The 72,089-nt window shown below is 38.3% G+C and overlaps 3 protein-coding genes across 7 annotated transcripts in view; 1 reads left to right on the forward strand and 2 right to left on the reverse strand.

Annotated features, from left to right (window-relative positions):
• Window positions 1-25,913: 25,913 nt before the first annotated feature.
• LOC118816717 (CMRF35-like molecule 6) lies at window positions 25,914-34,750 on the forward strand. Of its 2 annotated transcripts, none has more exons than XM_036583262.1 (6): window positions 25,914-29,658; window positions 29,776-30,078; window positions 30,725-30,856; window positions 30,947-31,042; window positions 33,853-33,896; window positions 34,132-34,750. In XM_036583262.1, exons 1-6 carry the CDS (start codon window positions 29,481-29,483, stop codon window positions 34,456-34,458), a joined length of 1,080 nt encoding a protein of 359 aa, XP_036439155.1. In that variant the 5' UTR covers window positions 25,914-29,480; the 3' UTR covers window positions 34,459-34,750. The 2 variants fall into 2 exon arrangements, with proteins under 2 accessions (XP_036439155.1, XP_036439156.1); XM_036583263.1 differs by having other exon boundaries at window positions 34,151-34,353.
• Window positions 34,751-52,708: 17,958 nt separating this feature from the next.
• LOC118816716 (NACHT, LRR and PYD domains-containing protein 3-like) lies at window positions 52,709-62,817 on the reverse strand. 4 transcript variants are annotated; one of them, XM_036583257.1, is made up of 11 exons: window positions 62,627-62,817; window positions 62,056-62,173; window positions 60,598-60,756; window positions 60,132-60,167; window positions 57,971-59,792; window positions 57,328-57,501; window positions 55,986-56,159; window positions 55,404-55,574; window positions 54,468-54,641; window positions 54,181-54,227; window positions 52,709-53,902 (listed from the first exon to the last, which is right to left on the reverse strand). In XM_036583257.1, exons 2-11 carry the CDS (start codon window positions 62,162-62,164, stop codon window positions 53,361-53,363), a joined length of 3,408 nt encoding a protein of 1,135 aa, XP_036439150.1. In that variant the 5' UTR covers window positions 62,165-62,173; window positions 62,627-62,817; the 3' UTR covers window positions 52,709-53,360. The 4 variants fall into 4 exon arrangements, with proteins under 4 accessions (XP_036439150.1, XP_036439152.1, XP_036439151.1 ...); XM_036583259.1 differs by having other exon boundaries at window positions 62,056-62,191; XM_036583258.1 differs by lacking the exon at window positions 62,627-62,817 and having other exon boundaries at window positions 62,056-62,523.
• Window positions 62,818-69,504: 6,687 nt separating this feature from the next.
• LOC118816718 (complement C1q-like protein 2) overlaps window positions 69,505-72,089 on the reverse strand; it is a 4,714-nt gene continuing 2,129 nt past the window's right edge. The window contains exons 2-3 of the mRNA XM_036583264.1: window positions 70,107-70,235; window positions 69,505-69,856 (exon numbers count right to left, since the gene is read on the reverse strand). Of these exons, the coding sequence (XP_036439157.1) occupies window positions 69,576-69,856; window positions 70,107-70,235 (410 nt within the window). The 3' untranslated portion in view covers window positions 69,505-69,575. The remainder of the gene's footprint in view (window positions 69,857-70,106; window positions 70,236-72,089) is intronic.

The following is a 72,089-nucleotide window of genomic DNA, read 5'->3' on the forward strand; positions in this document are numbered from 1 at the left end:
TCAATTTTGTTCAGTTATTGCAGGCAGACTGAAAGCAGGCATTTATATTTCATATCACTATGACTAATTTTGTCAAATTATTTAAAAAAAATATATTCTGGGCCTTCAGTAGGAATGTGTGTTGTTGACTGCCAGCTTGAATGGACTATTATGGTGTTATCTTGGTCATGTACATAAATGAATAGCACACTAATAGAGGAAAACAGAACGATAAAACAATGGAAGATGCGAGATGTGTTTTTATTTTTTAGACAAAACAATCCATTGAATCAACAGGTATTAAGCTGATTTCGTATTGCCTTAACATAATCAACATTTGATTAATTGTTTTAAAGCTGTAATAACTGTGTAGAAAGTGACGCTGTAGTAATTGTATTCGCAATGTAACTTTAAAGGATCTGAGATAAAATCATTATCTGACATTTCTCAGCCTCCTGTCTCTGGATCACTGGGTGGAGTGGTCATGGCCATCTTCATCAATCCAGATCCCTCCATCACTCTTTCTGAACTTGATCTCATTTTTGGCTGTCACAATGCAGCATGCGCCATATGGTACTTCAAAATTCAGGGAGATGGTCTCAACATACACCTCACTGTCTTGTGCATCCACAACAAAGATGCTGGCAAAGCCATCCTCCAAGCTGGAGCCCTCAAGGTGCTCGTTTGGTGGCAGGTCGATGAAGCTTGTCTCTGCGTTAGGTTTGAAGAGCCTCTTGGTGGTCCCCGACTCTGCTTTGGTCAGCACATCTTCGAGCTTAATCTCTGCTTTGTGGTAGAAAATTCTGAGCTTCTTTCCTGTTGCATTGGCCACAGTGCTCTTTGATCCACTGGCAAATGTGATACTCCCTGTTGATATGCCAAAACTTCTATTGTCATTGTTCCGCCCCGCATTAACGGGCCCGGTGTTGTTGCTAATGTTACCACCCATTTTCACTGCAGCCAACCTAAAATCAAAGAGGGATTGTTTTTGAAACAGTGCAGCCACAAATCATTGCTGTTGGAACAAAACCCTATATCTCCAAAAAATAACTTTTCAGCAGAAGGAAAAAAAATGTTCTTAGCTTCCAATGTAAATTAACGAAACAAGATTTTATTATAGGTAATGTCAAGAAAGTTTGCTCCAGTATAAAATACAGCTGGCACAAAAAAGTGTGACTGAAATGGAGAGACAAGGTTTTGTTCTAAGAGTGACAAAATACTGTTTTCAATTTCACAGCTGTACAGTATGCAATAAAAATCTACCATTTAGGCACTACTCCACAAAATCTTAATGTAGCTTTTTTAATGTTTTGCTAAATTTTCACTGTTGACAGTGGTTTTTTGTTAGTCTAAAGTAAAACACATTTGACACAATTAAAAGTCAGTGGTATGAAATATAAATGCAATAACAATGAAGTAAATTAAATATAAATAAAGTGCTTAAACTTAAAAATAGTTCATCAATTCAACCTAAAAAAATTACTTCATGTGCTCAAAAGCAATTTATCCTATTTTATTCAACCCAAATAAATACTTTGAGTAAAACAATGCAAAGCAAAATTTTAGTTTAGATGAAACTTTAAAAAACACATCAACTTCAGCCCCCTTCCACTTTTTACAGTGTGCTATAAGTGCTGTTATTTCATTAGCGGTATATCCACTGTATGATGATTAGAATATTATTATATTGCCTATTATAAGAACAAGTGCACATTAAAAGAAGTGTGTAAATAAATCACAACAGTTATTGATTGTGTTGTGAAACATGATGGATCCACAAAAAAAAAAAAATTAAATAATGCTTCTCCACAAAACACATTCACAGTTTCTCCATTAGCCTGAAAATTTAATCATAAATTAGTCTGCTGTTTTCAAAGCAGCATAAAAAGAACACAGTCTGAGCTCCCACAAAAACACACTGCCTCTAAACATTCACTCCAAGGATACACTGCGCTGAGAAATATCAGCTTTTGAGAAGATAAATAGGTAAAAAAGGTTTGTTTAATTATCTGGAAATTACCTTGTATAGAGCGTGAAATGTCACCTGTATCTGGTCTCTCAAATGGACAATGTGTTGGGCTGGATGAGTGCAGGACCAGTTTATATAGCATATGAGTCTCCACCCCCAGACTTCACTGGAAGTCTCTAGAAAAAAGCAATTTCTGTGGAAAAATGATTCATCATTCATTCATCATTCAACATGCATTAATGTTATTTCAGCAACTGCAATATAACTGTCTTTCTGTTACATTTCTACTTTGAATTAGAGAATCTTAAATTCCGTTTTAATTCAGGTTGGTTCAGTTTAACACAGTTCAAATTTCTTGACATTTTACATAAAAATACATGTACAGTATAAGTGAGTTACTCAAAAGGTACAAGATGTAGTCAGCACTGGAGCATACATCTACACACAGTTCAAAAACAACATCTGAAACCATTAATGCAAAATCTAATGAAGCCATTGGGCACTTCGATTTTAACACTAAACTCAAACTTGTAGAAACACCTACAATGTGTACACAAATACACAAATACACATATACACAGTGATAATCTTTTAATAACTAACTTATTTCCATGCATAACACAGATGGCTTCTTTTTTCTTGCTATGGTCAAATTGTATTTTACACCCTGGAGACTACAATCAAAATTAAATGCACTGCAATATTGATAATAATTAAATGTTCATGCAATTAAATAATTTCATACAATTGCCCAATCACCCCAACAAACTTGGAGAAAGGCAGACGAGATGCGCATAGATAAGTATAAGAAAATAAATTATGTGAACCTAAAATCAGAATTAAAACAAAGCAATAGTGAACATCCATGTATATGTATTTGCAACTAAAATGTTTTAAGTAGTTAAGAATACTGATTCCAAATGTTTGCACAACGTTTTTTAAACTTTTGAACAGTAATGTAACTGTTCACTTCAAGAACTGCACAGTACAGTGATCTAAATATTGTAATTTAAAACAAGCATGATATACTAAGTTATAATACAATAAACACACTGAGAGCAACTTCAGACTCAAAGCCCAACAGTAAATACAGTAAAATCAGTATATATATCAGCATATAATGAATATGCAGTACATGATAGCATGGGATAGGAGCCCTAAACATAAGTATGTGAGTAGTGCAAAGCATGTAGACCAGAGCGATTTACCCTTAAACCATAATAGCAATGTAGCCTAAAGCATGAGGCATTTAGACCATGCAAAGTAGAAGAATTATTAGTTTTTCCAGAAGGGCTTGGAAGTCACAGACCTGAGCACAAGTGTTGCAGACCTACAAAGGCACAAATGAAAACTGAATAGGCCACTAACACTCACGTAAACATGCTTCTGTGGGAGATGTGGGGTGGGAAGCACAGGGATAAGATAGAACTCATGTAGTTTTGCATAAAATGACAAACTTTCTGTGGAAAAGACTCCAGGGTAAAAAGGATTTGAAATTACCTGCCCAGAATAACAAGGAATAACATCAGCTCTGCTCTTGACTGCAAACCTGTCCCCACGTGCAGCAAACTCTCAAGAGCTGGCAGAACACCTTTCTCTGTGTCTCTGCTTGGTTGACAGTTGCCACCCAAAAATATCCACCAAACAGTGGTCCAGTGGACAGAAACTGACCACTGATGAAGGGGTAGAGGATGGCTGTTATAAATTTTGCATAGTGACAGATAAGCTAAAATTACTAACTGTACATCTACAAGGCCTCTAAATGAATAAAATGATAGCAGTAAAGTACAAGGTAGGTGTATAGTTCACTAAGGGATCTATGACTGTAGAAGGTATAGGAATTTTAACCCCAAATCCAAAAAAGTTGTGCCGCTATGTAAAATGTAAATAATTGTAAATAAAAACAGAATGCAATCATTTACACATCTCATAGACCCATATTTTATTCACAATAGAACATAGAACACTTGTCAGATGTTGAAAGTGAGACATTTTACCATTTCATGAAAAATATTAACTCATTTAGAACTTGATGGCAGCAACAAGATTGCAAAAAAATTTGAGACAGGGCCAAAAAAAGTATGGAAAAGCAAAGGTACTGATAAAAAACAGCTGGAGGAGTAATTTGCAACTAACTCACATGACTGCGTATAAAAAGAGTATTTTAGAGAGGCAGAGTTTCAAAAAAAGTTCCTCAGTGTACAATTGCGAAGACTTTGGATATCCCACCATCTACAATACATAATATCATCAAAAGATTCAGAGAATCTGGGGAAATCCCTGTACGCAAGGGACAAGGCTGACGGTCGATATTGGATGCTCGTGATCTTCGGGCCCTCAGGCGGCACTGCATTGAAAACAGTCCTGATACTGTACTGGAAATCACTGCATGGGCTCAGGAACGCTTCCAGAAATCACTGTCTGTGAACACAGTTCACTGTGCAATCCACAAATGCAAGTTAAAGCTGTATCATGCAAAGAAGAAGCCATATGTCAACACAGAAACGCCGCCGTCTTCTCTGGGCCAAAGCTCATTTAAAATGGACTGAGGTAAAATGGAAACTGTTCTGTGGTCAGATAAATCAAAATTTGAAATTCTTTTTGGAAACCACTGACGCTGTGTCCTGCAGACTCAAGAGGACAGGGACCATCCAGCTTGTTATCAGCACACAGTTTAAAAGCCTGCATCTCTGATGGTATGGGGTTGCATTAGTGTTTATGCCGTGGGCAGCTTACACATCTGGAAAGGCACCATTAATGCTGAACAGTATGTAAAGGTTTTAGAACAACATATGCTCCCATCCAGACAACGTTTCTTTCAGGGAAGGCCTTGCATATTTGCCAAGTTGAAAGATCTGGATCACTGGATCTCCAACTTCCTGACAGACAGACCACAAGCTGTGCGGGTAGGAAAACACATCTCACCAACCCTCACCCTCAGCACTGGAGCCCCTCAGGCTGTATCCTGAGCCCACTGCTGTATTCACTGTACACATATGACTGCGTAGCCACTACCAGCTCTACCACCATTGTCAAATTCGCTGACGACCCTGTTGTAGACCTCTGACAATGATGAGAGGGCGATGAGGCTGACCTGGAGGAGATTAAGCACCTGGAGAACTAGTGTCAGGAGGTGCAGCGGCTAATCGACTGGTGCAGAACCAACAAACTGTCTCTGAATGTGGACAAAAATAAGGAGATGTTGTTGACTTCTGAAGGGTGTGAGGTGACCAGCCCCCACTGAACATCACTGGCTCTGCTGTGGAAATCGTCAGGAGTACCAAATTCCGCAGTGTCCACACCACAGAGAAACTCACCTGGTCCCTCAACACCAACTCCATAGCCAAGAGAGCCCAGCAGCGCCTCTACTTCCTGCAGAGACTGAAGAAGGCTCATCTCCCCCCTCCCATCCTCACCATGTTCTACAGGGAGACTGTGGAGAGCATCCTGAGCAGCTGCATCATCACCTGGTTTGGGAATTGCACCACCTACGATCACAAGACCCTACAGCGAATAGTGAGGACAGCTGAGAAGATCATCGGGGTCTCTCTCCCCTCCATCATGGACATCTACACCACACACTGCATCCGCAAAGCCACCAGCATTTTGGACGACCCCATCCATCCCTCGCACAGACTTTTTTCACTGCTGCCGTCTGGCAGATGGTACTGGAGCATCCATGCCATCACTGCCAGACCCTGCAAAAGCTTTGTTCCTCAAGCAATCAGGTTTTTAAACTCAAAGACTGAACTGATTACCCCCCCACACACATACTCTACACTCGCGCACACACACACACACACACACACACACTCCACTGTGTACTTGTACATAGATGGAATGACAATACAAGCCTCTTGACTTGACTCTTCAATAGATGGATATTTTGTACAATATTGTTCTTTTATTTGACTTCTGTTTCTGATCCATGTATTTCACTTCATGTCACTTATATTACCTTATTGCTTCATGTGAGCGGGCAGTCATCCAAGCATTTCACTGCTAGTTGTACTGTGTATGACTGTGTATGTGACAAATGAAAACTTTGAACTTCCTACATCAGACAAGAATGGGACAACATCCTATTTTATTCAACCCAAATAAATACTTTGAGTGAAACAATGCAAAACAAAATTTTAGTTTAGATGAAACTTTAAAAAACACATCAACTTCAGCCCCCTTCCACTTTTTACAGTGTGCTATAAGTGCTGTTATTTCATTAGCGGTATATCCACTGTATGATGATTAGAATATTATTATATTGCATGTTATAAGAACAAGTGCACATTAAAAGAAGTGTGTGAATAAATCACAACAGTTATTGTTTGTGTTGTGAAACATGATGGATCCACAGAAAAGGATTAAATAACGCTTCTCTGCAAAACACATTCACAGTTTCTCCATTAGCCTGAAAATTAAATCATAAATTAGTCTGCTGTTTTCTGTGCTTTCAGACTCCAGGGTAAAAAGGATTTGAAATGACCTGCCCAGAATAACAAGGAAGAACATCAACTCTGCTGCAAACCTGTCCACACTTGCAGCAAACTCTCAAGAGCTGGCAGAACACCTTTCTGGGTAACAGCATGTAATTTGGCCCCTCAGACAGATTTGGAATGAAGTTCATCAGGTGCAGCAGTTTATCTGAGGTTTTTACAGATCAGTGTCCCTGCTGGGTTGACAGTTGCCACCCAAAAATATCCACCAAACAGTGGTCCAGTGGACAGAAACTGACCACTGATGAAGGGGTAGAGGATGGCTGTTATAAATTTTGCATAGTGACAGATAAGCTAAAATTACTAACTGTACATCTACAAGGCCTCTAAATGAATAAAATGATAGCAGTAAAGTACAAGGTAGGTGTATAGTTCACTAAGGGATCTATGACTGTAGAAGGTATAGGAATTTTAACCCCAAATCCAAAAAAGTTGTGCCGCTATGTAAAATGTAAATAATTGTAAATAAAAACAGAATGCAATCATTTACACATCTCATAGACCCATATTTTATTCACAATAGAACATAGAACACTTGTCAGATGTTGAAAGTGAGACATTTTACCATTTCATGAAAAATATTAACTATTTAGAACTGGAATAGATGCTCCACTACCTTCTGCCAGATGGCAGGAGGGAAAGAGTCCATGAGAGGGGTAGGAGGGGTCGTCCACAATGCTGGCAACCTTGTGGATTCAGTCCTTGTGATAGGTTCCAGTGGTGGGTAAAGACACCCCAATGATTTTCTCACGTCTTCAAAATCGAGTCTAGGGCCCTTGAAGATTTTGACTCTGCTATTTAAACCATTGATGTGCAGCGGAGAGAGATAAGTCTTTCATCTCTTTTCAGATATTATGGGTAACAAGCTCCTCTAACGCTATTCAGAGTTGAGCTTTAAGTTGACGTATTTACTAAATGATTCATTGAAAATTACTACATCCAAAGTAAAAATATATCACTTGAATGTATGTTTTAAGCACCTGTTTTAAAGCTAGAATTGCCTTAAGTAGCATTAAACCCAAAGCAAAGCAAAGACACTATAAACTACCATTAGCTAAACATCAGCATAATATTGCAACATAAGGATGCTAGTGGAAATTATATTGTTGCAGCAAATGTAATCAAGCTGCTCATAAAGAGATATCTGAATTAAACACTACCTTATAATCATATGTGGTGGTCACATGTTCATAAGACAAAAAATTTAAATCCTCATGGAATTACTGGCTATAAATCAGTTAATCCACTTTAAACTGTAATGTCTCAGATTTTATTTGTTCATACTTGCAAATACATTAAGGTTGCATGCTAACTTACTGCATTGCTCTTTAAAGTTGATTAAAATTTCTTTTTCTTTTTTTTTCTTTTTTATTATATGTGATACAGTTGGCTTTTAAATTAAATCTAATTATTGAATGAATTTACAGTTTTGTCAATTAAGCATTTGATTTATACCGGCTGACTTCATCTTGTCTTGTCATTTGCTTAAATATGATAATAGAAAGATGAAAATATCAAAAGAGTACTAATGTATTAGTTGCTTGCACTAATAAAAGTACCCTGACTTGACATTTTGGTATTGTTTGATCTTGAGGTGATACAAGTTACAATATTTAGTTATCTATTTTAAATACTGTAACTGGAAGAGGTTGGAACCGTTTAAAATATCACAGAAATTTGCATGATCACCTGTGGCTACCATATGTAATACATGTGATAACCCACATAGGAGCCAAGGTTTTCTGCCCCTATTGCCCATAAGGGCCCACCCTGGCCCCATCATTAGCCCATATTAGGAAATTTAGGGGCCCATGTAGGGCCAGTGAATAATTGCTCACATGGGCCCCACTTGCAGCCCAGTGTCCCAATTCAGAGGCTGCATCCTTTTGACGCTGCATTTGAAGACCAGTTGCATCACAGCGGCGTGACTAAGCTGTCCCATTTGTGGCTGAGAAATGTGACCTTCTATTCCATGGCCAACATATCCTGAGGTTCATTGTGTGCCGGCAAGGATTTGAGAACATGGCGGCGGCGGCAGAGGAGACACTTTAAATGTAAGTATTGGGTTTAAACTGAATTGAATAGCTAACGTTATGTTACAAATGTTAAAAACGTCTGATGTCTGAAACAAAACTTGCTCTAACATTTTGTTTTTGTTTTAGGGTGCGAGGAGCAGACAGAGAGAAGCATCTCCAGCTATAAAGAAATAAACTAAAATCTGGCTCCATCTTTAAAGAACTTTTTAAAGAACTTGGCAAGAAACCACCTCATTTCACTACTATTATTTAGATAACACTTTATATATGAAGGCTTTCTTCAATGTATGAATATATCAGGAAATACTGTCTTAATTAAGTATGTTGTTTTCACAAGATTCCCTGTGTTCACAGCATTCTGAACATTCAGCCCTCTTATCCCAGTCAACTGTATTTTGCTTATAATATAAATCTTCTTTTCATTTTTATTCATCTGTGTTATAAGATTTACTTTATACAACTGAAATGTTTGATGTTGCAGAACGCACATCATACACATACCTGTAATTTAATTTCATATTGAAGTGGTAATTCCCATTACATTGCTTGGCAACTGTAACAAACTATAATGCTTGCCAGGACAATTGAAAGCCCTTAATAAAATAATTTTTTAACATCAGTGTATTTTTTCAATTTGTATTTAGCTATTGTGGCAACTTTAAGGATGGGTGGAGTGAGGACGCCGGGAGCAGGTGTGGAGACAGAGGGCTGGTTTATTTATACACAACACAGGCTCAGCTCAGCTCAGCCACCTTCTCAGCTCAGCTCAGCTCAGACACCTTCACAGGTCTCTTTCTCTGGGCTCTACCTCCTGAGGGGAGAGATGGCTATAAGTAGGCTGGCAGAAACAAGACACAGGTGAATATCATTAGCTAATTAGCCCACTGGTTCAGCCCGACCGGCTTCTCCATCCTGCATTCGACGCTTGGGAACACCCCCTTCTCCACAGCCATTTTTTTCATTAAAATAAACCACAATTTCAGTCTGTGTGTTACACTGATTTTACCACAAAGGGGTGTTGTAGCAGCACACATGGTACACTGCTTTATTTCAATAACCTAATCCCCTAAGATGGTATATTATCTTAACTTTACCAGTGTTTTTGTAGAAATTAAACACTGATATTAACTCTATACTTAAATGGAAATACTTCAAAGACAACATATCAAATGTTGAAACTGAGAAATTTTATTATTTTTTGAAAAATATTGCCCATTTTGAATTTGATGCCAACAACACATTTCAAAAAAATTGGAACGGGGGCATGTTTACCACTGCGGTTCATCACCTCTTCTGTTAACAACACCTCTTCTTTTTTCGGTTCTGGTTTGCTACAGGATTTCAGCTGCTCAAAAGTTCGGGCTCTCCCTTGTCGTATTTTTCATTCCATAATGCGCCAACTGTTTTCAGTGGTGACAGGTCTGGACTGCAGGCAAGTCAGTTTAGCACATGGACAGAGCAAAGCTGTTGTAATACATGCAGAATGTGGTTTGACATTGTCTTGCTGAAATAATCAAGGCCTTCCCTGAAAAAGATGTGGTCTGGATGGCAGGATATGTTGCCAAAACATGTATCTATTGTTCAGCATTAGTGATGCCTTCACAAATGTCCATGTCACCTATGCCAAGCGCACTAATGCATAGGCTTTTGAACTGTGCACAGATAACAAGCTGAGTGGTCTTTCGCCTGGAGGACACAGTGTCCATGATTTCCAAAAAGAATTGCAAATGTTGATGTTTTGGACCACAGGACACTTTTCCATTTCACCTCAGTCCATTTTAAATGAGCTCGGGCCCAGAGAAGGTGGCAGCATTTCTGGATCCTGTTTATGGTATCTGCTTTGCGTCGAACCCCTCCTCATCTTTACCTCTGAAAGACTCAGCCTCTCTCAAATGCTCCTTTTTATACCCAATCATGTTACTGACTTATCACCAACTAACCACCAAATGTTTTTTTTAGCATTACACAACTTTACCAGTGTTATGTTGCCCTGTCCCAACTTTTTTGGAGCGTGTTGTTGGCATCAAATTCAAAATGGGCAAATATTTTTCAAAAAACAAATTTCATGTGATGTGTTGTCTTTGTACTATTTTCACTGAAATATAGGGTTTAAATGATTTGCAGATCATTGCATTTTTTTGTTACATTTTGATTTTATTTTATTTTTACATCTGATAGGAACAGAAGGACACTTCACATGGTTCAAAGGAATGAACACAATTTTTTTTACTTATGAATTTCTAAAGAATTGAATGAATTGAATAACACCACTGGATGTCAACATTAATCCAACTAGTCCACCCTCAAAATCAGTTGAATATGCATATGCATGCAAATACTACAAAAATACCTACTTTTTGTTTATGGTGAAAATGTTTTCATCAATGACCAAAAATTCTCTTTCTCCTCCAATTTTCAGTCCTATGTTTCTTGCATGTCGCTTCATTGCACATTTGCATATGTTTCTTATGTTTGAAGCCATGGCTGAAAGGGCCCTTGAACTCTTCGCAGTGCCATCTTTCATCATGTCTAGCTGCCTCAAACATAGGCCTTGTGAGAACCTGAAAGAATAAAGAGACTACATGGCGTAATTATAGGGTACATTAAATTAATTACTGTACATTAAGTAAGGGAAAAAAATGTGCTTAGAATTTATGTATATAAAGTATCTCCCTAAACAGTACTGTGGCATTAACAATTTCATCAATTAGCATCATACAAGTTAAGTAAAAGCAAGAACAATTTTGTTGCCACACACTCATTTCATTACAAAACCTACACAGTGAATTGGTTCCTGATATCCTCAATTAAACGACCAAGCGGACCCTTCTTGTGCTTGTTCCCAAGCCAGTAAGTCCCCTCACTGCAAGGTGTTCCTTAAGCATTTTCTCAGTTCTGTTTAATCTCAGGTGCCAAATGGTGGATTTGTACGTGAGCCATGCCCTCTCAAGGTTCTGGGTGTGAGCTCCACTAATGGGATCCACAAACCAATTGGTGTGATTTATAATAAAGTGAGTATAACCCATGTTTGAAAGAGCCCCCTGACAAGCTCTCCATTCATCACTAATGATAGTGGTGCCATACTAACTGTATGATTCACATTTAATAGTCACAGCTGAGTTGTTTGTCTTAGAACTAACAGAACTATCTCTCTGTGTGTTTTCTTTGCTGAGCTGAACAACTGCCCATCTTGTGCTGTCTGATGCTGTTGCTTCATCTGCCTTGATCAGATACCCACTGCTCACCAGCCTTCTGGACCAGTTTGACCACTATGGAGCTTCCTGCTGTACAATGCTGTGCAAACCTCACCTGCATGCATTGACCTTTCTGATGATGCTGCACAGACCCGAACTATTTAATCATAGCCATTGTTTCACCTGCCTTTCCCCTTTTCTGTATTTTAATATTTTATACTAATGGTAAAACCTTATTCTCTTTATATATGGCTCTCCTTGTTGTTTGCTATCCAGTGTGGACCCGGATTTTTATGTGAAGCTACTTTGCGACAATGCCTGTTGTAAAAAGCGCTAGATTAACTTTATTTGTTACAAATAAATAATAATCTGTTTACTAAGCAACTGGTACTATTCCCCAATAAAACCATGCTTTGAGAATTTATATGTCTTGGCTGTGCTTCATGTCAACAAAATAACATTTTTTGCACACTTTTTGAATAAAATGGGTTTGAAAATACCTCTATACTGGTGTATTTTGAATGCCTCCTGTTGCATCAATCTACCTATGCAGGCACATTTATTTCTGATTACCAAAATAGCAACTGTGTGCAAATTAGCAGAAATGTGCTTACACCTAAACAAAATGGAAAGATGGAGGATGAAATGTATACTGTTCTGTCACCTGAAAAATAGGATCTTTAGTACTGTATTTATTCCTAGTTAGTTAATATTCCTAGTTAATCTTAATAATCTAGGTAAGTTGGTGTGGAATGATACATTATGCATGATGCATGCAAATACTACAAAAAATACCTACTTTTCACTTTGTTTCTGACCACAATTTCTCTTTCTCCTCCAAATTTCCGTCCTATGTCGCTTCATTGCATATGTTTCTTATGTTTGAAGCCATGGCTGAAAGGGCTCTTGAACTCTTCGCAGTGCCATCTTTCATCATGTCTAGCTGCCTCAAACATAGGCCTTGTGAGAACCTGAAAGAATAAAGAGATTCATGGTGTAATTATCGGGTACATTAAAATAATTACTGTACATTGAGTAAGGGAAAAAATCATGCTTAGAATTTATACTATTTAAACATGGTTGGAAAAAAATGTCAAAAAGCATTTCAGTGTTTAATTACTGTTGTTTGTCAAAAACTGTCTGGATGTAACATTTTATTCATTTGAAAACACTTGTCACATTTTAATCTTGTAAATTCAAAGTGCCACTTTCTTCAGTATAGAAAAAATGGATAGAAAAAATAGATCCTGAAAATAGATCCTGATCTGATGGTCTTTGTGACTTTCTTCCCTTTGTGGCTCTTATGTCGACATATCCTTGGAAAACAGAAGCAAGACATGGCAAAATAATTACACCTATTAGACTGTTATGTTAAGCTGAAAGGCAACCCAAATGTTAAGAGCCATTTTGTCCTTTAAACAAAAATCTAACCACCTTGAAAACCACAACATTTTATGTCCATTTTACCATCTTGGCTGTAAACATGTCTCAGTGTGTGCTAATGTGCTAGTAGAGGATAAAAATATAATATAAATGAAAACACAGACTCACTTTGCTCTGCTTTAAGCTGTACTTCAGCTATAGATGCTTTTCTTGTATCATCGGCAGGAAACTTTCCCACAAAAGTAGCAGATTCTATAAAATTTCTTGATTAAAATAAAATGTTCGATTTCATTTATGAGGCTGAAGTCAGCTTCTCATGGGCCAGCTTCATGTTTGAATTTTTCCGTTCCACCTTACATGGTGCATGAGGAGCCAGAATGTAACTGCGGCACTATTTAAGGTGGAAAGGGAAAATTCGAAAGAGAAGCTGACTTTGGCTTTGCAACTTTTTAGTGTTTGATAGCTTCTCATTTCAGATTAACATATCCGGAAACCATATGCAAGTCAATTCATCTCCAAATTAGCTATCGATGTTCATAGTTGCAGTTATGTGTTAAAAACCTGTTACCAAAAATTATGAAAAAACCTACCACACAAACCCATCTGTTGTGTTACTTTTAGGTTTCATCTTCATTTTATGGTGGCAAGTTCTGCATTTTACTTTTCTTCTCAACAGCTCCGTTTTCTGTAGCCATTTAATTAACCTGGATATCTTCTTTTTAGTAGGCTCCCCCTGTTTTAAAGGCAAAAGCTTTCTTTCCAGTTTCATCTTCTGTCTGCATCACATGACTTTCATGGATTGTATTTCATTGCGTATGTATCTAGTTAGTTACTGAATTGTCGCAAAACTATTAGTGTGTTTGCATTTCCTAGTGCTTTTTCATACTTTCTTTTTTTCTCTTCTTTGGTTTATTCAATCCGTGTTTTCTAGCTTCCAACTGCAAATGACACAGGTACACCATGAGTCAAAATAAAAACATAATACAAGTCCTAAATGATGTTAAGATCTATGGAGTACCTTTAGAAATGGTGACATTTACAAGTTGGGAGAACAGTAAAGAAATACAAGATCCACTGGAGTTTCCAGGGAAGAGCTTGACTTGCCTTAACCAGATAGCAGGTTGCACACAAACTAAATTGCTAAGGACCTCAAGAATATTTCAAATCAGACCACAGTATGAGGAGGAGGAAATCAAGGGGAAGGAACTGAGGGCAAGTGCACACAGAGTTAGAGATGTAAGTAGCTAGAGCACGTTAAGTTAATGAGCGTGGAGGAGAAGACGGTAGCATTATGAAAAAGGAAAAGAAAACATATGCCAGTTCCTCACAGATATCGAGTAGAAGAGACAATTGGTGAAATGACATTATATAAAAACACTGTGCTTCGTGAAATTTCTGGTATTTTGACTGTAACATTAATATATATATATATATATATATATATATATATATATATATATATATATATATATATATGTTTGCCAGCCTTAGACAGCTTAACTGGTTTGCAATGTTCATCCAGTCTGTCTAGCTGTCCTTAGCTAAGGTATTCTAAGCTGTATAAAATACATTGACCAGCGAGATAGCTAGCATTTTATGAAACTAGTAAAAACTATGAAAATCAGTCATAGATCTACAATGTTATGGTTGAACTGTCTAGCTACAAGAAATGTGAGATATTTGTCTTCTCCGTGTAGCTAGCAAGGTGCTTCATGTGTTAACGTCACAAACTGCTGTGTTTTGTTTAGCATTATGCTATATTCTCATTTATTACTATGAGAGGACTGATGTCTATTCTCTTTTTGACACTTTTTATATTCACACAGTGCCTAAACAGTCCACTAGAAAACCAACAAGTCAACCTCAATGTGATATTGAATTTCAGGCACCTGCAGAGAAAAAGACAGAAGAATAAGGTGTGTACAAATATCTATATAGTTGCATGTATTTGTAGAATGTGCAAAATAAACATATTTTTTTCCTTTTTTATAAAAAAATATCCAGACAGTCATATCTCTCTAGTGTAACTAATAGACACAAAGATAATACCAAAACTTTCCACTATAGACCTACTAATTAACCCTAACTGGTCTGATGTGTTTCATGATGATTTATCTTCTAATGTCTGTGAAGAGTTCACAATTCATTTTCAAAATAAAATAGACCTTATACGACAGGGTGTAGCTCAGCTGACTGAAACAAGCTCCTATAATGTTCCTGATAAGCCACCTACATCAGTAATAAAATCTTTCTCTGTTATCAACTATGAGGAGCTCACAACTATTTTAAACAAACTAAGTTCATCCACATGTGATCTTGACCCAGTTCCTACTTCATTCCTTAAGATGGTTTTTGAATTTGCTCACAATGATGTTTTAACTATTGTAAATTGTTCTCTGTCAACAGGTGTTTTTCCAGAAGCTTTTAAAACTACCGTGGTGAAGCCTCTGCTAAAAAAGAGTAGCATGGATCCTTCCATACTAAATAATTTTAGACCGATTTCTAACCTACCTTTTCTAAGGAAAGTCTTAGAAAAAGCTATTTTCAAACAACTAAATGTCTATCTAATATCAAAAAATTTATATGAGACGTTTCAGTCAGGTTTTCGTTCTAACCATAGTACAGAGACAGCATTGATTCATGTTATGAATGACCTCAGGCTCAGCACTGATGTACAAAATCCTTCTATTTTGGTCTTATTAGATCTTAGTGCAGCCTTTGATACCATTGACCACAAGATTTTAATCCAGCATCTTGAATGCTGGGTCGGCCTCTCAGGCACAGTTTTAGAATGGTTTAAATCATATTTAAGTAATAGGCAGTTCATGGTTTCAATTTCATTCATCACATACATTTGCCATTTCTTGTGGAGTCCCTCAAGGTTCAGTCTTAGGGCCTTTGCTTTTCTCTTTGTACATGCTACCTCTAGGTGATGTCATTTAGAAGCATAGTATACATTTTCATAGCTATGCTGACGACACCCAGTTATACATTTCTATTCCTACTGATGAACAAGACTCTGTAGACAGACTAAACAGCTGTGTGTCAGATATTTCTCAGTGGATGTCGCAAAATTTTCTACAATTAATTCATGAAAAAACTGAAATATGTATCATTGGTACAGAAACAGAGAAAAAGGATTCATGAGAAACTTGGATCATTAGCTTCATCTACCAAACCTGAAGTACGAAACCTGGGTGTGATCTTAGACTCTGAGATCTGTTTTATCCCGCATGTGAACACAAACGCGAAAGTAGCTTTTTATCATTTGAGAAATATCGCTAAAGTTCGGCCTTTTCTATCTCAGAGCGACGCAGAGAAACTTGTTCATGCATTTGTTACAAGCAGACTTGACTACTGTAATGATCGTCTAACTGGACTTCCTAAGAAAACTATACATTCCTTACAACTCGTACAAAACGCAGCAGCGCACATCCTAACAAAAACAAAAGGGGGAGATCAGATCTCTTGTGTTTTGAAAGAACTGCACTGGCTACCTGTATCATTCAGGATAGATTTTAAAGCTCTGCTACTAGTTTTTAAGTCTCAAAATGACCTTAAAGCACCTGCTTACATCACAGAGTGTTGGCAGGGGTGTAAAGAGTACTGAAAATCCCGACTTAAGTTCAAGTACTGTTACTGTAGTGATGATTTACTCAGGTACAAGTAAAAGTATTAGTAAATAAAATTACTCAAGTAGGAAAAACTACTTAAATACTCAAGTTACTTTTTTGTATTTTCACTGTCACAACCTGAAAATATTTCTCGAAGCTGAACTTTCATTGCTATTGTTAGTATACAGTAACAAGATTAAATCTAATTTGTTACTTACACCTCTGATAATTGGTATCTGCACTGAAAAAAACATATCAGTTGACCCTTACTGAAAATCTCATTTACTTACTGAGTGTTAGTATAACATGGTTAGTATACATATACTTCCTTCATTTCAATCCAATCTTGTATGTTATGCTTATATAACTTAAATATAATTTATAAATTAGATAAATAACAGTTAACCAACAAAACCGCTAAGAATGCTTGGAAGCTTCTTGGTCAAAAGACTCTTCACTCTGCAGGACTTAAGGAATTAAGATTACAAATGAAAGTGAATTGAACCCAGCAGAGACACTGACATGTGAAAACCACAGGTAAACCACTGTGCCTGATGAACTTTACTGTAAGTCTGTCTGATGTTGGCCCAAATCAAATGCTGTTACCCAGAAAGGTGTTCTGTCTGACACTGTTTATAATTCTGTCAGCAGTCCGATGGGCAGCTCTTGCGAGTTTGCTGGACGTGTAGACAGGGTTGCAAAATAATAATAAGATCTGTTCACATAGCTCACGGAGATGGGCATATTGATGCTGTTGATGCTTTACTTATTTCCAGTGTATGGAGTTGAACTTGAACTTAATGCTTCGCTTGTCTTCAGAAATAAAATATGCAGAGCATAAGTACAGTAATAGACATTTAACAACACTGTTGTCTATCCAATTTACAGCAGGAAATGAATCCATTCGTATGAAAAGTAAGTGGCTTTGTGGTGTCCTGTCTGCAGTCAGATGCATCTCCATGTTCCTTCCACTTTGGGTCTCGAGTCAGCCAGCACCACATCATTCATTTTACAATCTCTCAAGGCTGATGTTAGCTTTCAATTGGAATTTCTGTTACACCTTAAATAGTGCCGCATTTACACACTAGCAACCAAATAGGAGTAAGTGAGTCTTAATGTAAGTGCTGCATCATATAAGGTGGAATGGGAAATAAGAATAAGAAGCTAGCTTCAACTTCATCTAAACTCTATCCACTGTATGAGTTACAATCAGCAAACCGGGGCAGTACAGTTAAAGGTGGGGGCCACTGGTTTAACCACAAAATTACTACATATACACACTTGGATGTGACATTTTTAGTTTGTCTGAGTGTTTCATTTGGACTCACACTCTCTGTTTCTGAACATACCAAGACAGACAGGCTGAGGGAGAGCAGCGGCGGTTGCTTCTCACTCATACAAAGCACCCTGTCTTAACAGTCTAACCTGTAATATTTCTCACCTATTCATTTTTACTGTATTGATTCTCAAAAGACGGAACAAAACACGTCCCATATCAGTTCAGTACAGAACATGTCGTTTAGTCTCCAATTAAAGGATGGTTCTGTATTTCATGGGATGGGTTTTATGAGGTTTTTATCAGAATTTCTCAGTGGTGCTGGAACTGAACTCAAATTTGAGTGACAGGTTCGACTCTCATCTGAACTTTAAGGCCCACATTAAGGATCTATGTAAAACTTTATTTTATCACCTAAAAAAATAGTTGTATTTTATTTTATTCTACTCATGGATTATTGTGGATATGCAGTTTTACTGGAGTAACAGCCAAGTCTATGCAGAAGTTCCAATACATTCAAAATTCTGCAGCCAGTATACTAATGAACCTTTTATACCAGTTCCCTGGACTGCCTTCCTGTCTCATACAGAATTTTCAACCTAGCTTTTCAATGTGTCCATGAAAATGCAGTAGATTCTATCAAGGTACATCTTAAACCCTATAATTCCAGTCATAATCTCTGGTCTAACAATAACAACCCTCTCCAATTTCCCAGATTCAAACTGCATATAAGACTGTCCCTTTTGTTCAGCTGCCCCTCACCTTTGGGATGCCTTTCCTGGCTGTCTTAGGGTTCCACAGTCATTATGTTCTTTTAAAACCAACTTAAAGACATTTTTATTTAGACAGGCCTTTTCCTAAATTTTAAGTAGTGACACTGAGCTTTCTTAAATTGGCCTAGAGGCAATGTTATTTAGGAAGTCAGTTTAGTAAATGGTATGGTGATTCTTTGTTTTCATAATTTTATTTAGGCTCTGTATTATCTTTTCTAAATGTTGTTTTGTTTAGATTATTGTATTAGTTTACCTTTGTTGTGTCTTTAGATTTTCACCTAAATAACCTCAAATGCATTATTATTATTATTATTATTATTATTAGTAGTAGTAGTAGTAGTAGTAGTAGTAGTAGTAGTGGTGGTGGTGGTGGTAATAGTAGTAATAGTGTTACAAAAAAAAGTATGGAAAATGCAAATAAATAGAGAAAGCTGTGATTTCTAAAATTTACCTTGTATTTCATTGCAGACAGTATGAACACAAGATATTTCATGTTTTGTCTGGTCTACTTCATTTCATTTGTGAATGGACAGTCCCCTCCACAATTATTGGCACCCCTGCTAAAGATGAGTAAAAAGGGATATAAGAAATTCACCTTTTGGTGACTTAGCTCAATCTCACACTGACAAAATGAGAAAATCCAACCATTGGTAAAAGTAAATTTATTCTAAGAAAAAAAATCCCTCATCAAGAAGTGTTTTGTAAACCTCCCCTTTCCAATAAAAAAGCACTTAGTCTTCTCCTATAACATTTTATAAGGCTGGAGAATGCAGAGCAGGGAATTTGAGACCGTTCCTCTTTACAGAATCTCTCCAGATCGTCCATGGTTCTAGGTTTTCTTTTGTACCCTCTTCTCTTTAGCTCAGCCCACAGGTTTTCTTTGGGCATTAGATCAAGGGGCTGATATGACCAAGGCACACATACACACATGAACACACACACACATTTTGTAAACCGCTTATTCTTCTCTGTATTGTGGGGGGCTGGGGGAGGGGGGCATGCTGGAGCCTATCCTAGCTGTCATTGGGTGGGAGGCAGGAAACTCCCTGGACAGGTCTCCAGTCCATTGCAGGGCAGACACACAGACATATGCAATCACACTCACACACACATTCACACCTAGGGGCATTTTAGCATGTCCAACTGGCCTGGCTGCGTGTCTTTGGACTGGAATGGCCAAAGCAGAAGCTTAATTTTGTGTTCATTAAGTAATTCTTGTGTTGATCTGGACATACGTCTTGGATCATTCTTGGCAGAAGCAGACAGATTTTGATTTAAAATGTTCTGGTTTTTCATGGAGTTCATGATACTATGTGCCCTAACAAGGTTCTCATGGTCTTTGGAGGAAAAGCAGCCTTAAAACATCACAGACCCTCCACCATACTTAACAGTGGTCCTCACATTCTTTTCAGTGTACTCATCCTTCTTTTTACACCAAACCCACCTTTAGTGTTTGTTGCCAATAACCTCAATTTTGTTGAATCTCACTACAGAACACAGTTCCAGTCAAAGATCCAGTAGCTTTTAGTAAATTCCAGGGGCTTATGTTTGTGGTCAGATGACAGGAAAGGCTTTTTCCTGGTGTGCCTTCCAAATAATCCATTGGTATGGAGGTGGAGTCTGATGGTAGTTTTAGAGACGTGGTGACCCAAAGATGACAGGTTTTCTGTGACTCTCCAGCAGTGATCTTAAGGGATTCTTTGCCTCTTTTACCTCCTCACTGTGCATGTATGGGCGTTGTAGATATGGGCATTTTCAGATGAGTGACTATTTTTTATATCTATACCCTGACATTTTTCCCTTATTTTTCCCTTATGTTCTCTTGTCTTTCCATGCTGAAGAATGACTAATTTGATCTCTTTGTCACCTATGTATGTGTGCCAGGGAAACAGGAAGTCATGGATTACTGCTTGAAAGTTCCCAAACTCCCTGATCACCTTAAAAAAGTAAAATACAAATGGAAAAATGTGTCAGTTACATTTTGTTTCTAAGAATTTCTAGGGGTGCCTGCAATTGTGGCACATGTGGTTTTGTTGGGATTTTTTTTTTCTCAGAATAAATTTACTTCAATTAAAGGTAGAATTTTTCACATTTTTTAAATGTGAGATGAAGCTAATTCACCAAAAGGTGAATTTCATAAAACTTTTTTTTACTCATCTTTACCAGGGGTGCCAATAATTGTGGAGGGGTCTGTACACCCATTCCTGCCATTCAGGCCTACAACACATTCCAAACAAAGTTGGGACAGTGGTAATTTAGGGCTTGAAATCAGGTAAAATAATCAATAATGATGTGATTTGAAACAGGTGATGCCAACAGGTGATTTGAGTCATGACTTGATGACTTGACTCAGGATTTGTCAAACCTTTGTCAAGCACTACAATTTGTAGTTACACTCACAAATGCCAGTTAAAACGTCATTGTGCCAAAAAGAAGCTCGACTTCTCTGGGCTCAGATGCATCTGGGATGGATTACACAGTGTAAATGTGTATTGTAGTCAGACTAATCCATATTTCAGTGAGAAATGGGTGTTGTATGCTTCAGACCAAAGATGAAAATGACCATCCAGACTGTTACCAGCAAAGTGCCCTTGGCAAAGGTAACTCACATTTCTGTGATGGCACTATTAATGCAAAATACATTGAGATTTTGAAGCTACATATGCTGCCTAAAGACATCTTATTCATTCCCTGGTTAAACGGGAGTCATAGAATCATAGATAATTGCTTAAGAGTTCATGAACACTCAGGTGGATGTAGCAAAATCAGAATCAGAATAATTGGCCAAGTATGTTGACATACACAAAGAATTTGATTCCAGCCTTTGGTGTCTCTCTAGTATTAAATGCAATATACAAACAAGTAATATACAGACTATGTGCATTTCATTTACAGACAATATACAACATACAAGCAACAACATATGTAGGAGCAAGCAATATACATAAGTGTGTGTGTTAGTGCAATTTGATTTGTTATTTTCAGGGGTGTTTCTAGACTGCTAGTTGTTAAGGGGAACAGAATTCATTTTGAATCTTCTTACACTCCTACCTCTTGTGACTGTCATTTCACTCAGTCTGCCTGTTCTGATTCTTTCACTCCTTTTCTCTATTCCCAGCTTAAGCAAAATGTTGATAATACTTGAAATGACATATTGGACTGTAGTATCCCAGCATTACACCATTAGATTGCACTCATGGCCGCAGGAAAAAACAGCCCCTACTACGTCAGATGACAGTCCATAGTTGAAAATCCATTTCGTTGTAAAGTTAGATGTACAATAGTGGCATGCTATTTGATCATGGTGAAATCAGATTGATCGGGTGCAAATTGGGGTCATGCACACACCTGAAGTTTGGATCGGTGCATTAGCAACATTTAAATAATATTTTATTCAGTTTTCTTACATAGGAAAACCTGATTTTATTAAAAAAATAATGTTCTTGGGTCTTTTTGGGCTACAATGCCTTGAGACAACATTGTGTGACAACAGAAATAAGTGAAGAACAGAGCTGATGCTATCTCTTCTTTCTCTGGTATTCTGGGCAGGTCCATTCAGATCCTTTTACATTGGTGTAATAAAATGTTTGACAGCTTCCAGAACAATAATATGATCTTAGCTGCACAGAAAGTTAGTCATCAGTGTGAAAGTGCATTTGATGAATTCATATGATTCCGGTTTGTTGTTAAAAGACCAACTGGAGATAGGCAGTACTAATGTTAGCCTAGCATCTCCTGCTGTAAACTAGAGAAGCAGGCGTCAGATACAACAAACATGTCTTGGCTGATTGACTGCAGTTGGTCTGCTTCTCTGCATCTGCATCACATACCTGTGTCCTAGTGTTACAGATTATGTAGCCTGTTGACATTGTTTTGACTCTGCACTCCTGCTATATGCCCTTATGTCACACACTCACTGTTGTCATATCTATAGTGATCTCAACAAAATATAACTTAAAACAAGAGAAATGGAATGGAAAAGTAAACTTGAAGTAGAGCTTCCATATTGGAGACCCATCTTAAGGATTCAGATTGAGGAGAGCCAAAAACACTGGACCACTCTCAATACTGAAGCCTTGCGGTGCAAAGTTATTGCATTTTTATTAGCTTTTTAATGAACTCTACCACAGAATTATGTTCCTCTCCCTCTGGTACTCTGTAGATTCTCATATTTTCCCTTGTGATTGTGCTTCCACTTTGAATTGAAGATGCTGCTGGTCTTTTAGAATTTGAGCAGGTGTGTCTCACCTTGATTTCCACTATGTATTTTTCGGTTTCTTTCGACCTTTACATCGTAGCTTTTAAGTCACATATTATTTCAGTGAGTTGTTGTGGATGAATTAATGTTTGAGCACTATCAGTTCAAATATTGGCCTCCTTCTTCATGTCCTCATGAAGGGCTTTGATTTCTTCTCCTATAATTTGAATGCTTGTGTGCAGCAATTGCGTAGCTTTGAACTTACTAAACCAAAAATAAAAATGTGGCACTACTGTTTTAACCTGCCCCACACCACCACAACTGCAGATGGTATTGCAGAAATTAACACCTGCAGGGACAAGCCCAACAAGATGTGAATCAGTTCACTCCCTGTAGCTTGATGACTTGAAAGACAAATAAAGTAGGCCGCAAAAATGTCAAGTAGACAAATCAAGCATGCCAAACAATACATACACACATACATACATACATCATCTAAACTGCTTATCCTTCTGGGTCGCGGTGGGGTGCTGGAGCCTATCCCAGCAGTCATTGGGAGGAAGGCAGGATACACCCTGGACAGGTCGCCAGTCCATCGCAGGGCAGAAGCCAAACAATAGCCTAATAAAATAGCCTTTTCTACATTTAGATGTGAATCTGAATGCCACACTGCTAACACAGAGGCTTTTTCCAAGCGTCAACATTGTGGTTCTAATTCCTGATTGGAAATGCCCTTCATTTAGCTCAGCTTTCTTGAGAGACACAAAATATGCTAGGCTTTTATATGGTGGCATTAGCTTATCAACATACAACAACAGAATAAGCAAATTTAGTATGATAAAATGAATATAATTTTGCTAAAGCTATAGTAAACTAACTAGCCCTATATTCAGCCTACATTGCATTTTAGATATCAGTTGATGACTTGTAGGTATCAATTGATGTCCAAGTTAGCTAACTAAATAGCCAACCTAGCTAATGTTAGCTGGTTAGGTTCAGTACACAGTAGCATGAAATACCACCAATTTGAGTTAAGAAAAGGGAAAAAACGGTGCCCAGTGTTTGGTCTGGTGTTTATAAAGTTGATGCTTATTTCAAGATATAATCAGGTTATTTCCTAAAATGTGATCATGTATTAAGATGATAACAATTAAAATATATCAAGAAAAGATATCCAAGATATATCCCACGAACATGCCAAATACCCACAATTTCATTTTTGCGTAGATCTGTAGAGTGGAGTCATAGAAGACGTTTCTGCTGAGCATATAAGAAGCTGCAGTGCTGCCGTGCTCAGCTCTCACAACAACAGAGCATCCAGCAGGAGGAGTGGCAGGACTCTGAACTGAAGGGAATCACAGAGAGGCAGAGCAAGCTGTGGGTAAACCAGTGACTGTTAGAAGTTAAGTGGTTTCTACATGCGCATTATTACCATGTTGAGCTTACTGAAGGTGATTGTTCTGAAAAGTAATGAATGTCTCGCTTCACATTTTGAAAATTGGGCAAAAAAGAACAAACTGAACATATTTGGGGTGTGTTCCACATTTAATGGCTTTGCAAATAGTTTCAAATAACTATGATTAGCATCCTAGACAGGAACTTTTTTGTTTTTGTGAGAAAATTTTAAGCCTTTTGAAAAATCTTGTGCAATCAGAACTGTCAGAGATGTAGATAAACTGAAGCAGTCTCCATTCATGCTATTATAATTAGTGTTTTGTAATTGCTAAAAAGTATTTCTCAGTGCCAAGTTCCCTGGTTCAAAACTCCTCACATGCCTCTCTGCAGAAACAGCTTGGCACAGCCATTCATTTTGTAGCCAAAATGCTCTACAGCTATAAAAACAGTGCAGAGACATCTCAAAATAAACTCATTCTATCAACGCTTGTGTTCTTACACTATAAAAAATTACTTAATGTAGAAATAAGCAACTAAACTAGTTTTATTCTACTCAAAATATTACACTGATTGAAAGAACAGCTTCTAACATTAAAGCAGATCCACTATTCTATGTAAATCTATGAAGCGGTAAAGAGTTTGACCCCTTAAATGGTCAGGACCCGCCAGTGGGCCCAAAGTTTTATTACACACTTTTAGCTGTATAGCTCAAAAAGTTTGCATTGAAGTACTTTAGTTTGGTATTTTAGCTGCATGCTTTTAACTCTTGTTTTACAAGAGATGCATTGATTATGCATTGATTATTGTATTGTACCTCCTGAGGTTTCAAACAGGTAAAAGGGGCGTTCCTGTACATTTGGACCATGTAGAAGTCTACTCTGTTTAGTTCCCTACCTTTGGTTGTTGGCCAGGAAAGTTTAGTGTAGTTGAGATAAGAGGGATTATAGTGCAGAGTTTTTATTGTGGTTGGTTTTAATAAAATAACTTCAGAAGCTCTTATTTGTCTGTTCCTCATGCTTTTATCCTTCATCACCTGTTCAGTATTTTAAATGCCACATGTTACTGACCCCATAGTGCCCTAGACACAACGTGGGGTCATAACATCATTACATTAGAAAAACGGTGCACAACGAAATGGAGCAAAGTAATAGAAACTAGTACAGTCCTTTAGGTTACCTAGCGAAGAAATGGAAAAGCATATTCTACTGTGTCTACATTTGACCACATGTTCTCATCCACATCACACCTAGTGTCCTCTCTTTCTTATGGACATACGAATAAGTGCCTGCTTATGTGCTGGACCCATAATGGACTGTCCACTATAAATGAAATAACTCCAGGAATGACACTTTTTTTTAACAAATGGTCAACACCTGGTAGGACATCAGCTCAGATGGGAGTCAGTTGTGATTGATTAGTAACATATCACTGCTGTCAGAACAAAACCTTGTGTCTCCACAATGATAACTTGACAGTAGAAGCAAAAAACTTTACTTTTAATGTGAATCAGTGGAACCAGAATTTTTTCCAAGTCATTTTGGGCCGTTTTTTTTTTTGTTCTTCATGAAATTTACACACAATGTAAATGGCAACAGGCATTTTTTTCAAATAATGTCAAAAACTGAAAAACAAACATGGGGATATGAGGTTTTGTTCCAAAAGCAGTGATATATTCAATCAGCAGTTTGTCTCTATAATCATTATCATTTTTGGGGATTTGACTGTTGTCCAGTACAGTATTGGGGATTTAGCAAATTCATTCATATAAGGGTCTGGACATAAGTGTAACAGTGTATGCAAGTATTTGCAAATTGAGCTACAGATATCCAGTTTTATTAAAAACCCAGTGAGAAATAAATGAGAACATTTTGGAAACTGTGGTCACGGAAGGATAAGCGGTTTAGATGATGGATGGATGGATGGATGGTCACGGAATCTGTATTCAAGCATGGAAAAAAAACTGTGTGAAGAAAAGAAAATTCAGTACTCACAGTGCTTGTTAGCAATCAACTGTAAAATCACCTGTTCCAATAGTCTTTGATCAGTTACCATTGTGAAAAAAACAAAGTGATGTCAGCGTAAAAACTTTCTTTTCGTAAAAACTTTTTCTTTTTTTTCGTAAAAAGTTCCTTGTACACTGTTTCATTCACTGACATGATTCTTTCCTGAAAAACTGAGAAAGGGAAAACAGGTATAATGCATTATATTGCACCTGCAGTAGGTAAATTACAGAGGCCTGCTGGCAACATCCCATATAAATAAAAATAATGCTTAATTATCTTGTTCCCACACCTTACTAAGTTGTGCTCATGCATCATTTTTATTTCTATAGGATGTCACCAGCAGGGCTCTGTACTAAATAGCTAAATCACTGAAGCTAAGCCGAACCAAGTCGTAGTGCAGAAACAGAAGAATTCCTACACACATCGAAGGGTAAAACACTGACCTGGTCAGTAATTCATCCCTGGCTCCCCCACTGATTCTGCCCTGCTGCCTACACAGCGGAAGGTGTATAACTAATGTTGGATTGTCTGTGAATGTACACTGATCAGCCATAACATTATGACCTGTTTCTACACTCATTGTCCATTTGATCTGCTCCGCTGACCATATAGCAGCACTTTGTAATTCTACAGTTACAGACCGTAGTCCATCTGTTTCTCTACATACTCTGTTGGTGATATCAGATCTCAGTTGGATATTCGCTATAGATTTGCACTTAGACTGCACTTTAACATTCTAGAGAACCTAAATTTGACTGTCTCTTCAGTTATAAAAGGAGAAACAGAGGAGAAAAACAGTTTGATACAGTTCGGGGAGAAAGAGAGAGTGACAAAAAGAGGAAGTGAGAGAGGAAGAGAGCAGATAGAGGGAGAGAGAGTGCGGTGTTTAAAGGGCGTGAAAAGTGGGAGTGCTGAGGGCTTTCAGATGGAAGTATTTTGTGTGTGTGTGTGTGTGTGTGTGTATGTGTGTGTGTTTTGTAGCTCATTTACATATATGAGTCTTAAAGACACAGTAACAAAAGCAGCCTGTTTAGTTCTAAGGGATAAAGAGAGATATACAAATGAATTATGACTGTTTCAGTACATACACTTACACAAACATCATTAGAAAGTACGAGCCCTCTTTAAACAATTACATTTTGTTAAAGAAAGGAAAGTAAGAAAGGGCAGGCAGAGGACCAAAAAAACTTGTGACAAACGGAGAGCGGCAGAGAGGAAGTAGGACCATTTATTTGGTGGTGCAAAATCATCTAAAGAACCTGAATAACAATGAGGCTCATAAATCCAGAAACTGTGAACTTTCTACTCATTGTCATCCTCCAGAGTGTCCCAGGTAAGAGCTTAATGTGCTTATGGGGGTCTACTGCAGATGCCTGTGTTTGATTTTGGTTGTTTCACCCTTTTTACATAGAGCACTGAAATGGATAGTTTACACTTCTCATGAAGTCATGTGATCTGTAGGTGCCTTTTTAAGTGAAAAGAAAACGATCTACCAAAACTAAAAAGCTTTGATTTTTGCCATAAACTCATTTTGAAACAAGCAAACAAATGCATCAAATTAGACTTCACACTTAAAGGAAGGGTTGAACAATTTTTAGTTTGTTTGTTTTTGTGCACTGGAGCTACAGAAAAAATAAATGAATTAAAATAGAGTGACTTAGACTTCTATTATATTAGACCTGTAGCTCCAGCAAAATATCTGCAACTCTGCCCAAATTATTCTTGCTTCATTCTGACACATTTAATTTGATATTTTAACCAACATAAGACCTTTTGTGTCACACCCAGAGTGGTTTAAAGAATAAGGCTAAGACCTAACAAGTTATCGTAGTGACCCAAAGTCTTTTTGGATAACATAGGCTTCTATTTTATTAGCTTGTAACTCCAGTCCAAAATAAATCCATGCCTTGAGTAAACAACAACATTTGGGGTCATCAGTAATTTGTGTAAATTTGATTTTTCTGTGAACCTTGTTTAGTCCAGGCCTGCCCTGATCATGAAAGTTTAGCTGATGAATAATTTCTATTACATGATTAACAAAATAATTCAGTTCTTCTTTTTTGTTCATTGAATGCAACTATTAAAGTGTAAGCTTAAAGTTGCCAAACTGGCTGATTAGCTATTTTGCTTCTTAGCTGTCGATACTTACAATGAAAACAGCTCAAGCTCAAATAAAGAAACATTACTCGCTGCTGCCCTCTAGTGTTATAGCACCAGAGGTTTGAACTGTTGTTAATTCTTTAAGACCCAGGATGCGTTTTGATAAATGCACTTTCTTTTATTTACATGTATTTCCCTGAACCCAACAGATGAAAACATATGCAACTTCCATTTTCTTTATGATGTAAACATATGATTGTGGTTATGTAGTAATTGTGACAGGCCTAGTTTAGTTGTCCGTTAAAGTGTTGATGTTGGCATCTACAAGAGGTATCGTGTTGTTTAGGTTACAGTATATGGCCAAAAGTATGTGGACAGTTGACGTGTATGTGTGCAATGATGTTATGTTAGCACTAGTACAAAAAGATGTTGTGGCACTTCACAGGTCTCAGAGGAGGCCTGTGCCAGTTTTGCCCTCCTATTACTGGTATTATTGTTTGATTGGGGGAGTCCTAACTAGTGACTGGAATTTGACAGGTTTAATTTGGGAAAAGTGGTAAACAAAAAAAATTCACATTTGTCATATTGTGGTTAGTGGGCTTGAGGTTAGGGTTCTGTTCAGGACACTGGATCTTCTCCACACCAACCTCATCAAACCATCATGAACTCCATCATGCTGAAACAGGAAAGGGCATGATCTGTTGTTTCTCCTACACAATTCCATTTCACAATAATAGCACTTAAGTTGACTAGGGCAGATCTAGTAGTGCAGAAGTTTCACTGACTTGTGGCGGCCTATGACAGTGCCACGTTAAACGTCACTGAGTTCTTCATTGTGACCCACTGCATGGCTAAGTGCTCAATTTTATATACCTGTTAGCAATGGGTGTGGCTGAAACACAAAGTCAATAATTAGAGGGGTGTCCACATACTTTTGGCCATATAATGTAATTTGCTTCAAGAACAAGCAAATTGCTGTGTTTTTGGGTTCACCTCCATGTACGGGTAAGATGTGAGACTGAAGAGCTAAATTACACAGCATATGAAGGAGGACAAGTCAGGATCAGATGACAGAGGCTGGACAGAGCAGGAAATTCTTGCTGCATGACAACACGTCAGCCCATATCTTCACTCTCACCATCACTCATCTGGAACTGGAGGATAAAGGCACATACTGGTGTGTAAGAAGGGGCAACTCGTCTTCTGACATTTACAGGACAAAGATCCACCTAGATATTAAACCTGGTAAGCGTTTTGTCATTAAATACAATGATTTGAAAAGTGTCAAACTGACTGCTGGTGAACTCCTAAATGTAGCCTAAACTCATCCTGAAATCTGACCTGTTAACTTTCTCATTACAGAGTTGACTTGTGAATTGGGTCAAAATGTATCTATTCAATGCCACTATAACCAGGAACTCAGGAGTTCAGTAAAGTTCCTCTGCAAGGAACTGAACTCATCTGACTGTGCAGAGGGAGGAGTCAAAATTACTTCAGCCGATCCTCAAACTGACCGAGTGTCTCTGAGTGATGATGCTTCTGCTGGAGTCTTTACTGTGACCATTGCTGGTCTGAAAGAGGAGGATTCTGGGACGTACTGGTGTGGGGGTTCGACAGGGTTGGAGCATGTGCTCATTTCTTCTGTGGATCTTGACATTTTTCAAGGTAAGCCTTCACTGCTGTCACAAGCACCATATGTCTGAAATAGACACTATTAGATACTAAGTTGAGCATGACATACCAGAATAAGTATTTAGTGTAAGTCCACTCTGTTAGACGCTCCTACCTTGTTGGTCCACCTTGTAGATGTAAAGTCAGAGACGATAGCTCATCTGCTGCTGCACAGTTTGTGTTGGTCATCCTCTAGTCCTTCATCAGTGGTCACAGGACGCTGCCCACAGGACACTGTCGGCTGGATGTTTTCAGTTCTCAGTCTAGCAGTGACACTGAGGTGTTTTAAAAACTTCAGCAGCACCGCTGTCTGATCCACTCGCACCAGCGCAACACACAAACACATAACTAACACAGAAAGTGGACATAAAATGGACAATGGATGTATAATGAAGTGGCCAATCCCTGCATATAACCAAAAGATTTAGGCTTGCTAACCCTAAAATCCAACTTTTGATATGAGCTCAGAATAAAGATGGACTAAACCTTGTTTGTTAGTTTTTTTTCTGATGTATTCAGCTGTTATATTGTATAATTAATAGCTAATACGGACATACTAATGTTTTCTTGGTACAGTAAAGTGCTTTGCACCTTATTTACTGCTCTTTATTGCATGTAATAGTTTTTATGATGGTTACAGATGCAGAATCATCACATGACTCCAGCACACCAATGAAACCAAAGAAGGTCACAACAAAGACCCAATTAGACAACACAACTAATTCTGTGACTTCTGTTGTGTTGATTTTACCACCACCTTCATCAGAGTCAGGTGACACATTCAAAACTTGTTTTGATAGTTTGGTTCATTTTGATCTTTTAAATGGTGATGATTTTTAATCAGTTCTGTCTGTATCTGAAGGCAACTTCGTGCTCAGTATTTCCTCTGTGGCAGTGGGCATTCTGCTGTTTGGTGTCATACTCTACTCATTTCTCAGATGGACACGAAAGAAACGTGGTAACTATCACTATATCTTTACATACATCAATGCACAGACTAGAGGCATCATAAGATATAGTGTGGCATGGGCATAGAGTAACACAGAGGGGAGGCCATGATTCTAGAGGTGCTATTTATTAAACACAAGGGCAGAAAGGCACATACAAAACACGAAACCCAACAGAGAATGTCACCATAAGCCAACCACTTCTACTTTGCAGTGACTAACCCCCAACACAAAACACACACAGCCCAACACAATATACCACATATCTTTAACAGCCAGACAACAACATAAACAACATTTCAAATCCTTTTTCCAGCGGCCGCATGCCTCTCATGAGCCTCCCAGCATGGCCACATCTCACAAGCATCTAGAGGACAGCACCAGTCACCACAATATTTATGGATATGGGGATATTTATGGATGCAGCAGAGGGGTAAAAATTGCCCCCAAATTCATTGTTAGATTAGCCAAAGACATACAATCAAGGCTAACTGATAAGTTTGCACACAGAAGATCTGTCTCTTAAGACTTAGACCCAGTCCCATTTTACCGCTTTGCCCCTACCACGTAGCCCTTACCCCTTTGTTTTGCACTGTCATGTATAGAGGTATAGTGTTCCAATTTTTGTTGAAATAGCTGGGTAGGGTGAAATGTAAGGATTATATGGCCTATATGGTTTTTCAGAGACACACTAAACAGAGTGTTATGAGAAAAAAAGAAAAAAGGCAAGATGGCTGGGCAAGCGACCAAAGAAACCCACAAATGTGAAAATCTTCTCCATTAGAACCAGCCTTGTGATCGGAAGGTCGCCGGTTTGATCCCCTGAGCCGACAGTATGTGCCTGAAGTGCCCTTGAGCAAGACACCTAACCCCCAACTGCTCCCCGGGTGCTGTGGATAGGGCTGTGTGCTCACTGCCCCCTAGTGTGTGTGTTCACTAGTGTGTATGTGGGTGTTTCACTGCACAGATAGATTAAATGGAGGTGAATTTCCCCGTTGTGGGATTAATAAAGGGTAACTTACTTACTTATAACAAGCAGAAAAAATCACAGTAGTATGCTAATGTCTTGCTTGCTAGCAAGCTAAATTTTGCCGTTCCACCTTAAATGGTGCAGCAGTTCTGACGCCTGAGGTGCCAGAATGTAACTGCTGCACCATACACACTAGTAAATGTACACATACTAGGGGGCAGTGAGCACACTCGAAACAAGGGGTAGAGGTAAAAATAAGAAATGGGATTGGGCATAAAATGCTTGAATGCTATCCATCCAATAACAATCAAGCAATGGTCTTAAACCCATGGAATCTTGTCTCCTCTTTCTTGGATAAGTTGCAGGTCCTAATTATGTCATATTGGTTCCTGACCTGCTCCAGATATATAAGAACTAATGGCTTAATGAGAGATCAATCGAAGAGCTCAGATTTTGTTTACAGAGGCAAAATCTTTCTGATTAGCCTTCAGTGGAACTGACACCTCTCTTGAAGATAGTCAATAAGCTATAAACTACTGCTAGCTAAGTAAGTTGAAGTCAGCATTTCTCACTGCCCAACTGCTCGGATATGTCCTCATCCTCCTCAAGTACCTCTTTCATTGTTGTCTTCTCAGTGCCAATTTGTTTTTTTTAGTTAGTTCTTGCTGTTGCTGTCCATCTTCAAATGACTCACATATGAAAAAGTTGTCAGCCGGTACCAAATTGACACAGAATGAATTCTCACGCTGAATTTGATACACTACTCTCTCGAGGCTAATGTTAGCTTCAGTGCAGCAGTAATACGCTAGCACCTGTACAGGCGTCAAAATAGTGCTGCTATGTAATTTAAGGTGGAACGGGAAAGGAGAATAAGAAGCCAACTTCAGCTTCATCTAATCTCTATCCAATGTAGACGTTGCAATCAGAAGTTACAGTTTGCAAGTGGTACAGACTGTGGGGCTGCTGGTTTAATCCCTAAAGTGCTGCAGATATACACTTTGATGAAACATTTAAGGTTGGTCTGAGTGTTCTTGTGCTTATATAGCATTTTCTTTACTTTCTGTTATGCTAAGGTTAGCTAACAGTTAGCCAGCATGCAGGTAACAAAAAACTCAGTAAGTTGTTATATTTACCATCATTTGCTACAAATTCATACTGTCAGTAGGTACATTCACACTGTAAATATATACTATTTCACTCCGTAGTACAGCAGCCTCCCCCAGGTCCTAGTGCTCTGTTATCTCAGTATATTTTGAATTTGACACAATGGCTCAGTCAGATAATCCAAACTACTGATGATTTAACACATAATGTACACTTATTTAGGGGGTTAAAGAAAACCAGGCTTAGAGATGCACTTGGCACAGACTATATATTTACTTACATTGTCACTGTCCAAAGAAACCATTTAACTGTGTGAAAATTTCATGAGGATAAGAATTCCAGTAGAAATGCTCAAAAATGGCTTGGAATAAAATATCTTTACATTAACTTACATTGAAAGTTTGAGTAGAATGTTTTTGCTCTCTCCTGTAAAGTTACCATTTCAGAGGATGCTTATTTTTCATTGGACATGCACTGATGCACAAACAGGTAGAATAACTCAGGCTTTAGCTCTGTGTGCCCACATTCACACTTATAGTCATAAAGTGGCACTTCTTGTTTCATCACTTCTCATTTTCCACCCAAAAATAACTAACATTTGCTTAATCAGTTGCTCACTGAACTGTGGCTTCACACCTCTTGTTCATTAAAACTATCCGAGTAAAAAAAGTGTATTTCACCCCCTGGTGATGAAGAGGAGTGAATGCAGTTGAGTTCTCACTGCTGTTTCTCATTTGTGCTCCGCAGATCGTGGCTCCTCAGCTGAAGTTAAAGAGGGAGATAACACAAGGGTGAGTTACAGGACATGTGTTTATTCCTCTATGTAGCAAATACACAGCAGCTGCAAACATTTCTGCCAAACGGAGCTCACATTCAAGTCATCATTGCTGCCTTGGACAGCTCTTTTTTATCTTTCTGTGAATGATTTTGTTCAGTAAATGCTACAGTCCAGTTTGTGTCAGTGTTATTGCTCGTCTCTGTTTCGTCTGTTCCCCTCATTTCTCATTGATTTCTAACTTTTCTCAGCTCCCTCCTCCTGCTGCAGACTACGAGGAGATTAAAGACATCAAAGATCATCCAGACACTCACAATAAAGCATCCACTGTTTACGCGACTGCTGAATTACCCACAGACCCATTAGATTCACCCACAGACCCATTAGATTCTCCTACAGACCATACTGATGGTCATGACTATGCTATGGTGACCCTCCATCCAAATCCAAACAGTACAGATCAGACTGACAGTCTTGACTACTCCACAGTGACCTTCCAGCCAAACAGCTCCGATGAGGTTCATGCTTCAGAGGAGATGTGCACTTACTCCACTGTCAGTCACTCTCAATCAGAGTAAATAGATGGAGAGCCATGGGAGCGTCAGATGTCATGTAAAGTCATGGTTATTATATGGAGGGTGCTGTTGGTAAAGTGTGCACAGGAGATATTTGAGTTTAGCTGTGACTGTTTTTGTCATCTGTCTGTTTAATCATTTTTTGAGACTTGTTTTATGTTTACTTTTATGAATATTTTAAATTGACATTGTTTTCACCTTTATTTTAATAATATTAATAATTATAAATTATTGATCTTGAGAGTCATGTTCAGCTTTTAGGGCTGTCAAAGGCCTAATGAGTTAATTCAGTTCTGAGACTTGACAGCTGGAAGTTGCAGTTGTGCACCAGTAATGCTGTTGTGTCACGTTAACATGTACCACTGCAACACACACTAACACGCCCCACTACATCAGTGCTGAGAATGACCCACCACCCAAATAATACCTGCTCTGGTCCTGTTGGGATCTTGACCATTGAAGAACAGAGTAAAAGAGGCCTAACAAAGTATGCAAGAGAAACAAGTGAAATAGATGGACTATAGTCTGTCACTGTAGAACTACAAAGTGCTCCTATATTATCAGTGGAGCTGGAAAATGGAAAGAGTGTAAATACAAAGAGGTGAAGCTAATGAAGTGTTTGATCAGTGTACATGCAAAACATAGCAGATCACATGTTATAATACGCCAGTGTATTTTAGCGTCACCTCCTCCCTTTCTGTCATTTCCCAAGATACTGTTAAAACACCTGCGTTGCAGCTGAGTTACATCAATACATCCTTGAGCAAATGTAGAAGTAGCTTGTCCCTTGCAAAGTGTAAAATGTTATGCAAACAGGAAAGTCCCCTTCTATCACCAACTAAGCTATTGAAAGTAGAATACATGGATGCAGAGAAGCTCTGGGAGAAATTTGAGGTTTTAACAATAATTTGAGGACTAAGCAAAGCTCTCGAAATCACCTTTATATAATCCATAAAGTCAGAGAAAGCATGCACTTCTCACATGTCCACATTTTAGCTAACACAAGGTTGTTGCACAACCTAGCAAATAAGCTCAACATACCAATGAACACTCCTAGATTGAGGTGAGTAAATGGTTTTGGTTTTGCAGCAGCAGCAACATTGAATGTTTCCTGCATTCGCAAACCTACAGTGTCTGATTAGACACAATAAAGAAGTAAATACTGATTTATAAATGCAAACATACATGCTGCAAACATAGGTCATCTTGCTGATCTGGATGCACACAGACATAGAGTGCCAGAAGCTCCCCCTTATGGACAATCTTGTTAAAGCAACATTATGTAGCAATTTTACCTTAAAATAACTGGCACATTAGTATTAAGCGCTATAGCGCAATGTAACTTTGGAGGAGCGGCACGACACCTCCCATGAGAACTGCATAACGTTTTACAGCACCACGTAACACACTAGCATCTATGGCTCGCCATTTAGCTATAAGAAGAAGCTATCTCAGTATTCACAACGTGGACATCATGGCAGAAACTGTGAACAGACCAAAGAAGATGTTGTCGGAGGAAATGAGGTAGAGAAGAAGAGAGAGACTGAGCAAGAGACCAGGCAAGAGTAAATATCAGACTGGCTTTTACTCATTGGTGGGAGCTAAAAGAGATAAAAGGATGCAAATCTAATGCACGGCCAAGGGGAAAACAATGAAAGTTCCACAGCGAGTGGTCATCCCTGCCAATGTTCTTGATGATAGATTGCAACGTGGGCTGTAACCATATGTGTCATCCCTTTATCACAGAGTTTTTTAGTTTTTCTGAAGGCCAAAAGTCTCAGGCTAGCATGCAAACAAATAAATTCATCTCACACCAAAATGTTTGGCCAGTCTTTGTCAATCTCACCCCAAATAAGCCTTGAAAGCTTGTAACCTCCTGTAATTAAATCCTTTAATATTACTGTATATTGTTAAGTCGGCATGGTTCTTTCTCTTCTGGTGTTTGTGTGCTGAATTCTGATTCCTCAACAGAATCTGACTCCACCTCATGTGCATGTGCGTGACGCAGGCATATGGATGCTGCAGATTACACTCACCATTTCGGTTATTTACACATAGAAACATAGACATTACGAGTGTAACATGTAGCGTACATATGCCTGCGTGATGCACATGCATATGAAGGGAAGCTGAATTCTGTATCCTTCAGCTCATCAACAAAAGCACAGCTTTCCATGTGGGGGCGCTCAAACCGCAACTTGTATTTACGACAGCAATTCTCGCAAAATGTTGCTTTAAATGTTGGTGAGTGAGTTACAAGCCAGGTCCAGGAGATGCTTCGCTTCTTAAAAAGGAGAATACTGAGATGAAATGGTGAAGCAGGAATTAAAGGGGGTGAAAAGGTTCATTTCTGTGTGGGAGATATTTAGAGAAAAATATGTCTGTGACAAATATAGTATGTTAAATAAAATACACAGATTTTTTCCTTGTAAGTAGTTATTAGTGTTTAAAGTCAACTCATACAGCATGCTTTTGTGGCTCTGTAACATTTAAACCCAGCTCCCATTTTTTAAAACATCTACACTTAATGCCACACTCCAAGGTCTGCCCCCCTCCTCTCTGCCTGCTTAGTGTCACCTGCTTACTGATCACTGGCTCCGCCCCTCACCTGATCTTCATTCTGCTCCCTATTTAACCACAGCTCAGTTGTCGCAAGCTGTATGAAGTCTCCGGTGTGTTGATAGTTTCTGAGTCTTGCTGCTTTACTGCTCTCTGCCTGCTGCTGTTTTGGTTTGTTTTTTTTGGGGGGGGGGCTTTTTAATGGTTTTTCATATGTTGGGAGTGTCACTAGCAGGCCTTCAATAGCCATGAGCACTGTATTTCCTCATGCCTAAACCCCGAAAGGCCAAATGCAGTGCTCAGGGCTACTGAAGGCCAAACATAGTTTGACTTGTCAGATCTATTATATGATGAAGTTGAACAACACTACTCATATTTCGGCGTTACTCAGGTAGAATCTAACTTATAAATGAGTTCTGATGTCAACAAGTGATCTGAGTTCACATCAATGTGAAAGAGAACCAAGTTCCCTTTAAAATGTGCTTACATTGTGGACACAGACAGCACTGGGGTCATTTGTAGCTGGTTCACTTTAATAGAACTACTGGTGGACATATGCAAGTAACAGCACATGTATGTGCTGTTACTTGCATATGTCCACCTACTGGTAGCTCCTTACTGAGAAGAGTGACCATAAAGCCTGGCTATGGAAACTAAAACCCCATCAAAGGAAAGACGTTGGACATCATGGAAAATGTAGTTCAGTCAAAGTTATAATGGGAAACGTTAAAGATACTTTTTCCTGTGATTATAGTGGAGCACTGCAATATTTTACCAGGACAAGTGCACCAGTAAATTGGGTCTAGTGACGACCCTGTTATACAGAGCACGAAGCATTATTATTGAAAAGAAATGAGGAATTTATAACAATGTCGCTACTGAAACCAGTATGTCAATATCAGACAGACAGTTTGTTTTGGTAGTGGCATTTTTTTGACACGCAAATGACAATCAAAAGCTAATTTTGCATTTATCTCATGTGTAAATATACATAACTAAAGAAATTTATTATGAGTTACAGATACATTATGAAAAACACATTGTTTTACAAACATCAAATCTTAGGCAGATGATACATGACGCATGTGTGGTGCTATTTGGGACAATTCAACATTCAGCAGGTAGAGGTCAATACACACAAAGCAAATTCATAAAAACCAGGAAGCCACGCAAGTCCATCCGTTTCTCTGCATACTTTGTTACCCTGTTCTTCGGTGGTCAGGACCCCCACAGGACCACCACAGAGCAGGTATTATTTGGGTGGTGGGTCATTCTCAGCAGTGACACTGACATGTTGGTGGTGTGTTAGTGTGTGTTGTGCTGGTATGAGTAGATCAGACACAGCAGTGCTGCTGGAGTCTTTAAACACTGTGTCCACTCACTGTCCACTCTATTAGACACTCCTACCTTGTCAGTCCACCTTGTAGATGTAAAGTCAGAGACGATAGCTCATCTGCTACTGCACAGTTTGCGTTGGTCATCCTCTAGTCCTTCATCAGTGCCCACAGGATGCTGCCCACAGGACGCTATTTTTGGTTGGTGGACTATTCTCAGTCCAGCACTGAAGTGTAACATAAGCTCAGTAATTATTGGCCATAAGATGGTGTATATACTAGCTAGGTATGTTAGCTAACTTCTTTTGTCAAACCTTGAAGATTCCTCAAATTTTGCATTCCATCATGAATGGCAGCAGAAAGGAGGTACCTGAATGTAACTGCTGAATGTTTATGCTGAATTAAACTTCTTAAAATGCTTTTTTTATTTCCGAATAGTTTGTAATAGTAAACGTCTCATAGTATGTGTTATGCATGTATGCAAAATAACACAAATTATTAATGTAGGATGTGACCACAAACTTTCAAACAGTACACCTGTAGTAAAAATTGTTCTTTATAATATCAAAAAGGCTCTCCACATAAAGGAAACCATTTCTTTATGGAACCATATACAACTGGTTTTCTATAATAAAGAAGAACCATTTAACCAAGCAAAGATTCATTTCAAGTTCAGTGTTTGCATCCAGATGGTTCTTTAAATGTTCAGTGCATGATTATTGCCTTCACTAATGAACACTAATGAGCACAATCATACCACAGCAACTTATTGGAAAGCTGAGCTTGCTATGCCTGAACATTTGCCTCTGCAGTTGAATCCTGGTATATTATACATACGGCAAAGGATATGGCGTCCGCTGTAGACCGGTTAGGGTGATGTGTAAACTGAAATGGATCCAGTGTGGAAGGAAGACTCTTTATGTATAATTACCAACTGCTCAAAGCAGCTCATGATGACAGGAGTGGGCTCTATGTGTCAGTAGTCAGTAGGCAAGACACAGTAAGTTTTCTCAGCTTGAACTCCAGGACAGATGTTGGTGGTGTCAGTTATGAATGATGTCTAAGCTGGAACATTTTTAAGTGTACATTACTGCTCAGTTCATTTACAACATGTAAAAAAACACCAGAACAATATAATGATAGTGACGTTTCACACAGAACCTCTATATCAGAGGAATGACTGATAGAGAGTGGAGAGGAAGTAATCTGCTCCCTGGGGCATTGGGTCATTAAACAATTTGCCCCCTGCAGGTTATGTAATTGGTAGTTTGCCACCTGCAGTCATGATTACTAGAGAGCACTTAGCAAAAATTAGCATATGACAGTAAACAATACAGCATCTCTCACAGTTACTGATGATGATATCATACTGTTATATTACAGGACCATATTGGTCATAATAACCCACCATTACATGTTTTTGTCATGTAGCAGACTTCAAGTAAAGTGTTCTCAGCAAAATAAATAAATATATAAATAAATGCTACAACAAAATTATGATCACCATGTCAATTTTTTTTAAATGATAACAACAAACAATATGTTCAATATAGAATATTCATTGGTGATAATTCTGCAGTTTATTGCAGCCCTAATTCTGTCCATTTGATCTTGATGACCATCCAGATGCTTTTGAAGGTCTGATTAACAAAATCAATTGCATTTACAAGTTCATAAATTAGTTACTGATGATAAATTTCTGTTTCTTATGTTTAATCTGCTTTTCTCTGTCAATCATGTGATTTCTCAATGCTGTTGTTGCAAGTATTTGATATGAAAAGAATGTTATTAACAGCTGAAAGTTTCTAACATTTTATTTAATTTGTGTAACAATTTATAAAAAAAAGCCTCCATGAAAATGAATGAGTTATAGGTCAGTCCCTTTTTATAATTACACTGATTGAGCAAATCACTAACAAGCACTTATCAGTCCTAATTGCTCTTTGAATGAGCTTGTGAGGAAAAATCCCAGTGTTTCTAACAATAAAGAAAGACTTCTGCATTTTTTTACAGTGATAGAAAACATGATATCAGACAGAAGGCATCGATTCTGGTCATCATCGATGTAAATTTGGTGAAACTCCAGATTTGAACAAGTTTAAGAGTCAATCGACAAATTCTCAGAATGGATCAACAGTCAGACGCTCGGATTGATTGAGTTGTTCAATCAATGAACTGTTCAATTCCACCATTAAAGCTTTTCTCATTTTAAACATGACACATTTTTCTTATGTTTTATAGAGTTTAGTTTCCAAAGAATTTATAAATGTAGAAAATAATACACTTACATATTAAGAAGGTCTTGTGAGAGTTCACTAAAACAGCTTTCATTGGTTTATCCTAACTAATGAGAGTAAATGTAGCCATATAAATAAATTAACACATACACACAGTTTTGTGCTGAAAAGGGTATTTATTTATGCTAGTGTATACATGGCGGCACATTCTGGACTTCAAATGCAAATTTACAATTGTATTTCCAATGTGAAAGTGCATTAAGACATAATTCATGTTCAACCAGTCACTAGTTTCTGATAGCAAATGATGGATATTCGTAGTAAGGATGCGCAGGGCCACTCTGGGTAAGTGCAGTGTTAGCCAACCCTGGTTCTGGAGAAACTTAACAATAGGATGATTTTGAACCAGACCCAGACGACAGTCCTGGGAGCATCACGGTGTCACTAACATTGGTGTCTGTGCAGCCATGAGCTCTCCTAGAAAGTCAAGAATCACTTCCACGTAAAAATCACCTTGGATGGAATTTTCCTCGGCCTGGTGAGCGAGTGGTAAAATGTCACAAGCAGAAGTTTCTGTTACTAGCGTCATATGTTAACAAGCATCTAGCTCTGCACCAGATCTCTGCACCAGAATCGGCAAAGTTAAACTCATCACTTGCTATTAAAAACACACGTCACACTTAAAAGCCCCTCCTGACGTCTCACCCACAGTGTTTGATTGACAGGAGTGCTTCACTGACAGTGAAAATGCAACTGCAAATGCAACAGGGCTGTATTCGTCAACTACTGTTGTTAAGTTTCTCCAGAACCAGGGTTGGGAAACACTGAGTGGCCCTGCGCATCCTTACTACGAATATCCATCATTTGCTATCAGAAACTGGCTGCACAGACACCAACGTCTCTCTCACAACATCATTGGCAATCATGCTTAAGTGTGCCGGTGATGCAAAATCCGTTCTGGAAATGTGATGAATTCTCTCCAAGTCCATTTGTTCAGGCTTCACTAGCAACATCAGTGGATCGTCCTTTGTGCCAGAGATTTCACCAGTTGAACATAATGATTTCATCATTATGCAAACTCTTAACAGACTCCTCTACTAAAGTGTTGACCAGAGCTAAAGGAACCTGGATAGGATCCCTCAGCAGTTTCCTCACCCGTGATGTTTCTATCACAGAATCTGAGGTGCTTCTTCAAGCATGTGATGGTCCAATCACATTTCCAAGAAGTTCTGACCTTAAATTTGTTGAGCCAGCTTCATGAGAGAGATGAAGCAGATGGTCTCATCAGATAAGAGATGTCTCGGCTGGTCTGTAGCAGGGGGTTGTTGAAGCTGAGGTTGGGCTCTATCTGCAGCAGAAATGACACCGTTCTCATTGTTAGTGGATCTCTCTGATTCAGCAGAGGAACATACACTAGCAGCTTCACTCTCAGCTGTTGTTGATGTGGATGATGTGGTCCACATTTTACATGAGGATTGTCTCATTTTCTTTGTTGTGCTGCTGGTGTCTGATTTATCAGACATATCGAATGAAGTGAAAAAATTGTTCACTTTATGTTGCACATCTCTGAATAAATGAGAACGAGCAAACAAATGCACATGATCAGATGTGATCGACTCAGATGTTTGTAGATTCTCTAAAAACGCTTGGAATTCAGTGCAAACATATCTTGCGATTTCAGAGACTGAAGAGTTCAGACACTTCATCAGTGTTGATGATGGTCTTCTGACAGACACTTCTGAATCGACAGATGTTGCACTTCTTGGGTTCTTGGGTTTCTCTTCAGGGAATGATTCTACCAGTCTTAAAAGAACATCATGTACTAAACGTTTGGATATAACACGGAAGCAGTCAGACGTGAGACTCTGGATGCTCTCTTCTGAAAGAATCTCTGTGAATTCACTGCAGTACAAATCAACAATTTTAGAGATGACCTCATTTGTGCATAAATCAAGACTGATTTGGTTCTCATTCAATGCAGACCGAACTTTATATAGTTGGGTGTAATCCTTAGGAGACTTTTGTCTGAGTGGACTTGCAGTTTTTTCACTTTTTGAAGACTTAAGATCATTCATAATGGAAGACAGAGAAATGCTCTCAATCTTTGAGCCAGACTTGTTGCTAGCCATGGACCATGGTGATATGGACTCTTTCTCAATGATATCTGAAATGGTGTCCTTCAGCAATGACATTGTGGTAGAGGGAATGTTCTCTCTTGTACATTTGGGATCAAATCTAAATTTACCCAAGCCAGTGAAGAGATCATTAAGAAGATTTTTCACTTTCCTGAAAATGAAGAGTGGGCTTGAATAAGTTGACTTCTCAGATATTTCAGGTTCAGTGGGGATCATGGTGATGGAGGTGCTTGAGAAGTTTCTGACCACTCAGCATTTCAGAATGGCTTTTGACTGCTGCCATGTCTGAATGCTTAGAGTTGACACATCTGTCTAAAGCATCAATGATGGTTTCTGCAATAGAGATAGCAGCACTATCTAAATCTGTTGAGCTGAGGATAGGGGTGGTGGACGTTCCTCTAGTAGAAGCCAAAGAATTTTGGCCATCATAACTGTCGGAGACATCAACAGCTGTATCTGCAATAGGACTAGCAGCACTTTCTAAATCTGTCAAGCTTTCAGACAAGAGAGGTTTACTGGATGTTCCTTGAGTGGAATTCAAAGAACACTGACTGAATTCATCCAGTGAAATCGGTGAGGCAACTCTCTTAAGTATAATATTGTTCACTACCTGAACAGCCTCATTGAGGAACTCTTTAGGTTTAACTGTCTTCATTTTGTCTGACATTTATTTGGAGCTAGAACTGCAGATGTCATGGACCTTTTCTTCCTCAGGAATATCGTGATCATGTGGAAACATTGAATGTAAACTCATGGAATGGCTAATTTGAGACACTTTGAAAGAGCTTGGTTTTGACAGAAGAAGCTCACTCTTATATAACTCCACAATCTTGACAATGACATCTCTGCTTCTGTTGTAGACTTAACCTGTGCTGAAAATGACTCTCGGAGCCCAAAAAAATCCAAAAACCTTCTTTTGCACTCCTCTCTGGATGCTACTAGAAGCACCGAGGAAAAAAACAGGATCTACTTTGAGTTCAGAGTCTAAGTTAGAGAATGATGTGTCTTTACACTCTCCTAGATCTCTGACTGATGAACCACTTTTAGGAGATGGGCTGCTTGCTCTCAAATTTCCTCCCAAACCCTGAATTATTCCATGTATTGCCTCTGAATCTTTGTCTCCAGCTGGTACGAGGCACTCAGAGGATTCAGCTGAGTGATAAAGCTGAACAATCTCACCAATAATGCTGTTGGTGCTTGTTATTGTGAGATCATCTATCTGGGAATCACTATGATCTCTAGACAGCAGTAGATCAGAGACTGGAACATCATGTATGGAAGCAGCTGTTTGGTCTTCACATTTCACAGAGGTGTCTGAAATGTGGACAGATGTCAAAAAAGAGCCTGAAGATAGCCATGCACCCTTCTGAACAAGTTAAAGGGGGCTGAAGGAAGCCTCCCCTCTGAAAGACCAGATCTGTTTAGAGCATGTGTGGACACTTGAAGTGACCTCATTATTGTGTCAGAACCACTTGTACTGTCAATCACACTTTACTCTACAAGTTTGTCCAAGGTTTCAACAACTTGTCCTGCAATATTAACAGCAACATCATGAGCATCTTTGGATGAAAATTCAAATGTTGAAGATGTGCATGGATCACTCTTGACCAGAAGATCGCTCACCACCTGAATGACCTTAGTCAGAAATCTCTTAGACTTGCCTGTGAGTATGTTGTCTTCAGGCTCTTTGAGGACTGGAGAAGAGTGAGAGCTGCTGACTTCATGATGTTTTTGTATATCGATAACACTGTCAATGCTCTGATCACTTGATGGTCTGGCTTCATGTACCTCAGATGAACCAGATTTGTCAAGTCGTACCTTCTTCTTAAATAAATCCACAATGCTGTAAATGATCTCGTCAATATGCACATAATTGTATCAATAATAAATAAAAGTAGTAATAATAATAATATAAAAACTAAATATTATTGAACATTTAAACATTTAAATACTAAGGCAGCTATTATTATTATTATAATTATTATTATCATTATTATTATTATTATTATTAATGTTGTTATTGTTATTATTATTATTACAAATGTTTGCGTGTCACAATATTAATATCAGAATCAGAGAAAGCATTAAAGTGAATGATGGTTTAAAGATGGAGGTTTGGATTCCACATTAATAAGAATCAGTAAAAGAATCAGAATCAGAGGAACCGAATCGCAGCTCACCTTCAGCAGCTCATTATCATTATGAATGGCTGATTAGCTGTCTCTTCTATTTATATGCTGCCCGGAATCCCTGACTATGACATCACCGCCTGGAACCCCCCATTGTGACATCACTGCCTGGAGCCCCCCATTGTGACATCATTGCCTTGAGTTCCCCCATTGTGACATCATCGATTGTCAGTGTTCCATTTGTGTCTAGACTGTGCACGCTGACTCAGAAACACAGCAGACTGACTCTCTATCCCTCCATCTCTAAATGATACACACAGTCAGTGATGTTGTTTATTAAAACGGAGAGAGAGAGAGAGAGAGAGAGAGAGAGAGGAAATGTGCAGAAGACTTTTGTTTTGTAAATGATTTTGTTTATCCGACTCAGTAAACTCTGCTGAATCTCTGCACGCTTTGTCGATGTTTAAATCTCATATTAAGTGAAAAATTAACACCTGCATATTTAACAGGTTAATTAGAGATTTCTGGGGGGCGGAGTCACACACACCCAGCCACTTCACTGTGAGAACTCATCAGTGAAAGTACCAGCAGTTTGTTACTGAAGCTGGTTTAAATGCTGTATTATTTAGTGTTATGGGTGAAATGCTCACTATTCATAACAATTTTTCATGCATTCTGGTTTTTCAACATTTTACTGAAAACTATAAAAGCAACATGGCAGCCCTGAACAGGGATCATCACTCATCCAGCCACTTTTATAAGACTTTTGCACAATGCTGTATATATTGGGACTGGTAGAAATAAAGAAAAGTGCTATTGGTCCAGAAAGAGTCTCATTTATTTCATTTTAAAACCAGAAGGAAAATGAAACAGCATTGAAATCATCAGTGTTTTCTCTTTTTTTTTACTCTAATTACAAATACAAATCAATAGATGTTCAATCTACACACAAAAATGACTTGTAGAGAGTTGTTTACAAAACAAAAAAGAGAGAAAATATTAAACATGTAAAAAAAACTTTTATGCATTTCATTTGAGTTAAAAAAAATACAATTGTACATAAATTTTAATACACAGTTACTGTTTACTTGCTGAATTTAATACATTGGAAATAGAAACATAAAATGTGGCCTGTTCAAAAAATGCATAAAAAATGCCATATTTTAGTTTGTTCTGTTTAGAGGATGTGTTAACATTTTTCACTTAGAAAATCAACAAAATGTATAATTTGATCAGGTATATTCAAACTTTTGCATACAATTGCACATCAAGGCAACTTGCGATGCCCTGATTTTACAGTCACGGTCAACTGAATTCACAGCACATCAGCTGTACTGTCACTGCATTTTTTTATCGTACTTTGAAGCAACATTTTGCGAGACTTCTACAGTTTCAGATGACAGAGTTGGGCCCTGCGTGTGTTACAGGCTGAACTGCGAGAACCTTTTTGCACACCAACACACACAGCAGTGTGTCAGAGATCAGTCTCAAATGTGTCATGCTGAGGGTAACATGCAGTGCAGCCCCAACATAATAAAACTAAATCGGTCATTAAGTAAATGTAAGTACAGGATCACCAAACTGGGCAAATAGAGAACAATCAATGTAACCATGGCAACAGCAAGCACCCACTTTCTTGGCCTTCGGTCTGTCACCGTGTTGTGATGTGAAGGAAAGGCTTTAAAGGTGAGAATGAAAGTAATCATTAATATTCCAAATAATGGTAGACAGAATGCAATCCCTTCATACATAACAGTACAGGCAAAAGCAAAGAGGTAAACAGAGATAGAAAGAGTGACTGAACATGGCAGAGAGAAAAGGTCTGCAGTGTAGACTGGATGTCTCAGATATAATATGCTCTCTAGCGCCACAAGCTGGTGCAGATAGAGCCCACAGAACTCAGTCATAATAAAGAGAATAATGGTCCAGTAACAGCCTCTTGACCTAGAGGGGATCTCTAGATTAAACATTATTGCAGGTGGACTAAAGGCTGACTGAAGAAGGAGGTTAAGGAGGAGGAAGACGATGAAGACTGAGATTCGGCCTCCATTCTTGCGGCAAACATACAGAGAGTGGAGAGACCAGATGAGAGCTGGAATTCCCACACACAGGCCGGCAATGAGGAAGAATGAGGACGCAATCCCAATTGCAGTAGGAATTTGCAGAAGAGGGCCTTCATAGGAATAATATCTCTCTTCATCATAGGTATAACTCATGGTGATGCCTTTTTAACAAAATGAAAAGACAGATAATGAGTGAGTGATTCACACAGTGAGCATGAATATAAACAGTAAATGATCATTTTATTCTGCACTACAATGTTGAAACACTATGGCTAGGGAAAGACTGCACCCCAGATTAGAGGCCAAGTCCACTTATTTATCAAAACTGCATAACGGACCTTTTGCAAAATGATGACCGACACACCTCTCAGCCAATCACAGTCGTCTCTAACCACTCCTTCCTCCGTCAGGCAAAACAAACCTGCAATGAGAATGGTGGCGTCAGTGAACGAGTCAGGCCTTGTTCAGACTGGCAGCTCAAATCTGATTTTTCAGCATATCTGATTTGAGCAGGACAGACTTTCTGCAGTCTGAATGGCAAAAAGGCACAGGAAATCTGACTTCTTTCAATTAGTTTCAAGCCATATTTGTAGGTGTTTTCAATCTGACTCAAATCACGTTTCTGGATATGTGACTGAGTTTGACCAGAGATCATGTGTTTTTTTTTACATAATTTGAAAACAAAATGTAAAAATATTTTCCTCCAAGTAATTAACTACCATTATAAGTTTACCTCATTGTAGATACAAAGTTCTGAAAACAACAATATGAGATGTGGGTTGGAACTACTGTTGGAAAGGTCTCCAAGAGGAGGGTTGACTACTGGCTACTACACTATTGTCGCAGTCTGTTCATGCTTTAGTCAATAAAAAGTGAAACATTGTTGTGAAACATAGCATGATCATTGCCCCTACCTAGCCAGCGTGTGCACATGTGTGTCAATGCTGTGGCACTTAGGACAATATGTAGACTGCTATACACAAACTGTACAATCAAGTGTCATGACATGATTTACTGTTTTGTATTGTTATTTTTTACCCATTTGGTTATTTTTATCATTACTGTCAATTAATGCTCTTACAGTTTAGTGCTATCATGGCATTTACCTGTAACTACACTTGTTTTGGATTCCATAAATCACAAATATAAGCCTGCAGTTCAGCAGCAGTCTTACCTGAATGGTATCAGGGAGTAGAATAGTGGAGCTTCTTCTGTGACTATCAGATAAATAAATGTTTTTGTGGTTTGGTGGAAGCTGGGGGAATTTTGCATTTCTCAGAAATGAGATGTGAGTTTTATTTTGCATGCTATGGTTCCCCTAATAGTGGTGCATGTACATTTTCTGCCCAACACTTTGCTGATGATGGTTTGCGTGCTCTCATGATCAACAGGCTACAGCAGGAGCCAAAAGAGCTCTGTGCAAAAAAAAAAAACTCAGAGTCACCTTGTATTAATTGTTTACGCTATACCTTTCAAACTATTATATAAAATGAGTAAGTAACCCACTACAGGGGAAGGTGGTAACAGACCCATTCTGGTCAGTCATGAGATTGCTAGATTGTTTAGCCTGTATGTTTGAAACTAGCCTACATATTACCCATCAAACTAAACTAGAGAATCTGTTAAATTAGAACACTAGAAGCCAGATATGAAATTTTGATTCCCAAAATTGGATTCTTCTACATAAACATGTCACTGTTTCACACAAGGCCTTCAAACGTCTGCGAGAGAGGTGGGTGTGCACAGCAGTGAGATCACCCCTGTGGAATATTCCATATTCATATACAAACTTCTCCGGTCAGTATTTCCATATAAGATATATTAAGAAATCTCTGACCACATTTGAAATAAAACAGGTAAGATAAGTGATTAATGAAATTAATTTGGGTGTTGTAGAATATAGTAGTTATCTGGAAGCACTGTCTTACACTAAAAAGGACAAAATCTCCATAGAATGATGTACATTAACGGTTTTACACTCTTTTATAGATGAAAAGTTACTTACAGTACATCAACATTCACATGAAAGTGAACAATTCAGCACAGCTGCTCCAGAGTCAACCATAGCAGGAATAAATGACAAAAGACTTCTTGTTTCAGAATCTCATCGAAATATAGTGTTTCATAACATACACAGATTAAACCTTTACAACAAGGGCAGGAATCTGAGGCCATAGTGGGCACAGGCTCGCTGAAGCTGCAAAAACACTGCCAAATCTAATTAATCTCAATTTCTACTGCGATATGAAGATGGCAAGCTCAGAATCTGATATAAACAGCAAGAGTCCAGGGACCCAGCCTGCCTTGTGGAAATAGTTCAAGCCACTGCTGGTGGTGTAATGATGTAGGGAGTGCTTCATTGGCACATATTGGGCCTCCTAAAACTATTTGAGCATTGTTTGAACGCCACAACCTAACCACACGCATCCTTTCATGGCCAAAATTTACTCATCTTGTAACACAACCTACTTCCAGCAAGATCAGGTACTGTACCATCATCTCAATGACTTCCATGAATATGTGAGTGATTCAGTGCACTTCAGTGGCCTCGTCAGCCACCAGATCCGAATCCAATAGTGCGCCTTTGGGATGTGATAGAACCAGAGACTCACAACAAGAATGCTGACGTATATTACACGCAGTTACATTTTTATGTCAGCATGGATCAGAATTTAAAGTCCAGCGGACAAACCAATTGTGAGGAGCTGCCACATCGTCATTTGCATGGGCTGAGGACTGGAGACTGTAAAGCAAAACTAGAAGAATTCAAATTTGTCTCATTTCTAATCTCAAACAGTCCAACAGCATTCTTGTGTGGTTTGTTCTCAAACTTCACATTTTATACATGCATATCATTGAACTCACATGCTGGGTTGATATGTACTTTGGACGCAAAAGTTAAATATTTGGGATTATTTTTCAAAAGGTGTTTGCTTAATGAATCACAAAGCTTTTGATACATGCAGGTCTGTCCCTCAACAGAGGAGAGCTAAACTGTTTGTGGCATACACTTTATGGGCAAACATATTGGGACACCCCTCCTAATTATTGGGTTCAGGTGTTTCAGCCACACCCATTGCTAACAGGTGGATCAAATTAAGCACACAGCCTTGCAGTCTCAATAGACAAACACTGGCAGTAGAGGGTCATACTGATGAGCTCAGTGATTTTAAACATGGCTCTGTCATAGGATGCTACCTTCGCCACCTGTCAGTTTGTGAAGTTTCTGTCCTGCTATATCTGCCTGTCAACTGTAAGTGCTAATATTGTGAAATGGAAGTGTCTAGGAGCAACAACAGCTCAGCCACAAAGCGGTAGACCACGCAAACTCACAGAGCAGGACCACCGAGTGCTGATGTGCACACTGTCTATCCTCTGTTGAATCATCACTAAAGAGTTCCAAATTACCTCTGGAAGCAACATCAGCGAAATAACAACATGTTAGGAGCTTCACGAAATGGGTTTCCATGGCTGAGCAGCTGCACCCAAGACTAAGATCACAATATAGTGTATGTAGGCAATAGGCACTTCAACATGATTACTGAGAAGATTAGTTTCTGTAGCTGAACTGATCTCTGCCTTAGGCTGCATCATGAACAAAGCTAAAAATAAAAACTGATCGACTGGCTAGGAATTTTACAAGGGCTAAGGTGAGAACCCTAGTTGTGTCAATGTTTCTGCCACAATTGGTTTAGAAGTGTTTCTCTACCCTGGTCCTGGAGGCCCACTGTCCTCCAATTTTTAGTGTTTTCCTTGCTTTATTACACCCACTTCATTTCACTAATGACTTTTTAATGAGCTGATCAGTTGGATCTGATGTGTTGGGAGCAGGGACAACTCAAAAATGTGCAGAGAAATTCAAACCTGCAGTGTTTACTGTCCTTTCTGCTTTCTTTCAAGTGGTCTGAAAGTTTGTATGAGATGTATCTTTCAATAAAGTCACATCTCAGTGTTGGTCATTTTCAAACAGAGCTGCTTTAACCCAGAATAAGAAGAGCCTTGTTCAAATTCTACTCTGTAAAAAAGTCACCTCACCATTGAGCTGTGAAGAAGTCAGAATGAAATCCATGAGTGCTTATACAGGTTTCTCAAACATTAATATGTAACAGTAACATTGTGCATTTCTTTGACCAGTCCAAAGAGAAATCCAGTCTAGTGAAGCTCAAATAAATTGCACTGCAATGTTCAGTTTTGTTAGATGAACAATTAAATTTTATGTTGACATATAGACCTTTTATACTGGCTCTAGTCTGTTCGACTGAATGGAAATGTGTGCCATAAATGATGAATAAATGAAGTTCATAAAATGATTTAGCCATTGAGAAGGCCATTGCTTCCAGCTTGGGGAATTTGTATATTGGGACACACTTTATAATAACTTTCTTTAATAAATAGTTAACCCACCATTTACAGCTATGAATAAAATTAGTTCATCAGATTCATCAAATGTTCCTACATTATAGTTTATGTAATTGATGAGTGCTTTCATAGTCATAAATGATATACATGGTGTTTTCCTGTTCATTAACAACATAACCTTTCATTAATAAGTCATTAGTTACATCAATACAATTAATACAAATCACCACAGGCAATTACTTAGATGTGTGACTTTTTAATAGTGACATAAACTTTGTTCTATTCAATATGATGACAAAATCTGTCTAAATAATTAGATAACTTATAAATGTATACCTCCCGTCAACAAATGTGTATAAAATATTATTCTTTAGTTCTCTTTTTTGCAGTAGATTAAACAACGTCGATACTGTACACAATAGTTTATGTTACCAAAATAAATGCAAGACATGCCTGTCATGTGATGTTATCAAAAGGAAGCCTGAGCAATGTTATTGTACTTTCTATACTCATTTGGCGATGTCTTTCCAGCTGTCTTAGGACTTTATCACAAATGCAAAACTGCATAGTGTCTCACAACTGAAAGGAGAAAGAGAAAGGACAATTCCAAATGAAGGCAGAAACTAAAACAGCATGTTGCTCTATTTTACGTGACAGATATTTCTCACAGATATTCAGTTTGGGCATGATTTGGGGGTCAAGCGTGCTTTGAATCCCTTCATGTGAAAGATGAGCCAATTATTTTGCTTATATAGAGGAGCTGAGTCTGGTCATTGCTGGCCTGTGCAATGTATGGATAGTTGTGTCAATAAGACATCAGATTGCCAGTGGATATTGGACATTGACAAGTTCATAAACAAATGGAGTTTTGTTAGTAAGAGAGTGAACATTGAACAAAGTAAATTTAAGACTGGTAGCACCTGGGCAGAGGGTCACAGACCGTTTTAAGTTTCTGAGGGGACGGGGATGGTAAGGCCAACAGGAGTACACAGATCCATTGTTGCCATAGTAAAAATTCCCTGGGGATCTACAGTGGACATATTGAGGATGCAGAAGGATCTCACAGTGGATAAACAGAACTTGGGGCAGGTCATGGTAGGTTACTGCTAAGAGTGGAGAAGTTCAAGAGCTGAGTACTTTTGTACAATTGCAAAGCTGCACTGATGAGGGTCGAGGAAAAATAATCCACAATAAAAGATCCGTGTAGTGGAATTTCTGCAACACCCTGATGAAGATCCAGCAGCTCCAGCGGCTAAACTTGTTAACCCAGTAGAATGAAACAGATAGGAATCCGTCAAATGCAGTGGTGCATGTACCAGTGCTGCACAATCCAATTAAAAACAGCTAAGTAAAGCTTATATAGCACAAGGAAAACCTCCAGCTGAAGGCACAGCTCAAGCTCAAATAGAAGTAGTCACTTCTGTGTAATTTCTCCCTTTATTAAGTCATTGTTTTATTAAGACCCATAATATGATTTGATGAATGTGTTTCTGCTTTTTTCACAATTTATAATTCTTCAATTGGTAGTTTTAAGAAAGTATGAGGATGAGATTTAATAGTGTATAGTGCTACCTGCTGCTTATCTTGCTTTTGTGCATGCATGTTTCACATAGGACTTCAATGAGTCACTAAATCATTAAGACACGCCAACTCTTATAGGTTGGCCCACTGGATGGTCCAGCAAAAAAAAAAACAATACTAATAAATATATATTACGTATGAATCCCCACTGGTGACATCCTCTATGAATAAAAATAATACATGGCCATGACTTAGTAAGTCATAGGAACAAGATAATTAAGTCTGGGCCATGACTAACGAAGGTGTAGGAACAAGATTCTAATGTGTGGCTTTGACTTAGTAAGGCGTGTGAACGAGATCCTAATGCATGGCCATCTCATTCCCACGCCTTACTAAGTCGTATCCACGACTTAATAATCTTAGACCCATGACTTACTAAGTTGTGCCATGCATTATTTTTATTTATATGGGATGTCACCAGCAGGGCTTTATAATTAATTAATATTACTTGGCTATTGTGGGCATATCAGTCAAATATGTAGATGCCAAATATTAGTTTTTTTGCTTCTTAACACAAAGATATTACTGAGTCAACATTCCCAAAACTAAACCCTACATATAGGGGTTCAGTGAACTTAGAGTAGAAAGTGTGTATGTGGGTCAGTGCGTGTGTGTCCAAGGAGACGCTGTAGAAGGACAGAATGCCAGCTGGCCAGTCCAGATATACTCCTACTCTGTTTGAGTAAAAGGAAGAGGCAGGAATCTCAGTTCTCCCATTATTGTGAAATGCAAAGTAAGTGAACCTGCTACCATAACATACCAACTGCCAGGACATTCCATTGCTTCCAAATGTACTGTCATCACCCCTTCCATTTCTTTCAATTCCTTTATACGTCAGTGCCACGCCTGTCAAATCTTCACTAAACTCAGCCTCGCAATAACAGCGATCAGACAGGCTTTCTCTACACAACACATACATACTATGATGGAATCTTTCTGGATTTGACTTATAACCCTGTAGTTCTAACACACGAGTTGCCATTCGGTTTCCTTCTGATAGACGAAGATTTCGGTGTGCTGTATTTGAGTCTAAAGTGACCTCACAGGCATCTGCAAAGAGAAAGGATGTGACAATAGAGGTGAACACAACAGCGCATTTGTTCAAGTTTATGAGCATTGTCATTTCCAACACACGGTGCCCTCTCTAATATCTGGGTCAAAAGTATATGTTTTTCTTTTTGCCTCTGTACTCTGGTCTTTTGAATTTGTGCTAGAACAGTTTAAACATGGACAAAGTGCACATTCACACATTTTAATAAAGCATATGTTTATATATTTTAGTCTAAACATCTAGAAATGACTGTGCATAAGTAAGAGTGAAAACCTACATTTTCTTGGTCCTGATTTGATCCTACACTCTCCTCCTGCATCCATACTATTGGAAACAAATAGATACACCTGTTAACCATGTATTTTTTTACCCAGAGTTTTTCTTCATATTTTGTACTAGATGATAGAACTGCCACATCGCATAATGTTAGTCTTTATAATATCACAAATGTATGACAATTTGTGGGTATCAATGCAAATGCAGTAATTATAGACATAATGAACATTGTTAAGGGGTCTAAGTGTGTAGGATTTAAGTTCAATACCTACACATTCTGAAACTTACTTCAGTATCTGCAGTCTACACTGTGGTCCTTCCAGTTTGCCAGTGAGCAGTTTTCCTCCCGATTGTCCTGGGTAGTTATAGCTCAGATCCAACTCTCTCAGGAATGAGGGGTTTGAAATAAGAGCTGAAGCCAGATGTGAACAGCCTTTCTCTGTGACTAAACACCCAGACAACCTTTAAAAACCAAGGATGATAGAGCATGATTAACATTCCTGAGTATCACCAGCTATGCAGCTTCTATAAGCACAAAACAGGACTAGTTAATGTGGGTGATTTAGGTATGAATCTCTCTGGTCTGAATTCAGCATTGAAGACAAAGACAAGCTGTAGGGAATAAAAATATTTTTATTATCTTAAATAATATAAGGTAAAAAGAGTGTATGAGATATACTTGCTGTCATTGTGGTTAAATTAGTAAACAAAAAATGGGTAGATATTGTGTCACGGTGAAGTTTGCAGATGTTAGTTCATATAATAACCCAGATGATGGATAATTAGTGCAGTGGTTTTAATGAACACAAATTGATAAAGTCAGTGCTAGGCAGGTAGATATGATGAGCGTTAATATGCTAAGCTAAGGTCAAGCAGGGCAAAGAGCCCATGCAAGAGCTATGATAGAACAATTATAAACATGATAAACATGATATAATGATATGTAGATAGCAGAAGACCTGTAATGAATGGTCTAGAAGGAGTGAACCTGTGACAGTTTACTGTAAAAACAGTAAAAACAGCTAAACAGTAGTGAGTGTGTGTGTATATACACACACACACACACACACACACACACTTCTAGACTTCACACAAGACTTCTAGCCACAGGTGATGAGGCAAATGCTTAGACAGCTGGGCCATTCAGTATTTGTTGTGTACTTATTTTGTATTCACAGGAAAATATTATTTTTTGAGATTTTAGTACATTATTCCATTACTGACCTCAGTACTTCCAGTTTACAGTTTGGATTCTCCAGTCCAGCAGAGAGGAACTTCACTCCTGAATCCTGCAGGTCATTGTTACTCAGATCCAGCTCTGTCAGTGGTGAACTGGAGCTGAATACTGAAGTCAGTGTCTTACAACTGTCTGCAGACAGTTTACACCAGCCCAATCTGTGTGGCAAAATTACAGTAAAACATAAATGTCATTACTCCATTGCTCTTATTGAGCCTTATTCAAAGTTGTCTCTTTCACAGGCATGTGCAACATTGAGGTATTCTAAGAGTTTTTCTATTTATAACTTCTAATTAATTGAAGGGCTAAACTAATAAAGATCAGTTTTCATTTAAAAATTACACATTGACAATACTGAAACTCAATTACTACTATTTTCTACTATTTAAGTATAAGTATTCTTGTGTGTGCTATTGCACTCAACTGTTGTACAAAATAGTTTTGTACTCACATTTTACAATCAAATTTGACTCAAATTTGATGAATAAGCGCCAAAACGCTTAGTTTTGATAGTTTCTTATGTGTTCCAAACTTTTAAATTCTTTATTTGAATTTAAACCAAACATTACCTTAATTTCTCAAGTTTACAGTCAGAGGTTTTGAGACCATCTGAGAGCAGCTTCACTCCTGAATCCTGCAGGTCATTATAGCTCAGGTCCAGTTCTCTCAGGGGTGAAGAGGCAGAGTTTACAGCCAATGCAATAACTTCACACTGTTCTTTGCTGAAATAGCAACTTGCCAAGCTTTAAAGATAGTAGAATCCAAAAGTCATATTAGTTAATTTAAAAAACTCAATCACAAGATACAAATGGGTGGCAAATTGAAGGAAAAACCTGAAAAAATGAGAGGAGAAATAAAATGAGTGCAAATCCTAGGATGTTAAGCACTTAAATAATAATTTAAACATGCAGCAAGCTAGCTTCAATTTCAAATCAAAATGGCAAGAGAAAAAGATCTAGGTCACTTTAAGTGTTTGTAATTTGGGCATGAGCAGGCAGGAGCGTTTAGATCTGTGGGAAATCAGTAAATAGGTTTAGAAGTGTGGTCAAAAGTGCAAATTCATTGACAGTGATACTTGTGCATTAGTGAGATATAGAAGGAAAAACAGAAGAGCAGCTGTTCAACAGGTGACTGAGAATGTCAATGCAGCACAAAATCAGACTGTAAGCAAGAACAGACCATCCACGACTACATAGAGGTAGACCCTGTAGTAGAGCTACACTGCATAAACCCCTCAATACAAGACAAAGGCACATTTGAGAGTTCAGTGGTGCAAAAACTACAGGCACTGCTCTACAGAGATTTGGAAATAAGTGATCCGGTCAGATGCTGTACAGTGACATATTCAAGTGGCTCTGTTATGCTGGTGAAGGGCAGTCACCAGATCTCAACTTAATTGAGATTTACCACCATCATCAAAACTTTTTAGAGGTCTTCCATTCCCCTGGTATGTTTGTTTTGTATACCAAGACAACAGCCCTTTCGAGCACACCTACTACAATATACAGTTTGTGAATGCAGACCACGCCTTGGTAAGTGAAATAATGAGAGGAGGGGAACTCTGAGGAAATTTTGGGCTGGAGTTCAGTACGGCTTCTGTGGATCACGAGAAGGCCGACCCCCCTATCAAAGATGAAGTGCAGGCGTAGACAAGGTGGAGGAAAAGGGGAGGAGGAGGGGTGTGAAATTTCGTCATGAATAGGAGGAGTGAAGGACTGGTATTTATAGGAAGCTGAAATTGGGAAGGAGCAGTTTTAGGCGTGGTCTTTCCTCAAACTTCAGTTATGTCATAACTCCATTAGATATGGTTAAAAAGTACAATGACAGATACACACTTTAAGTTAATGTCATTGTGTAGACACATTTACAGATATTCTTTCTGAATAAGAATCTTGTAGTATATATGCTAACCTCATTTTCTCCATCTTACACTGTGGGCTCATTAATCCTTCAGAAAGCAGCTTTGCTCCTGCATTCATCTGTGAGTTGTTACTGAGGTCCAGCTCTCGAAGAGGGGAGTTTGGTAACTGCAGGGCTGAAGCCACAGTCTCACAGCACTGTTCAGTGAGTCCACAGCTATTAAACCTGATAAGTTACAGAACTGCATTTAAGCATATCATCATAAAAGTGTTCATAAATGTTGTGAAGGTCATTCATGCATGCACAAAGAGTATGTGATGTCACAGTATTTTTGCATATTCACTACACTTGCAGCCAAAAAGATAACATAATAGCAGTCTTCAATCATAGACAAGAACCATTTAAGCATGCAAAGAACTGTTTATGCCTGTATTTTTTTAGTTGTGATGGTTCTATGAATATCAACTGCCATTATTAAAGAACCCTTAAAGAACCATTTTAAGGGCGTAGAGAATATTTCCTTAAATGTTTTTGGCCATTTTCCCAGGACAAGAATTAAGCATAGTTCCTTTCAATGTAAAATTCACAATGCTGTGTATTCCAGGAATAGCCTTAATCCCTGTCTGGAAAACTGACCCCATTATAATTTTATAATTTGAGTCTATCTCTTCTGAATTTATGTTAAATCACTCACTGAGCTTTTCTGCAGCATCTCACTGCTGGGACCAGCCTCCTGCAGCCTGCATTTGATGTATTATACACCTTGGGGTTGAACTCATCCAGTATCTCTTCTGACATCTGAAGTATGTAGACCAAAGCTGAGCAGACTGAAAGTGGCAGTTCTGCTTCTGGAGTTTCCTCTGAACTAAGGTATGTTTGGATTTCTTTGAATAAGGTGCGGTCCTTTAGTTCAAGCAAGCAGAACAGGAGGTTGATGGATGCTTCAGCTGATATATCTTTCCTTTGTATTTTTGTTATGTATCTAATCAATTTCTCGACAGTCTCTTTGCTATCCTCTGTTTGTGCTAGCAGGCCTTTGAGGAGTTTCTGATTAGAGTCTAGAGTGATGCCCAACAGAAAGCGCAGGAAAAGATCCAGATATCCTCTCTGACTCCGCCAAGCTTTGTCAACTGCCTTGATCAGTAGGTAATATAAGGACACATTTTTTGGAGAATCCACAATGAAAGTAAAGCCTTCTGGAAGCGGACCCTCAAGCAGAAACTGCAGCTCGTCCTTGTCTTTGTTCAGGTAGCAGTAGAACACATGGAGTGCGGCAAGGAACTCCTGAACGCTCAGATGTATAAAGCAATAGACCTTCTTCTCATGAAGTATAGATTCCTGCTTGAAGATCTCTGTGCACATTCCAGTGTACTCAGAGTCTCCCCTGACATCAATACCACACTCCCTCAGATCATCTTCATAGAACATTATGTTCTCCCTTTTCAGTTGCTCAAATGCCAGCTTTGCCAGTTTCAAGATCACTCCTCTGTTTGATTCCAGGAGCTTTGTCAAGTCTCGCTCGACTTTCTGGTCATACTTTTGGTTCTTCATGTTCATCTGTATGAGCAGAAAGTGAATGTACATTTCAGTCAGCGTGGTAGGAATGTCTTCTCCCTGGTTTTCTACCAGCATTGCCTGAAGCACAGTAGCTGTCATCCAACAGAAGACAGGGATGTGGCACATAATGTACAGGCTCCGAGAGGTCTTAATATGGGAAATGATTTTAGAGGCTTTAGTCTCATCTGGTATTCTCTTTTTGAAGTATTCCTCTTTCTGTTTATCAGTGAACCCTCGCACCTCTGTGAATAAGCTCACATACTGTGAAGGGACTTTATTGGCTGCTGCTGGTCGGGAGGTGATCCAGATTACGGAAGAAGGAAGTAAGTTTCCCTTAATGAGATTCGTGATCAGTGCATCCACAGTTGCTTTCTTTTTTATGCTTCTTACATTGCTGCTGTTGAAATCCAGCGGAAGTTGACTTTCATCAAGCCCATCAAAAACAAACCCAAGCTTGCAGGCCTCATACATTTTTGTTTCCTTCAGTTCTTCCAGTTCAGGGTGGAATTCTAGGAGTAGCTCATGAAGACTGTACTCTTCCGATTTAATTAAATTAATCTCTCGGAATGGAAGAAAAAATATGCAGTCTATATCCTGGTTTGCTTCTCCTTCAACCCAATCTAGAATGAATTTATGTACAGAGACTGTTTTTCCAATGCCAGCAATGCCTTTGGTCAGCACAACCTTGTTCTCTTCATTTTTCCATGGTAAACTGAAGATGTCGTTACAGTTGATTGGAGTGTCCTGACATTTTTGCATCCTGAAAGCTTTGTCAATTCTCAGAATCTCATGTTCACTGTTGACGTCTTTGAGTTCCCCTTCTGTGACGAAGAGCTGTGTGTATACCTTTTTCAGATGTGTCTTATTTTTTACATCAATTTTACCCTCAAAAATATACTCTATTTTCTTCTTAAGGTTGGCTTTGTGAGTCTCCAGAATTTGTTTGAGAACACTTGCTTCTGTTTGATTGGAGAGAGAATTCAAGCAGACAAGCATTACCTTTGTTGAATATACACTGTTGCACAGTCATTCATTTGTATAGCTAATAAAATTTTTTATTAAAAAATGCAGATAGTGCCTTTGTCATTTTTATGTCACTATCAAATGTGATAATCATTGTCTTTAGGTTATTTAACATGAAATATGAAGATTAGAATTAATACATTATAATATTATAAGTCCACTTCCAGGAGTCACAGTTTTGTAAAACTCTGACCAGTGGTTTACATTAAGCTGATTTGTTATTTGTTTGTTTGTTTGTTTGTCTGTTTAAAGGGTTAAACTGGCCACATGTTTACCTGAATGTTTCTCTAATTTATCTGCTTCCATCAAATCTGTGAAACAAAAAAAAAAATGAATTAATGCATTATTTGACTAATCATCTGATTGTATCAGTATAATCAATATATGATAAATTTTTATGTTAAACTTTTTATGTCCAGAATTTAGTATGATAAGGAAACCTGCCACATAGCTTGTTCTGATTGGTCTAAAGTGATGATATTTTGTATAGGTATACTAACAATACTCAATACAATTTTTGGTTTCATGTAATTTTCATAATTATTGTTCACAATCAAATTTGATTTTTAAATTTTTTAAAATCAGTAGCCCCATGTGACCAAACAACTCAATTTAATATAATAAATTGATGATAAATACTCACTTTTTAGCCACATGGTTTGAAAAAAGCTCAGAAAGCATATAGACCAAAGGAAATTTAAAGTTCCAGATATAGGTGTTAATGGGCAAATTATAGCATACCAGTGTCAGCAGCATTCGTGCTGAAGTTAAAAACAGATGGGCCATAGAAGTTGTTGCTGTTGAGTGTAGGAGCGGTTACACTGGTGCCATGATCTGCATTCAAAACAACAGAGCATCCAGCAGGAGGAGTGGCAAGACTCTGATCCAGCGCTCCCTGCACTGAAAGGGAACCATTCTTAAGCAGTGCTATTAGTCAATGAGAGCGAGCTGTAGGCAAATTAGAAGTTTAGTACTTTCTACAGGTTTCTACAGTTTTTACCATGATGAGCCTATTGAAGGTTAACCTGCAAGCTCAGTTTAATAAAATTAGACAGTTCATTTGCAACAGTCATACAAAGTAATGTCTCATTTCACCATTTGCCAAAGCAAAAATTAGCTAAGCAGAGCATATGACCTTGATTTTGCTTTGCCTGATACTCAAAGCAGCCAACACATATTAGCATGCTGGTTTCACTGCTCTGCTGAGAATGGTCTACCACCCAAGTAATATCTAGTAAGTAGTGGTCTTATGGTGGTTCCATTGTTGTACAGGGTAATGGCCAATGAGGGCAAGGTGGGTGTCAGTGCCATCACATCATTTCCATTTGACAACTGCAGTTGCTATAAGCTTCCTTTGTATTCATTGCTCCAGTTTATCTTGATAGCCCACCCTTACCTTTAAAAACAAGGTGACATACTGTCTTCCCCACTTTCACTATTCTTCTTTTTTCTTCACTTTTCTGAAAGACTGAGTTTTTTTTTTTTTATTTAAAATGAAATGCTCATTCTTGTCACTGAATGTTACTGGATGGGGTTGGGCGATGTCTTCAGCAGACATTGGACTATGGCTTTATAATGACTTAGTAAAAAAGCCCAGGAGTTAGAGTTGAAATTTGTGTCTATTAAATGCAAACAGATGATAAACTGCCAGTTCCTAACAGACTCACATTAACTTCTTTATATGTTATATTCTCTTTATAACTGACTATATTCTGCCCTCACTAGCAGACTGGACAGCAGAAATGCTACAAGAATAAAAGGCAGACTTTAAGTTTAAGCCTTTAAATAAAGTGTTACTGAAAAACACACATGCAAAGCAAGGAATGTCACTTACATGCTTGTTACGAGCTAAAAAACTAGAGCTGGCATAAAAATCCCAAATAGCACTAAACTAACCCTGCTAGCTTGATGCTTATATAGGTAGCTACCATAGTAAAAGTAGCATTATTGAAACACTGGTTTAAAAAACAGAATATATGTCTAAATTAGACATTGCTGCAAAAAGGAAATATGTTATGGTTCTATGCCTGTACCTGGCACTTAGAGTAAACACAATTGAAAAGTTTAAATGAAATGACTTTATTAGCATGAATAATTGGTGTAACATTAGGCTGTAAACAGGATTCTCTGACTAAAGAGAATCATTCATTAAGCTATCTGTCCTAATCTCCACCCCTTGCAGTGTTCTGGAAGGCTCACCTGAATTGTGTTGAGTGCTTGAAAGCTGTTTTAGGCCTCTCCTTTTCCAGATCCAGGTTGAAAGAACAATCAGCAGACCAGCCAGCAGCAGCTCCATCACAGACTCCATTTTCAGTCACTGGGGAAAGAGATGATGCTAACAGAGGTGTCGAACGACATTACAAATTTTACTAACAGGTAAAGGTGCAACTAAGTGCACTACTGTAATTACTTCAGTTTGTTCCAATACTCATCTTAAAGAAATGTAGTAGTAATGGATTAGTAAATAGTGCTAATCCATTGTTCTGTACTCATGTTGGTCATTGTGATTTTGGTGAGATGGTGGCTTGCCGGTGGTATATGGAAGCTTTGGTTTGTTTGGCTTTCCCTTAGAACAATATTTAAACATGTGCGCTCATAGGTTATGAGATATTCCACTAATAGAGCACATTTTATGGCGTTTTTTATGAAAATGTACAGATTCATTTGTAAGATCTCATTTCTAGGGTTTGTATGATACATATAAAAACTTTCATAAAATGAAAGTGCGCCGGATGCTGTTGTGTTACTTTCACTTTGAAAAGATACTCACCGTTAGTCGTGGTCCATGATGGGCTGATGGCAGACGGTCTGTGTTCTATAAACCTCCTCAGAGACTATTAATGGGTCATTTCCCGGCGCTGATTTCAGTAAAACCAGTGTTTTCATTGTGTGTGAAACACTCGCTCCTCACACGAGCTGCGGCAGAACTGCTTTCGATTTAAAGCCACTACGTCATCGCTCTACAAGCGGGGCAACTGCTGAAGAGTCAAACCGAAACTGGGGCAAAAGGCCATTCAAGTAATCCGTAACTACTGTTCAGCTCATCGTCTTCTGTTGTAGGATAACCGATATAAGGTGGAGGCATACACTACACTGGTACGTTGGGATCACGTGTCATTTTTATTATTGCTGTTATTTTATTCAATAATAACTTATACAGAATAGATTGAAGGCAGAAGACATTTCAAGCTGTTTTTGTTCGGTATGTAAAGTTGTTTGGGAACATCAAGAATGTGTTACATGATAAATAACATACTGTAATCATCTGTATTTTATGGTCATTTCTTTGTTCTTTGTAAATGATCTGTTTTCAAATACAACGCATTCTGGCAGTTTAGTATAACTTCATTAAAACCTCATTCTCAGTTTTCTACAGCTTTCTTAGTAATTAAGGAATTTATATATATGGGTTATGGTTTTATTTGTGTTATTTGTGTTCTCCACTAGATGGCGCCAAAATCAGCGTTTTATTAATTCTGCCAGGGGAAATTAGTACACTGTTCTATGTCAATGGATCCCAACCCTGACCCAGTTACACAATGACAAAGACAGCTCGTTGAATTTAATTTAATTTAGTTTTTCGTACCAAAAAAAAAAAAAACACTTAAATGTCAACCACACAAAAAGTGAATATGGGTTCTTAAAAAGCAGGCAAACCATTAAAATGTGCAGGACACTGCTCCTCCAGGACCAAGATTGGGAGCCACCAGTCTAGGGGGAGTCATTTACACCCCCTAGGCTGGGGTATATGCTTGGTGGTCTGGGGGTATATGCTTGGTGGTCTGTGTATCATTGGTTATTTCTTTTGGTCTACTCATTGGAGAAGTTGAGAGGTGAATAAACAAATGGTAATACAAAAAATAAAACAATTAAATATGAAGCATTTGTCTTAAATGTGATTGTTTGATTAGCTTGAAAATTCAAACCAGAAAACACTTAGTATTTCTCTTCGGGAAAGGTGAACTGAGTGTTAGCTGCCAAAAATGTGTTTTGGGGGATTTATGTCATTTTTATGATTAGAAGTGATTCACACATTAATGGATTTGTTGATGGGTGTGAGATTATGAGTTCTGTCCTGCTGCTCCAGACAGCTAACCAGCACAACCACAATTATTAAAAAGAAATTAAAAAAAAAAGAGCAGCCCGTGCAGCCTAGATTAATGTATGTCTGAGAATTATAGCAAAACAAATTTGGTGTAAATCCTTTGAGTAATAATGAAGTTATAGACATGAGATCATCGTGAGAATTCATCGTATTTCAGTACAAGTGAATTTGTTCACAAGAGGATCTTGACCGCTCCAACATGTCGGACGCGCAGACGTATCGCGGCATCCAGGTGTGAATGTCTATGGCGAGGAATTCCGTTCATTTTGGCCATACTGTGAAATCATGTGACTTCATGTTAGTCACGTGACTTGTGCTTGTCATGTGCCGAGGTTGTGCTCTTCGTCTGAAAAGTAAAAGGCTTTTGATAACAGGACACATTGTGGACAAAAGTGCACAATTATAATGTAAATAAACGTTACAGGTGGCTGAGCGGCGGCTGTCGAAGGGGGGCGCTGCGACAAACCATCAACTTCTGTCTGCATGTAACCTGTAAGTCGGTAGTACCCTTTGATATAACAGAGAACCACTTTATGAGACCATATTACGAGGCTGTCACTTGAACAGAACACAGTTTCTGATGTATTGTGTTAGGCATTGGTTGCTGGTATTATTAACCTCGTATTCTCCAGGGTATATTTTGGTTTGTCCATCTGAATTCACATGACCAAATCGTAAAGCAAATTATTCAGTAACTGCATGAAATAAACGTTTTTTTTTGTTTTTTTTTTGTTTTTTTTTTTTGTAAAAGCTTCCCTCAAATTAACAGAACATGTGTTTTATGATCATACATATGTTGCTATATGCTTACAATTTACTGCTGAAAGCCCAAAATCACTTTATAAAAATACTTTTTACAGAGCAGATCACTGAAGAGACGCCATCTGTTTATAGTTTGTAGCCCAGATTTGTGGAAAAATGGGTCGACTTTCAGTAGACAAAAAAAACTTGTAAGTTCAGCTTCTTCTATTATAAGGGTTTAAAATTACATCACCCATCTATTTGACTGGAAAGAAGACAGTTACAGCTCTCATATGACACCCACCTTCTGAATGTAGCTTATGAAATATGAAAGTTATGAAGAATATGATGAAATGCATTTTGGAACCACCGGTGGTTCCAAGGAGCATAAGAGGCTACGCTAACTGCTGACCCAGGAGCGATTCAGTGACATAATGTATCACATTCATCACTTCTGTTTAGTGCAAAACATTGTTGTTCAGTTTGAGATGATGCCACCCTACAGACAGAGAAGGACACAGTATATAGAGTAAGAATAAAGTGTCTAGCACTTGAATTAAAACACATGGTATGACTCCAGCACAAATCACTATACCAATCCCTGCCATTAGTGTTTTGCTTGTTGTAAACAGCACACAAATAATTAGTTGAGGCAAATTTTTCTTCAGTTAAATAAGTAGAAAACAGAGATTATTGTGTCAGAATCAACGGTTTGGTGTCCCGACAAGACCTAGAGAAGTTCCTCCATGCTTTTATTTCCACCAGCATGGTCTACTGTCATAATCTCAAAAGACCAGTAAACAGCCATAGCTCCTTCAGAATGCTGCTGCTAGAGTTTTAACCAGGACTAAGGAAACAGAGCACATCAGTGCAGTTCTAAAATCTTCACACTGGCTTCCAGTTAGTTACAGAATAGATTGCACACTCTATGCAATTTTACATTAGGAGAGCAATTCAAAGAAATTGTGTGCAGATCTGCTGAATGGGTCACTCTGAACTGTGCTGTGCTAAGAACCGTAAGCTAACATCTACCAAGCTCTGTTCAACTGAACGTCCTTCTCTGCGAAATCACTAGTGGTTCCAAGTCCGCATTCATCATATTCTTTACTTTATAACTTCCATATTTCCTAAGCTACATGTATCATATGAAAGCTGTAATTCTCTTCTTTCCATTCAAATAGACCAATTAATTTTGAGATGGAAAATGAAAATTTGGCTTTAAAATAAGCCACAGAAATACATAATACATAATCATGAGTATTCTTAATTTTAAATAAAATTTAACTTCAACCAAATCACATATGGAATAAAAAGGGCTCATTCTCAGGATTATGAACATATACATTATTATTGTTCTCTAAAACTATCCCATTTTGAGTTATCGCAGGAAATATAGGCCATTCTTAACAATTAATTTTGGCGTGAAAGGTTGTTTTCTTTTACCTTTGTTATCATACTTTATTTAGTTTCATATATCCATCATTACACATCTTAAACTTAAGATCAATTGTATTGAATTCCTTAGACCTTTCTGAAAGTAATGATCCCTCATTTGCCTTTCCAGGACCTTCCTATCATAAATAATTCACTGTATTATTCGAATAGCATTCGAAAAGAATATTCGGAAGAATAGGTCTCTTATTTTGAAACATCAGGCAAACACAGAAGTGATGGCGCAACACTAATATGCTAATATAATATAATATATATATTAATATATACTAATATAACATGCCTAATATGGTCAGGAGGGGTTGGAGATTACTGTTCATGTGACTCCACCCATGAGACACTAGTTCAATCCAATCAAATGCTGAGATTTCCTGCACACAATGTAAGCAGAGACAGAGAGCCTTGAAACTGTGCCAGCATTTGTGAAGTGTTTAGAGAGGATGACGGACGCTGAATGAGATGAGTTAGGCCGGAAACATACTTCATGCAAGCACACAAATGCAGATGCTTTGTGCTACACAGACTGGGTTTTGCATGTTGTTGCATTCTAAAATGTGTAATTCATAATACAATGCAAACAAAACCTGCATGTTGAGTGTTACAGCAACAACCAAGCCTGACCAAGCTGTCTCGTACCGCCAGTGTGCTCTCTCCCGGTCAACTGACAAAGCAGATTAGCGGTTGGACAAACCCCTTGCAAAAAACAGTTTGCTTTCATGAACATATATATCACTGTCTAAAGAAAACCATGTATCTCCATTTTTGTCGTTTTTTTATTTTTCTACATCATTTCACCAGCTGTCCTTTGTGCTGTGTTTCATGATGAATGGACCAATAGAGATGCTCTAAAATCACATGGAATTAAAGCTTTTTACATTAACTTACATTAAAAGGTAAGAGTGTTTTTACCCTCTCCTGTAAAGTTACTATTTTGGAGATACTTGTTTTTCTTTGGACAGTGACCATATGTTTATGCAAGCAAACTATTTTTTGTGAGGGGTTTGTCCAGCTGCTAATCTGCTAGGCCAGTTGACCGGGATAGAGCATGTTGGCAGTATAAGACAGCTTGGTCAGGCTTGGTGCTGGTCTACCACCCTGTAACACTCAAAATGCAGCTCTTGCTTGCGTTGCATTATGAATTGCACATTTTAGAATGCAACAATGTGCAGAACCCAGTCTGCAAAGCACAAAGCATTTGCACATATGTATATACCCAAGTCAACATGTTTAGCTGTTGAGGCCATTGGGAGAACAATAAATTTTGTTCTGAGTTGTTCTGTATCGCCCCGCAATGAGTACTGAGGGTAACGCTGCTTCCGCTAAAGTGCTAACAAAAGCAATGACGATAAATAGAGTGTGTACAGCTCACTCAAGTGTTCGAGCTTAAAGCAAAAGCAGACTTATTTCAGTTTCAGTGGTTTGTCTGCTGACCATGAGGAGAGGAAAAATTAGTTTCTGGAGTTAACAAAGGAATAAACTTTGTTACACAGAGTAAAAGAACCTCTGTGTCAGCATCTCACCGCTGCTGACTAACCTTACACTGAATGCAATTTGTGCTTTAAAGTTGCTGCTGCAGCCACTTTCAGAGGAACAGTTTTAATTCTTCAAAAGCTGTCAGTATCTGAGAGAGCGAGTGCTCAGCGGGGAGCAGATGTTCGTTCACTGGAGCTGGTGTTTGTGGATAACATCTACAGAGGCGCTATGGACCCTGACGACCCAGGGTGCCCCCCTGCCGGAATGTGCACATGTTTAGCTTTTTGCCAACTAGTTTATTGTTAGTAAGCTGTTTCAACATCTCCAGCTCCAGCTAACATGTATTAACTAGCATTTTGGTTATAGTTATTTGTACCTCCATCGATTTAACACTCTGTAGATGTTTGTTGAAATTACTGTGCTCTGATAGCTGTGAAGGAGTTTTTCCACAAAGCTTTTAAAACCTTTATTTAGTTTGGACTCCCACATTGTTGTGTGTTTGGTTCTCCAACCATTCTGGACACATCCTCAAATTTTAATCTTGGAAACTCTGACAAAGATAAAGTAACTCACCTTTCTGTGGTGAGCTGAAATGATATGAACGCCTGTGTTTCTGGGGTTAGTAACTGTCCGTAAAGCAATAGCGGAACTTTTTTCCCCCCAGCATTTACGCACTTCCGTTTCTTGTGAAAAGTGCTTATTGGTATATCAGTTCCATAATACATTTTATGACTTTCTGGCTGCATGTGTTATTGTTACGAATATCATTATAGCTGTATCATACAGCTACAGGCCTTCTCCATAATATGCTATTTGATAATACAGATATTTGTATGATAGTGACTTGTTGATACTGATGCAGGCTGCCTTGAGAATGTTGGTTCTCTTGAAGATTTTGGGCCATGTTGTGCTATAAGAACAAGTGATGAGAGCTAGTATAGCATGGAAGTGTGTGGCAATCCTTGGTCATGCCCACCAGACCACCCATACCTTATATGAAGGCAGAAAGGTTTGTTAGAGCCTTATTTTTTTAGCAATTTGGAGAGAAAAGGACACTTAGACCCTGTCCTATTTCTTATTTTTCACCGTTACCCCTTGTTTTTGAGTGTCACCTTGCTCTTTAGAACTGAGTTACAAGGGTTAGTGGTTGAAATCTTCCCCTCCGAAATGGGACCCTCAAATAAACAGGCTACCAGCACTGCTCTGTAGACGACCCTGCCAGTCTGCAGCGATAGCACAGGGGGGTAAAGTTCAGCCCCTCACTGCTGGGCTTTAGTTAATCATATGCCTTCAAAGAGGGGGGCAATTATTTATTATCACCCACACCTAATTCTTCGGTGATATGAAGCTGAAGTCAGATATTCACCAGCTTCTTGTTGTAATGTCCCCATTCCACTTTTAATAGTACCATTTAAGGTGTAATGGGAAATTTAGCTAGCTAGCTACTGCATAATACTAGTGTTTTTTTATGCTTGTTATGAAGAGAAGGACCATAATACACTGAAACGACATTAAGATAATACAATGGTTATCGTAAATCACCCTACCCCTAGACGTGAACACACCAAATGGAAGGGTAGAGCTAAGTGGTGGGGTGATGGGTGAAAGGGGATTGGGCCTTGGAGATGCCAAAAGGACATTTGGAGATGCCTTATGTCATCCTTTTCTCAGACTTGAATAACTGCATAATAAATTTAGCTGAATGACCTTTTTGTCCACAAATCTGAGCTAAAGACCGGATCTCAGGGGTGCATGGCTAATATTGTTGGGATTTTTTTTGCCTTCACAAAAAACACCAACACTTTACATGTATCCTGTGCAGTTACTGCATAATTTGGGTTTGTAAATCCAAAGAAAATCCAAAATGTAACCAGGAGTAATGTTATATCTGTAAATTTTATGTCTTTGCTGAGAAAAATAAATTGTAATCCATGCATGATTATGCCACTCATAGTGTATTGAGCAGAAAACCATTAAATGTGGTGTCAATGTTATCTCCATCCCATACCCATGTGCCACCTAATAGAGTTACATAAATCTGAGCTCCTCTCTCTACTACTGTGATGACCCCGTTTGAGCCGTTTGCTGCATAACCAGCAGGTTGTCGATGAGATGCTGTTGCTAGTCGTTGTCCATTCATGAACATGGATAATGCTGTGCGGTGATCAGTTCCACCATGGTAGAAAAAGCTGAAATAGTACACTCCTCGCACCGGTGCTGTAAATATTCCTACGTCAGAAAACAATGAGTGAATGAACAAACTGCTGTTCCACTTCAACTGTACTGCATTTAACATTTAACAACATGGTGAAACCTCACAATTTCATAATGTGACAAAAATTATAGGTTTAAAATAATAAAAATGAAATACGTGTAGTTATAAATAGTATTGTTTGGTTAATTTGTGTGTACAGTACATTTTTAGCTATATGATATGTATTTTAATATATTACACTTCACTGTGAAGATCATACTCTACCTGTAGATGGATTGTAGGCATTGCCCAGATTTGTGAAGACCTTCCTGTAAACTAGGATCGTATCTGTGTTAAAAGGTCCAATGTTCGCATTGCCTCCCACCGCGGCTGAGAATGCCACCTTTGGAACACCTGTTGAGATATTGAAGCAGTGATTTACTGAAAACAGAATCATCAGAAGAACAGGGTAGCCACTTCTGCTCACAGTCATCCTGTGGCCTGTTACCAAACATGATCTTGCACTCATTCATGAACTGTAAATGCAGTTTAGAGCCCCTTCCAGATTGCATGTATACTGTAGATTCATTAGCAAACTGGGATTAGTGGGAATTTTGTCAATTAATCAGACAGATGTGCATTCCTTACAGAACAGAACGCAGTAGTGCAACCACTGCCAGTCGTACTAAAAGGCACAAGTTATCTTTTTTCCCAAGGGATTTAAAAACATTATCAATTAGCCTCTTTCGATATTAAACACTGTACATTTGTTTTATATGAATGTGGTAAGTTGCCTTGAAATGTGTGCATTTGCATTGTGTTGTTTATATTTAAAGTGCTATTTACTAGACTTATTAGCTTTGGCTTGGTGTTTCACTTAGATGTAAAAGACATCTTATGTACTTACATGTCAAAGTAAACTTAAAACACACATAGAATGAAGGAAAATGTGTTTTTAGACACTTTTATTTTTATTATTTAACATACTTTTTATGCATATATTCACTTCAAAATTACACAATAATGTCTTTTGACTTTGCAAAATATTTGTAAGTATAAACAGATATGAAATTGAGAGAGGAAAAACATATTGATACGCCACAAATTAATAACATTACTGCTTTCCTGCAAAGCTGTTGTTGCCAGTTACAGCTTTGAGTAAGGAGTAAATGAGCATAGCGATAGTTCAAGCAAGCCACAAAGTAAAGCTCTGGACGCAATATCAAATTCCCAGCTGTCACCAGTTGTCAATCAGCTGACGGCTCAGTTGATCACCTGTTATGCATACAATTGGCTAAATTCAACAGGGTGCTCATTTAAGCTGCTTTAGTCTGTCCATTCTCAAACTTCCTCTGCAAGGCACTTTTCAGTCTCCTGCTAGCCAGGTGTTTGCCTAGTATGGTCATTTTGGGGGTCTTTCTGCTGCTCTCTCTGCCTTGGGCTTTCCATATGTGCAACATGGAAGAGCAGGGGGGTCCCAGAACAGAGCCGTACCGCCAGACACAACTACTGCAAATGGATATAACATACTGATTGAAGGGTATTTATGGTAGGTATGCTGCTTCAGTATGTACGGTAGCCTGCTAGTAATATGGCTGCACACAGTAGTTTGTGTTGAGCACAGCCTGCAAAGCCAACTCAACAGGATAACTGTGCTTTAACAACACTAGATTAAAGGGCTTGATATTGTACAGTCCTGAAATTAGTATGTCTATAAAAGTTTTAAACAGAGAATGTGTCTGTAGTTTGGCTGGACAGCACATGTGGAACTTGCCGTTCTACTATCCAGAGGTATCCGTGGTAGCATCTTTCTGGTGGTGAGTTTTATCTAATTGGAGTGTGCTGTGTTTGGCATCCAGTGATGCAAGCTTGTCCTCACTGTTTATAAGAACAGGCATATGTCACTGTTTCACTGTTCTAACGAATCCTTTAATCTGAAGTAGGGCTGGGCAATAAAATGATAACGATAATTATCGCGATATAACTTTTCCTCATTAGAGCGATAAAGGTTAAAAAAATGTAACTGTAGATCAAACAAGACACAAAAGCACCGCTTTCAGTTTAAAAATACCTAAAAGGAGGACTTTGTTTATCTGGTGCCCGATATATTGCGGTTCACCCCTTAAACTACTACGATAGAATAGAGAAATCTAGTCGTCTACTAGCTGATGTTTGAATACTGTGATATGCTCTGACATGGATGTGGTAGGAGTGACGGCAGTAAGGTGGTGTGATCCATCACTGACGTAGCTACCGAGCCAGCTATTG

The sequence above is a fragment of the Colossoma macropomum genome, unplaced genomic scaffold, assembly GCF_904425465.1.
Source record: "Colossoma macropomum unplaced genomic scaffold, Colossoma_macropomum, whole genome shotgun sequence".
In the NCBI taxonomy this organism is placed as follows: Eukaryota; Metazoa; Chordata; class Actinopteri; order Characiformes; family Serrasalmidae; genus Colossoma; species Colossoma macropomum.

Bases quoted from the DNA above. Each gene is read 5' to 3' on its own strand.
- LOC118816716 (XM_036583257.1), bottom strand. From the start codon at position 62,164: ATGGAGTCTGTGATGGAGCTGCTGCTGGCTGGTCTGCTGATTGTTCTT. The intron at 54,642-55,403 runs GTCAGTAATGGA...TGGTTTTTAAAG, and splicing joins TGTAAACTGGAAGTACTGAG to GTTGTCTGGGTGTTTAGTCA. The intron at 53,903-54,180 runs GTAGGTTTTCAC...TTCTCTTTGCAG, and splicing joins CAAATCAGGACCAAGAAAAT to ATGCCTGTGAGGTCACTTTA.
- LOC118816717 (XM_036583262.1), top strand. From the start codon at position 29,481: ATGACAGAGGCTGGACAGAGCAGGAAATTCTTGCTGCATGACAACACG. The intron at 30,079-30,724 runs GTAAGCCTTCAC...TGATGGTTACAG, and splicing joins GGATCTTGACATTTTTCAAG to ATGCAGAATCATCACATGAC. The intron at 33,897-34,131 runs GTGAGTTACAGG...AACTTTTCTCAG, and splicing joins AAGAGGGAGATAACACAAGG to CTCCCTCCTCCTGCTGCAGA.